Here is a 57,848-nt window from a genome sequence, read left to right as displayed (position 1 = left end):
TATTATGGCTAGCGTGCTAATGCTATAATTATAACACTAAATAACAGTGAGACTAGTTTAATAGTTTTTCTAATTTTTCTGAGTAATTTCCACCTTTTAACGTTGATGGATGAACACGGAGACCGAGGAGGAGGTAAACACAGCTCAATGACTGATGAGGTGATTGGGCTACAAAGCATTTTACAGCTCATTTAAGATATTTAAAGGAAGTAGACGCTGGGATATTTAAGTGAGGGCCTTTAACATATTAATAACATTTATAGGAACGTTAATGGTGGAAATAAGACATTTATTTAAACATAGAGTTACACTGTAGAATCTAACCTCTGATGTAGCAAACATGGCGCCATGATTTGAGTTGGACAGACTCTATAATACGGTTTAGAACTATGTGATACCAGGACATAACATGAGTATATCTTTATTCTCATGTGCAATATCCATAGTTACAACCACTATTGTATTTAATTTTCTATTTCTTGTACTTAACACTGATCAGCCATAATATTATGACCACTTTCCTGATATTGTCCACGTCTACCTTATGGTAACTCATCAGAGAATGGACACAGACCTTCTGACTGTTGTCAATGGGGAATGTTGTTAAGATAAAACCACAGTTAGTTCCTGCTCAACTAAAAGATTTTAAAGTGTGAATGTAGGCCGCATTGATTGACCCACAAAGAAGTCCTTTAACCTCTTATCACCTGAGCAAAAATACATGCAATGTTCACAAACATTGTGGAGCTCATTCATTATCTTGGTCTCTTTTTAAAACCAAGACTGTAAAGTTTCTATCTAAAAAGTCAGAATCACTCTAAATGTGTTTTACTCAATGAAATCAGAAGAAAATGATATATTACATCATGTAGCATTTACTCAAACACGACTCATGTCCAGAGCTCTGATTGGTTCAGAAACTTCCTGCTGTCCCATAAACCACCCGGAAGTTAAAGGGTTAAATTTAAATTTACTCAAATATGTTCAAAGTCAACCCAAATATTTCACGACAGACACTCAACAGATTTGTTTCCACGTCCTGAACTGAGCTGCATTCAGAGGCCGGAGCAGCGTTAAGCCCCTCCCACGCACCACCTGACCTGCAGCACCTGACGGAAAACATGCAAACCCCTGTTCTTCTGGAAACGACTTCTGTTTCTCATTGAAACTGAATTAAGTCTGGGCGGAGGGTTACGCCGGGGTGACGGGTGGCAGCACAATGTATTCCTGCAAGGCGGGCGAATCTTTTCGTGGCCCACGTGATGTTTTTCTGCGTTCCTGAGGTCACCTGATGGGCCGGCCTCAATGCAGGGCTGTGTGGCCAAATCATATTCATGAAGGAGTAATTCTGGTCTGATTAATAGCAGCACTTCGCCTATTCCGCTGTTTTTTGGGTCAGCGGCCCCTTTGACCTACCTGGACGTGGACGGGAGAAACCGGCCTCTGGGCAGCGTTTTCACACAGAAGGAGATCGGAAGCACATTCACTTCTCATGTTTCTGAATGCTTTGTGCATCTCTTAATGTCATTAGAGAGAGATCTTATTAGGTGTTACAAATTTAGATTAATATGGTTTCCAAAAATACCCTTACTAGAACGGTGTGTGAACAGCGTGACTGAAATTCTTTCTTTATGTTTCCTGGTGTTGTGGTTTTTTTTTTTGTCACTTTTATATGTTTTATAAAATGTTATAGTTTCACTGACTTTAAAACTCATGGTGTAAAATGAATCCACCATTTTTATTCTAATGTGCAAAGTTTGGATTATTTTTGGATGCGTGTGTTTGGTGCCAAAATAAATAAATAAATCAATCAATAAATATATAAATCACCATCAGTGGATATTAAGTTGTGCACATAGCACCACTTTTTGAGCTAATATGGGAAATTTAAGTTGTGTTTCTGACCACCTGATGAATGTTGGGACTAATATTTACTCTGTTTTAGCTCCGTGTTTGGTCTCCACCTCCTTCAGAGGAAACATCAGTGTAATTTCACTGATACCAAACTGCTGCTGCTGCTGTTTACTTTGATTTCTTTTCTCTCGTCTTCTTAGATATTGAGACATGTGGAATATGGAAGGGCCCCCTCTACACTACAGGTATCAAACATAACCCCACCAAAGGGTCTAACCTGGACCTTAGCATGAATTTGCAAAGTGCAAATATTACATAGAAGATTGTAATTTTACAGATAACTTGTAATCCACAGGACTAAACAGCAGATAGCAATGAGACCAAATTACACTCCTTTTGTAATACATTTTTCTTCAGAAATGTAATTTTTTAAAGGCTAAACGTAGGCTAAACACATATCTTTAGTCTTACAGTTATGTTATTACATATTTATTTTATTTATTTGTTTATTTTTTTATTGCTATCTTAATTTTGAGCGTTTCTATATTTTATTCTGCATTTTATTTCATTACATGTTTAATATTCTTATATCTTACTATATTTTTTTATATTTTATAAATTTTATATTTTTATTTGATTATTTTTTATATTGATATTTTATCATTTTTAACTTATCCTTTTTACAGTGTGCATTAGTATTTTTTATATATATATATTTTTGTTAATCAATGCGCTTTGAATGCACTGAATGGCATTCACTTGTTCTGAAAGATGGTAAAGAAATAAAATTTAATAGATTTTTTTTAGAGGGTAATTTGTTAAATGTAAAGATTCACTAAAACCGATGGAAGACGTCTGGAGTCACTTACAGGTTATTACTCTGTTGTGTTACTGCTCCGGTTTGTGATCAAATTGGGCCGAATGTTTGACCCCCTTCCCTGTACAGTTTGTTTCTACACACTAGGATTATTAGCCGGTATATTCTTGATTACACCTTAATTTTTACATGAGATAGTTCGGCCTTTTGTTTGTTGTCTGTATATGAAGTCACTTCCTGTTTCTATTCGGTCAAATAACGATAACGACTGTAAATATTATAGACAAAGTGTCCCCATGATCCCCTACACTGTAAAACATTAGTCTCATTAACTTTGGACGTGTTTCTTCTCCTATTGAACTCAATTTAAGTTTTCTGAACTGTTTTTTTTTGCGAGTTTTGTCCGTGTGGTCAGTGATTATTTAACTGATGTCTTTATTTATGTGTGAGTCTGCAAAAGCTTATGGAGCTGGGATGAGGAAGAGTGACCTGACTGGAAAACTAGGAAATATAGAGGCTGCTGCAGTTTTCACATTTTTTAATTAACTGCTGCTATAAAATGACGAGGCTCTAGAAAAGAGGATTAAATCACGGTATTACAACATCAGCAACAAATACTGGCACCGTAAGCGGAATGAAAGCGGTTTCCCTGCCAGGAACCAACTCCAGAGTGGATCAAATTTTAATTTCCTCCTTTATAAACGGCCTAAATAAGATAAATGTTAAGGCAGCAGAAACACAGTGTTTTCACCCACTGATCAATTGTGATTTTTTTTGCTATTTTGCAATTAACATGTGGTCAAAATGCACATTTAGGTGTAGAGGGAGTTGCAGTAGTTCAGCCCTGATGATATGAATGTGTTACAGTTTTTAGGTCGGAGGGAAACAGGAAGTGTCTGATTTTTGAAATGATTCTGGAAGAAACTGGATATGACAACAGAATTTACATGTTTGTTATAAAGATATTATATTTAATAAGATCTGCAGGACGATCACCGGGTGTCAGCTATTTTGATTTGTTCATGTTGTTTTTTTTTGTGTTTTCTCACGTTCAAATAAATTCGTATTCATTCATTAACTGATAAAATAAAACTATATAAAAATGATCCAGTTAATGTGTCAAATTAAAATTGGATTCAACATCTGGTGGAGACCAAACGTGGAGCTAAAGCGGAGAGAAGACTGAACTCGACTCATCACTTTCTTTCTATCTGCTAATCCTCGAGCATAAATCAGGACATTCCTGCCGCTCTGCAGTTTTGATGAGTTTCAGACTTATTTTCTGAGAGTTGCTGATGAAGCAGTGTTTAGGCCTCGGCTCCTTCAGAGCTCATTTAACGGAGTCGCTTTGTCAGTGGAAAACTGGAGAGAACCTGGGAGAGATTTTGGTTCATTAGGAAGCAAAGGGAACGTTTAAACCTTTCCTTTTTTTTTTTTTTTTTTGGTAAATGCAGATTTCCTCCAAACTTTCCTGCTGTTATTACAGAACAGTCTTAAGCCAAACTTCTTTTTCAGCGTTTTCATGTTGCATCCGCTCTATCCTCTACTCTCCTGGACTCTCTGATTTATTCTGAATCTCTTTAGAGTTTCTTGCGATAAACTCGATGACCCTGAATGTGAACTTGACAGATGCTGTTAAAGAACAGGGCTGTGTGTTCTCAGATACGAGCTCAGAGCATTTCAGGGAAACTCAGGGGGGTTAACATGAACGTTTTCTATTTTTTTTTAATATTTATTTCCTCTTTCAGATTTATTTCTGGAGCCTTTTAGAGGAAGACTGACTTACGCTGTATTTCTTCAACATTGTTACTCGACCAGAGTTTCTTCTCTACTCGGTAGTAATTTGTGGATGAGACGGTTGAATAGTTACAAAACAAAGACTTGCAAATATTCAGAATTATTTAGATGAATGTATTTATCTTGACCTCCTCAAGACCTTCATCCATAACTTGTAATATATTATTTTAATGAATTAAATTTAACAATTTTTTCTATATATCTTCCCAGATCTTATCCACTATCTTAACCTTGTTTATTTATTTTAATGTAGAGGGAACGTACAATTTAAATAAAAATAGCAGTAAAAGCTTAAATACTAAAATTAGAATATTACTTTCTTGGATTCGATCCCAATAGTCTGAATCTTTCTTTGTGCAGATTTCCACATTTGTTCACAAACAATAAAACTGAATCTCATTTAAAATAAATCTTTGCTCCTCCTGGATTCGGTTGCACTTGTTCGTTTTTGTCTGAGTCACTTTGGCTGTAAAATACTGCAGGGACGCGAGCGTTCATGTGCCCAAGATAGAAAAGCCACAACCACAAAATTACAGAGCATCATGGGTGTTTCCAAACTAGAAAACCAGCGGCATCCGTCTTCCTTTTCTCTTCTAAGCTGTGAAATGACTCCAAAAACGAACAGCTGAGTGTTAAATAGCTCCCTCACAATCACGTATTTATTACACACATTTACTGAAGAGGTCGACTCTGATTGAAACGGATGTAACGTGTTTGTGCTTCTTTTATGTGCCAAATTCTGCTGAGTTTTAATCCAAATAAACAAGCTGAAACAAAGGCAGGTGGACTTTCTTCAGGACGTTTCACCATAAGTTTCAGTTCCAAACAGGTTAAATCGTATTTACCTGTAGTTGGAGGAAAACAGGAGCAGTTTCTTTAGTCTGGTTGTCTTTGTTTCTGCTTGTTTTTTTATAGATAGATTTAAAACACCAGTTGCAATAAGGATGTTCTTTGCAGCAGGTCTGATTAGGCAGAAGTAAAAGTGTGAGTCTTGGCTTCTCTGATGGAGACTTATTATAGTTCAATCTTCTCCAATTCACGGAACCAAAGTTCCTTCATTTTTCCTCACACATGTTCCCTCCCCCGTCCCATCATAACCACCTTCTACAGATGCACCACTGAGAGTCTGATGGCCAGTTGCATGTCGGTCTGGTTTGACTGGACGTCTCTGCAGAGAGTATTGAGCCCAATGCATCTCCTCTGACCCATCCACACCACGCTGACCTCTGGCAGGACGTCCAGGTTCAGAGACAGTTTCTTCCCCCTGGCTGTAAAACTGTTGAACACCCGCACACAGAACTCTCATCTATGGACTGCTACAGCCCCCCTGCACCCCCACCCACCCTCCATGGGATCCTCACTGGACTATGACGTGCTGCTACCTCCGACACTACAAGTAGTTTTAACTTATTTTAACTTCTTTGTAAGATATTCCGGCATTTCTATTCTGTGAATATGTGTGTTGTACATAAATTATGCTCCTACATGCTCCAATGGTGTTGAATGACAATAAAACAAGTCTAACATACTAATTTAATATAGGGACTTTCTTGGGGTCAGAGGTCAAAACTTCACCATCTGGTCCTGATGCTGACATCTGGAATTCCACATTTCTGGATGTTCCACATTTGGATAAGTGGAAGTCATTAACTACACATATTACTACAGATACGGATGGATGCTGGGAGGTTTACTGGTAGACAGGACGTGAGGGGAAATGGATGGATGTAGATGGATGAAGGCAGTGAAAGTGGGTGGGGGTTCCTGTGATGAGCGGTGGAAGAGGAAGAGACAGAAAAAGATCAGGATGAGCAGGATGAGGATGTTAGGAGCAGAGATCTGAGGGTATTAACTCTTTACAAACTCTGTTACTGTCTTGACTCTGTCATGTCCTCTTTTGCACGTTTACAACCTCTACCCCACAGAAAAACTTTCAGCTGCTATGTTTACATTTACAACACTTAATTCTATTTTATATTATCATCTTTTATTATATTTTTAACTGTGCATTTTAGTTATTGTTTACTTTAGTGTTAGAAAATATCTGTCTTTATCTGTTGTGCCTTCACACTTCTTCACTGTGGTACATGCGAAGAAATTGACAATAAAGCTGATTTTGACTTATATATTTGAATGAACAGTGAGAGTTTCGCATGCAAAACTGATATTTCAATCAGGACAGACACAAGAATTAAGATTTATTCCTTGATGTGGGCAGAGAAAATAGATCCAGGAGGGAGAAGGCGACGCTGGACTGGGTGTAAAACTCGTATTGATCTGGGTCTGGACGTGGAAACGACATGTGACATTTAACATTTATTAATGGATCTCCTAGAAACATCCCTACAGTCAGCGGATTAAAGAAAACACACAGCTAAATTACATGTGATTGATTTTATTTGGATCGTTTATTACATTCACTGCTTTGATTCACCCACAGGGGTTTGAGAGAACGTGAGAAAAAATATATATAAAGGATGTGCAACATAAACATTTTCTATCTGTATCTTTACAGTAAACGGAGGATGTTTTAATTAGAGGAACATTTAGGAAATAACACACAAACTGTGTAAAACAATCCAGTGGTTCTATGATACATGTCTAGTGTCCCCAAACCAAAAACACGCAGCATCTAAAACAGCTTCTTCTGTGTCAAAGTAAAACCGTCAAAGAGTCCAGTTTGTGTTGCTAAAGCTAACAGCTATGCTAGGCATCTGCATGTAAACAAGAGGCTTCCGTCTCCAGCCTCAGCTCGTTCACAGCAGGGTGTGCAAATCAGGTTTCATGGGTTCTTATGCAAGGCAGCAAAATGATGCTGGAGGTCTCGTCTCTTGTGATCTGAGCTCAAACTAAAAACCTCCATCTTAGTCTCTGTGAAAACCTGCAGCCATTTTCTCTACGAATGTCCCCAGCAGGGCGAGGTCGCCACTTATCGCCACCAGCTCTGACATAATCTCTGTTTAACAGCTGGACTCTAGACCAACACAGTCAGAGACTCGCCCGCAGTAATCGAAACAAACACCGCCCACAGACTTTCAGTTTTTCCAAAATACAAACAAGAATATAAAAAGACCAAATGCGAGGAAATTAAAAGAAGTGGGAGCGCTGGGACAAGTAAGAAACCAGTGCAAGTTATAAACAAAGACCTCCTCTGGAATTTTAAGAGCGGAGATTTTCCGAAAGATTTAAAATCCTGTCAAAAAGAAACACAATAATATAAAAAGACAAGAGCAAGAAATTTAAAACAAGTAAGAATCTAGTTTGTTTTCTTACAGCTGCAATAAATGTCAGTAAAACGTCTTAGAAAAAGCCTACGGAGAGAATAAAAAGGCTGCATTTAAGGCACACATGGTGGGATAGTTAAGGCGAAAGGCAGATGTGCAAACAAAGAACGAGTGACGTCTGAGAGTTTTTGTTTAAGCCGAGTGAACGCAGACGAAGAAGTTTTTGTGTTCCTCCCAGTAGTGAAGCTCGTCGCTGAAGCTCCAGGAGCAGGCCAGGTCCTTGCTGGTTTTGATCGTGTGGACAACGCAGTCTCCCGGTAACTTCTCGAACAGGATCTCCGCTACGCTCACCACCGTGACTTTCTTCTGACTCTGGATCAGCTGCTGGACCTGGTTCTTATCCACGGGCTCGGGGGAGGAGCTGTAGGACACCCAGACGTTGAGCTTGTCGTCGGACGTGGGCACCTGGAAGCGACTCTTCCCCGTTGAGCAGTGGAAGTCCTTCTTGTTGGCGAACAGGCCTGAGGGGGTCTTGAAAATGCGCACGGACCAACCCACCCAGTCGTACTTCTTCTTTAGCTTCTCTATGATAGCATCCGCTAGCTGCTGGCTGGTTAAGTTCCCCTCGTCTCTCACCAGTCGCTTTGAATCCAGCTCAGCTTGTTGGGGGAAGCTGACGATGCAGTCTTCAATGGCAGCGTTCATTTTAGCCTGGACTTCTTTCATCTTCTCGCCCCAGTCCTTCAGAAGCACGTCCTCCTCGTCGTATCCCTTCAGAGCGGCGTGGCCCAGCAGCGCAATGAGCCCGATGCAGAAGAGCTTCTTGAGCTTGGCGCAGAAGTCCTCCATGGGCCGGCGACTCTTCTCCTCGTAGTTCAGAATGACCTCCAGCACAGACTCCCCGTTGAAGTTGTCCCCCGTCACAGCGTTGTAGAGGATGTACAGGTTTTTGTCTCCTCCAGTCTTTGCAAAGTGCTCCAGGAAAAGCTTCTTCTTGACCTCCCGGAATTTGGGTTTGGCGTTGAGTATGTCCATGTACTTCCTGAACTGGTTGGTGATGTTTTCTTCCACTGAGAAATACGTTGCGTCCACTCCGCTCTTCTTGATCTCGTCGTTGATGCGCTGGATCTCCTCGGACACCACCTCCAGGCGATCTCGGACCTTCTGAAACTGCTCCTTCATGAACGCGGCCTCTTCACTCTCCACGTTGTCCAGGGCCAGCTTCACGATCGGGGCGGCGATGGAGAAAACGGGGAAGAGGTCGCCGGCGATACTGGCCAACATCTCAGCTCCCTGTTCGAACACTTCCATCACAGTCTCCACCATGTCCTTCTTGTCGGCTACAAGCTTCTGCAGCTGTTCGGCCATCTTTGCTGCTGTCTCTCTCGATTCTAACAAGGAAAAAAAACATTTAGAAAACAGACAGAACTTCCGCTCTTGTAAGAACAAATTAAAACCCAGATTAAAGGATTTACTTACAGCTTCGTCTCTGGCGTTGTTGGACTGTGGCCTGCTGCCGTGCTCCACTTGCAACACAGCAAAAAACTGATAAGGAAAGCAGAGAAACAGCCAAGTGAGCTGGAGTGCTGGCTGCAGGTCACACCCAGTGAGCAATGACTCAACAATGCAGAGCGAGAAGACCGGTATGGCCGGAACTGTCGGTGTCCTCGCGATATTTAAAGTTTAAAGCCGGCGAGAAAAGAGAGTTGCGGTTGCTCCTTTTAAAACATCTAGTCAACATTTCTCAGCTTGTTCTATAGTCAAGAATAAGAAGGTTCAAAATGCATAACCAAGAAATACACTGAGCTCCAAAATAAACAGGCTAAGGCCTTTGTCTCAGCTTGTTTTTTGGGATATACCATGAGATGGATGTCTCACTGAACACCTGCAATAGTAGTTAATATCAACATGGCATGTAGAATGGTGTGCATGAGAAGATATGCATGACTATTTCCATAAATAAGTTAATCCAGATCAAACTGCAGAAATGCCTGCTGGGAAAAAAGACTATTACATGAACCCTGGCACAAAGAGGGAGTCCCAAAAGTTGAGCAACATCAGAGGAGTACAGTTTCACTTTGAGTTAAAAGGTCTGTTATTTTGTCTATGATGAAGGAAAGCTGCTTGTGTCTTGCACCATTTCTCCTTAGAAGTCCACTGGAGTTGGAAAATGTTAATCTAATTCAAACTCATCTTGTCTAAATGCCAGGAATCACAGACGGAGAGAGAAGCCCGGCTCTTTCTTTCTAACATGTCCAGACATGTCCCTCTGCAAACCTGGAAATGTGTAATTTGGGAGGTAATGTCATTTTTTTTTTTTTTTTTTTTTTACCAAATCATGATGCAGTCATCCTCTCGGCTTCACAAGCACAGACTCACACTCAGAGCTTTACAGTTTGTGGGAACAAAGAACAGGTTTGTGTTGTGTTTGTGTTGTGCACAGTTTCACAGTTAAATTTGTCTCCAGGAGAAGCAGCAGCTTCTCCTCAGTCAATATTAGAGCGGCAAGCGTGGGAAGTGATTAAGTACGTGGCGTTAAACTTGCTGGGCGAGGGTGCCGTTTTCCAATGAAACTCAGCAAGTTACCACGGCAACAAGACAATGGAAAGTAATCTGTCAGCTCATTTGTCTTTCTGCTGAAGACTGTTCTGTCCCAAAGGAGGGAGGGAGGGAGGGAGGGGGAGTTATCTCGCTAGGCTGCAGAGAGAAGATGGCACCCATTCCTCAGCCTGAAGCATCGCACACCTCTGCAGCTGTCAGACACAGACAAGGAGGATGTCTAGACGTGTACTGGTTCAGAAATGAATGAAAATGCATTTAAAGCCGAGAGCGGTACGCCTGGAAGTGTTGGTGTGCTGGATAACGTTAAATGATATTTAAAGTTTAAAACCCAGTGTGGAAGGAGAGTCGCTGTTGCTCCTTTTAAACATCTAATAAACATTTCTCATCACACTGACTTGTTATATTGTCAAGCTTCACAATGCATGAACAACTGAGATCCAAACCCACAACGCATTTAAAGCCAAGAGTGGGTTAGCTTAGCTTCGGAAAAGGACAGGAGGATGCAGGAGGATACGTATCCTGTTTGTTTAATCTGCCCAAAAAATAGAAAAATGTGGTTTTATTACAGTCGTGACTCTTCTTGACCAGAAGCAGAAACTTCCTGGAGTCAAAGTCACTGCTTCCACTCAAGGAATAATATCAGAAGCAGGCTGGTTGTTTCCTCTTGTTTTCTTGACTTTATGCTAAGCTAAGAGCAAAACTTGAGCTTTCCCCAAAAGGCAACATGTCTGCCCTCAACAAGAATCCACACGAGCTCTAAAACTCTTCCACTCATCTAAATAAAACATCCAATAGCCACTAACTGAGAACTAAAGCTGAAAAGCTTCAAAGAACAGGGAGGTTTCTGCAGGATGTTGGAGCAGATCCTGTGTCTCATTTGATTTCATGGCGCTAAAAATGTGATTCTCGTTTCCACTGATGTTCTCTTTCTCCCTGAGGTTCCCGGGGGATTTTAACTGCAGTCTAAGTGCATGAAGCACCTTCACACAGACAATTCAAACACAAAAGTGCTTCAAGAAATCACATTTTCAGAGATGAACAGGAATATGAACGTCAGTCTGTAGACGAGCTAAACACAACTCACGTTTCTTTTCAGATACAGTAATAAACAATCTACTTTTCTTGTTTCCGCTGCATTTCAGAGGCAAATCTTTTACATTTTACCTGCTGCTTTGATTTAACTTCCCCTCTACTGTTCAGATTATAAACTTAAAGTCAGATAACGTTTGGGGCCCATTTGTTGTGTTTCAGGTGGAGTTGTTTGCACGGAATAAAACTCTTTTGAATAAATGTTCTGAGATTAAAAAAAAATGGGTTTTCCATTAATCTCTTAGAGGCTTGATCTCTAGGTTGGAAGTGAAACTATGCACTGATGAATCGAACGATCTCATCCTGTCATATAATAACATAGAATTCAACTTATTGTATGTATGAGGCTTTGTTTTCTGGATCTGGCAACGCACAAATCATCAAATTGTGCAAAGGAAAGTTACTTTTCCTGACAAGTTATTCATGTTATTTGATTATTTTTATTCGCTGCCATCTGTGGTTATGATAAGAGCAAATTAAAGTGACCTCTTGCAGCTATATGTTCAAACTGAAAGCAGAGAATGGTTTTAACTGGAGCCATTTCACTGGACTGATAGATGAGCCAAGCCTCCTCCCTGACAGCTGACCGCCCAGTCTGACCAGACGACTCCACGCTGTTAATGCGCCCTCATAATGGAGGAGGCATCGATCAGGCCGTGTACAACAGCTCTAATTGTATCATTTTACAGTCGACAGGACAGATGGAAACAAACAAACCAAGCAGGTTAACACCGCAGATTAGATTTATGTTACGACGTGACTTTAAGAAAGTTGAGACAGACACTTCCTGGTTCAGTGTTGCGGTGGTGGTGGCAGAGCTGATAACCAACGCCCATAAAAGTTTCTCTTCTTTCTTTTTCTCTCTTTGTTTTAGTTAGTAATGCACTAAATGTTGCAGATTCTCCTTAACACACTTTAATAAATGAAGCTGCGTTGACAAAAAGAAAAACCTATAAGCGCGTTTTGGATTTTAACGTCACCGCGGTGCGTAAAATGGATTCAATGATAATTAAAACGGCTCGATTATGTAACACGAGACTGAAATAAAGTCGATGCATCGATCGTTTTCCATCGAGGAGCTCTGTCACTGCCTCGCAGTTAACTTAGACACGTGTGTTTGAAGCATTTTCAACAGAAACGGACTCACCTTGTAAAGTTTGCGGAAGGAATCTAACTTCCAGACTGTTTGTCTTCCTATTGGTCATGTGGCTCTCATGTTACAGGGAGGAGGCACACCCAGGCAGACAGTGTGCAAGAAAACGCTTGGGTGGTGGAGGAAGAGGAGGAGGGGGTGAGAAAAAAAGTTGTGAGCATAATAGGTTGTTGCTGATATTACAGATCAGCCTCCACCCCTTTGATAAACAAGTGTCAACTGAATTTGTTCTGACTAACAGGACACTCTACAAGCATTCTTTCCATCGGCTGCACAAGTTTTTGGCTTTAATACAAATAAAGATGACAAAAAAAGGATCCTGTTTTCTTGTTTATTACAAATCAAACTAAAATACTCATGAACAGATTGTGGGCGATTTAAAAGTTTGGCCCTGCAGTGCCAGATAATCCACCAAAAGCAGCACAATTACTATTATTATTTTCATATACCCAGATACTTCTATGGTCTGGAAACACGAATCACATCCTCCACCGTTACATGCACCATGATTGAATATTTTTTACGCATCAGATAATCAATAGACAAACCAATTCCTCACCTGCCTCTGCAGCTTTTGATCGTATTACGCATTCCTCCTCAGCAGATTGAGTTTAATTGCCTTCTTGCAGAGAGTTAGCAGAGAAGATCTACTACTTTATTGTTTGAACTGTAGACACAGTTAGCTTAGCTTAGCATGAAGACTGGAAACAAGGGGAAACAACTGACCTGCCTTTGCTCCAAGCCAGTAAATGTCCCCTAACCAGCGGCTTTAAAGTTCAATCTTTTGTCGTGCAAAAATCTGAGCTGATGGTAAGATTATATTGTGTTGTACCAATGTTTCCAGTCTTTACGCTATGCTAAGCTAACTGTCCTTTGGCTTTAGCTTTGTTGTAACTTCAGGCTTGAGCACATTTAACCAAAATGTTCGATTCTTTCTGTAAAGGTTGAGCCTGAAGGTTCATTTCTGACCTTGGATAAACCAGGGATCTGTACACGTTCTTGTTCGCCTACATGCTCTAAAGATTTTGGTGGAAAATAATGAACTGACGGAGTCAAACATTTCGTTACAGATATGCAAAGAGTATGCAAAGTCGTTGTCCAAATCTAGAAATATCCAGGTACACAATCTTTACCATAACACTGAGATGAAGCTGGCATGTAGATATATGGCTCTGAAATCTCTCTAACAGCCTGAAGCTGCTTTATCAAAAAAAGAAAGACACGTGAATAGGAAGACAATGAATTTAGAGATTATACAAGAACAGAGACGATATTTATGAATACATTTCTAGATTTCATCGAGATATTTTGAAGTCTCTGGTGAGGACATTCATGAATTCATTTTGAAGGTTACATTCCTCAGCGGGCCTACTCGGAGTGGATGCACAGGAAGGCTCGTTTGTGTTTACCGTAGTAGTAACAGTCCTCGGGGAAGTTGTTGGTCTCTACCACGGCCTTGTAGTGGCTCACGGCGTGGACCAGGCAGTTGGGGAAGCTCTTGTTCAAAGACAGAGCCACCGCCATCATGTTCCCCTTCAGCTTCTGCTGCTCTATCTGATCCTGGATCTGACTCTTGTTGATGGGCTTCGGGCTGACGCAGAACGACACCACCACTTTGATCTTGTTCTTGGTCAAAATGTCAAACCAGTTGGCGCCTCCGCTCCCGTGGTACTTCTTCCCCGCCAGCCAGTTGAAAAAGAAAATGCGCTCCCTGTCACTGAAGGCCCTGATGGACCAGTTCACCCAGTCGTATTTCTTAACCAGTGACTCCAGCAGGGACTTGGTGAATTCCTGATCCACGGTGCCGGGGTTCTCCTGCAGCTGATGCTCCATGTCCAGCTTGGCTTGCTCGGGAAACTTCTCCGTACACTCATCCACGGCTGCTTTCATTCGATTCTCCACGTCCTCCATTCGATCTTGCCACTTCTTCACCATCTCCTCCCCCACCGTTCCTTCCTTGAGGGCGGCGTGGCCCATGACAGCGATGATACCCACCACGAAAAGCTTCTTCAGCCGAGCACAGAAATCCTCGACGGCCCTCCTGCTCCTCTGCTCCACGGCCACCACCGTTTCCAGCATGGGATCGCCCGAGGTGTTCTCGCCGGTGACAGCGTTGTAGAGCGCGTCCAAGTTCAAGTCTCCGTCAGTGTTCTCGTAATGACTGAGGAACTTCTCCATCTTCTTCTCCTTGAACTTGGGCTTGGCGTTGACAAAGTCCTGGAACTTTTCGTACTGGCTGAGCATCTGCGCCTCCCGGTCAAAGTTCTGCTTGTTCAGCGACGTCCTCTGCAGCTCCAGGGCGATTTTATCAATCTCGTCTTGGATGCCCTCAAGTTTCTGGTTGACCAGTTCAAACTGCTGGCTGAGGTAGCGAGCCTCTTTGCCCTCCGGGTTGCTCAGCAGCTCGGCCGAGGCCACGAACACGGCCTCCAGGACGGGATGGAGCTGGCCCACGGTGGACGCCAGCACCTCGGAGGCTTGGCCCATGATCTCCACACCTTTCTCAATCTTGTCCCTGTTCTGCACGAGCCAGTCTGCCACACTGTTCATCTTTGCACTATGACTTTCACAGCACCTAATCTAATTTGTTTTCCAGAGACTTTGCTGGTGCCTGAAAGAAGAAGAAACATGAAACCCTTGTAAAGTTCATTGTAGAGTGAGTTTATGACTTTTCTAAATAAAAAAGTCTTTGCCTTTTTTCTGTTTTATTCACATTTGGCAAAGCAAATGTAATCAACCAACATTACTCAGGGTTTTTTTTCCCCCTTTGAGGAGATTTTCCTGACAAACAAAACCCTACAATAAAGCAAACGGTAGGTCATGTCAGAACATGTAGGCATCCAGTTTCATGCCGCACCCTCAGAGCCTCAGCTAATGACAGGGACACGTCTTTTTTTTTTTTTTTTTAAGCCTTGGTGGCATTGACACAAATAAAAAAAAAAAAAAAAGCTTCACGAAAGTACACAAACCAGACGCTTGTAGATGGCAATACAGAGCAAATATCAAACAAGCTATGTGTACTCACGAATTATGACGTATTGTGCAACGCTGCAGCATTGGCCCTTTGGGATGCCATTTTTTTTTTTTTTTTTTTTTTTTTACAGCCCTAACAATAGCCAAGACTCAAAGCAAATACAGATGTTCACAACATGGGTTAAAAAAAGGGGGAGATTTACTAATAATGATAGAATGCTCTTCGAAGTAAAATACTCAGAAGAGATGACCTAACTGTTGTTCCCTGGAGTCCATATCCAGTTCAGAAAAAAAGGCACACCCAGGTCTGAGAGCAGAAAACCCCCACCACTGCACTTGTTCATTAATGCAATCACACTTCTCTCCTCATTAACGCCTTAATATAACCAAACACAACCAAATCTCACCCATTTTTCCAGGGTTTAGCATGAACAAAAACACAAATACAGGTTTATAAGTGCAACCACATAACATAGGCTCACCAATAATTGCTGCAGTGATGAGATCAGTGGTGTCATTTTACAGCCTTTCCTGTCACGACGCTAATTAGATTCACTTCATTCAGTCACATGCCTTCAGTGTTTTCTTTTACCACAAATTCTATGTGAACCAGGTGATCAGAAAAAAAAAACAAAAAGTGCAGCATTCACACGTAATTTGGATTCACACAACTGATTTAAAATCTGTTTAAATGGAAAAAAAATGTTTTAAAAATGATTAAATAAATAAATAAATAAGCAACGGTGAGTTAAAAATACTTACTGAGTGTTTATCTTTGTTGGGTTGTTGTTCTGTTAATACCAAAGGTGAAATCTATTTTTTGTGGGAGGAAAAAAGGCGAGTCCCTCACACAGCACTTGATCAAACATTCCTCTTTCACTTGGACAGAGCTTAAAAGCTTCAATAAAAACAGCCCCACGAGAAGAAAAATGACAATCAGCTCCAAGTCTGACACCTGAATTTGAGCATTTTATTTTAATTTCCAAAGGAACAGATGGTATAAAATAAACCAAAGGTCAGAGGACACAACTAGGGCTGAAAGTTTCCCTTTGTCTCAATTTGTTTTGTGTTTTTTGCATAAAATTCAAAATTAGTGATGAATAAATGATGGGGATGCTGAATGAACAATTGGAAACAAATAAGAGGAACTCACCTTTTTGGGTAAATATCCACTGGGCTACAGTCCAGTTATCCAGTTATTCCAGCTGTGCCTGTGCGCACCAGCCTCCTTAGAATATATATACCCTCTCTCTCTCTCTCTCTCTCTCTCTCTTTCTCACTGTCTCTCTCTCTCTCTCGTCACTCCCCCTTTGGAACTCCTCCATCCCTTTCTAGCATTCCACCAAAACCCACTCAGAGGGATGAGGGGCCGGCACTGAGACAGATAACATCCTGTAAACACTCCCCCATGCAGGGACACCATGCACCCTGGGAAAATTAAAAAAAAAAAAAAAGGATAGAGAGAGAGTGTGTGTGTGTGTGTGTGTGTGTGTGTGTGTGTGTGAAAGGCTGGTTTGTGTTTATGAGCATGCATGTGAAGAATAAGAAGGCCAGAATAAAGAGGAGACCAGTCCCAGTAGAGCTCAGCCAAGTGGCCCAGAGGACAAAACCCCTCTTGTTGTGGTTACCATGGCCGCTGCACAGACGTACGTGAGACTGTGCGCGTTTGAAGGTCTCCAGCAATTCACTGCAAGTTTAGCGGCTGTGAGATGGTTTTTAGAAACGTTGACCCTGATTCAGACTATTAGCGATGGAAGGCCATTGGTTGCTGGATTCACGCTTTGCTAAGAACGGGGACTTTTAGCCTGCAGGGGCAGCGCATTTGAAATCAGTCGGTCACAGATCAGTGAAAGACGGTCTGTGTTTCTGAGTGTTCACCATGACAAACAGTCTGAGCTCCCTCTGTGCTTTATAAAGCAGCCACAGTCAACCACGCTGGATCGTAAAGAGGCGGGAACAGGAAGCAGAGGCGGAAACGCAGAAAAAATGTGTAGGAAAGTGAAATGTCCACCACCACCACCACCACCGGCCGCCGCTGCCGCTGCCACCGCCTCGTCCCTGTGTCAGATCTCACACTTGACTCGCTGGGGACGGTCAGGGAGCAGAGGCGAACTTTCGCAGGGACTCACCAGTATGTGGCGTGATGGGAGGTGCAGGCCGGCGCTGGTAAACAGGCCTGACGTCACTCAGCTGGACGACCTCCTCCTCCTCCTCTGCTCTGTGCGGTCGGTTTTCTTTATGTTGGCAAAGAAAGTGATCATCACACACATTATGCACCAACATTACGAGCTTTGAAGTGAGCAAACAACACGAACAACACGACCTGTTAACAACAGCATCAATGTTGAGTTTGTAGAGAAGTTTCTTCTTTGTTTTTTTGTTGTGGTTTCGTGCTCTCCAGGTGGGTGACATGTTTGAAATAATGATAGCCAGCTGAGGGCAGGGAGCCACGAAGCTCTTTACTCTCTTTACTCAACACGTTAGACGAGAAGAACTAAAAGAAATCTCGTTCATTTCATGTTTTTTGGTGCGTTTATGTGGATAAAGTGCAGATTTCTACCAAAACTAACATGCACTTGCACAATGAAATGTTCTGGATGCAATTATAATTTAAATTCAAGGAACTGTAACGGTGCATTAACTCTAATCTAAGTTATGATAACAAGCGTTTTGTCTCGTTGCTTTTCTTTAAGACTAATAACAAATTCCAGTCACAGAGTTGTTGTTTGTGTCTGGAAGCTGAAATGATAAATGACGTCCTTGTCCTCCGAGGTCGATGGCCATGTTTTATCTTTTTAACCTTGGTCAATGACGAGTGTTTCCTCCCCGCCACAAGATGTCTCTTCAGAAGATGCACAGTGTTTTCTGGATGTTGGAAAAGCTCTAACTAGGACTTGAGAGGAAGCACTTATTCATAATAAAAGGCTTGTATCATCCGTGCTGAGCTGCAAAGATGAAACCAAAGATAAGACGGTAACACATGCAAGTCCCCCCACGTTCTAATTATCTCCTCTGCAGCTTCAGATCAGTGTGTGGAAAGATTGATTCATCAATAGAAAGCTGTTGGTGGGAAAGACGGGATTCAGAAACCGTCACGCTGGATTTGGCTGATCCCCATGGAAAAATAAATGTGGACAGGACAGACAGGTTCTTAGAAAACAGCTGAGGTGTAAAAATTAAAACGTGTCTGTGGAGTAACGGATGCTCGAGGCCAGAAGCTGATGAGCTGCATTATACCTGGTGACTTTTAACTGTGAATCTCTGACTCCGTTTCTTTCTTTTTATGCACCTGTGTCATTTTCATGTGTAGTGTACGTCTGTGGTCCTTCTCATTCTGGGGCGGGAGAGCCGCAGGGTTTACAAGCCATACTTGGTAATTACTTTTTGTGATGTTACTGTAACTTTTCGGGCCATGAAATTGGAATAATAATAAAAACTTTGATGACAAAAAAAGCTGCATGAGTTTGAATGAGAAGAAGGCATGTACGCTCACTTGCCACTTTATTAGATACACCTGTTCACTTGCTTGTTAACACAAATAACTAATCAGCGAATCACATGGCTGCAATTCAGTGCATTTATTCATGTAGAAGAGATCAAGGCAACTTGTTGAAGTTCAAACTGAGCATCAGAATGAGGAAGAAAGAGGATTTAAGAGACTTTGAACGTGGTCTGGTTGTTGGTGCCGGACGGGCTGGTCTGAGTATTTCAGAAACTGCTGATCTACTGGGATTTACACACACAACCATCTCAAGGGTTTAACAGAGAATGGTCCCCAAAAGAGGAAATATCCAGTGAGCAGCAGTTGTTGATGTCAGAGGTCAGAGGAGAATGGGCAGACTGGTTGGAGATGATAGAAAGGCAACAGTAACTCAAATAACCACTGGTTCCAACCAAGGAATGCAGAATACCATCTCTGAACACACAACACGTCCAACCTTGAAGAATATGGGCTACAGCAGCAGAAGACCACACCGGGGGCCACTCCTGTCAGCTAAGAACAGGAAACTGAGACTACAGTTCACACAGGCTCACCAACACTGGACAATAGAAAACTGGAGAAACGTTGCCTGTTCTGATGAGTCTCGATTTCAGCTGCTACATTCAGATGTCAGCGTCAGAATCTGACTTAAACAACATGAAAGCATGGATCCATCCTGCCTTGTATCAAAGGTTCAGGCTGGTGGTGGTGGTGTGATGGTGTGAAGGTATTGTTGCTGACCATGTCCATCCCTTTATGACCACAGTGGACCATCTTCTGACGGTTACTTCCAGCAGGATAATGCACCATGTCACAAAGCTCATATCATCTCGCCTCCACGCCTCCACAATGGATGTCCACATAAAAATATAAATTAATAAGTAGTTTATGTCAGAATCTTTCAATTTTTTGTTTCATTATGAGGAGTTTTTAAACTGAAATAAAAACATCTGCATGCAACTGGATAGTCCTCCAGCCAATCAGAGCCATTTTATTGTAAACTAATTCAATCAATCCTCTCTCAGATGAAATACGTACGACTACTGTTACTCTTCTGTGCATCACCAGATCAGTAGATATTTGCAAGAGCACAATCAGGTCCCAACAGAGAGACTGTAGAAGAACTTCCAGCCTCACAGAAGTTGAAGCTGGTCTGGTTTCCTGTCTCTTTCTGCTGCTGATTGCAGACATGCCGTTCATCCGTTGCAGAGTGATGATCTAACACATTATCGATCAATTTACTTCTTTAAAACAGCTGTAAAAAAAAAAAAAAAAAGATCCAGGATAATTTGAGCGTGTTTACACTTTGCATCAGTTTGTCTGGGTAAGGAAAGTGTGTGTGATCCATGCAGACGACAATGGGACTAAAATGGCGACACAACATTAAGAACTGTACAGTTGGATTTACATGCAGTAGATTCATGAATCAGGTTGCGACAGCGTCAACTCGACAGGTTAGAGTCAGGGTTATCTACAGATGTCTTGTTACCCAGTTTATATAGAGGCCTGTATTTAAACCACAGCACAACTGGGAGGGGTCAGGGCCTTTTTATCTTACCAGTGTGGGTGGGACCTCCACATCTCTCCATATCTTCTGATTTACTGCATTTAAAAGGAGCATCTTGATTTAGTTAAATATGTCTCTTACACAGTATGTATATGTCCTCTATAGTTTCAGTACATATACCCACATATTTACCTCGATATATTTATATATTGTATATATACCACATTTTTCTACATGCACACAATTTATCTCATCTGGATCCATGTTGTCGACGGTAACTGCTCCTTCTTGCCTCCAAACCATAGCGTTAGCATCAAACATTAAGGCCTTAGACCCTGGAGGAGGTTGAGTTTTCCCATCACAAATTCATTTCCCTTCACTTCATAGTGTCAGGTAGAGTGAGTCCCTTCAGTGCATTAATATTAAGTTAATTCAAGTAATTAAGTAATATTATTTCAGGGTTTTGCTGCTTGTGAAATTTTGTGCTATTTCCGCTCACATCCTGTGCACCTCCTGGGGGGCTAAGCCTCCGCTGTCCTTTAAACCCAGTGACGCCTCTGCCCCCACCTTTTCACCGTGCATTTCACCAGATCTTTGTTGTAGCTTATTCATGAAACCAACTGTTTGCTCCTTGAGGTTTGACTGCACAAAATGGAAAGTTAAGGATCAAGATAACGACTCACGTGAACACGATCGTCGTGACAGTTCCTAAGAATAGCTGCAGAGAAAAGTCAGCTTGCGTGATCAAATTCCACATCAGTGTATTTTATGGCTGTTGAGATGTTTAAGTTTGGAAAGAGGAAGGATGAGTGACCTTTCAACTAACACTTCCATAGAAGCGCACACTCATAATGAGACCGAAACCTCAGCAGTGTGACTTCTTCTAAATGGTGCTGGAGGGAGTTTTCAGGATGAAGTCAGCCCAGCACGTCAGCTCGCTCCGTATTTTCACAGGAATGTCAGTAGTATGGGTTTTTGTGAAGATGGTGTTTGCAGTCTGAGCAACGCCAGGCTTTCCCCTCCCCTTCCCTCCCCTTCCCTCCCCTCTGCAGATGTTTCCAGGTCACAGAGAGCTGGGCCGTCCCGTCCGATGGTGGAGTGGAACATGGCTCGGTGTAAAGAAGTCCGGGGAGGGAGGAGAGCTTCCTCGGTTTCTGCTATCAGTCCCTCACTGCTGACTGTTCACTGGTTATCGCACGCTGTAACTTTAACTGTGGGTTTAAAGTCCTCGTTTAAATGACACCTTATGCAAGTTTGTCTTCTGATTAATAATCCGAGGGTTTTAAATCTGCCTCACATGGTTATGACTGAGACGGGCCTTCACCTTAAAGTGTTTTTGCAAAAAGATTATTTAATGCAGATATTAGCGCTAACGCTGTTAAATTGTGAGTGTCACAGAGCAACACTTTGTAGTAACACTTATCTCTTATCCCTAACCCTCTTTTTATTGAGTGGCTGTGTACAGTTTGCTCGTGAACTTTGCCCAGTCTGAGTCACGCGCCAATGATCTGTATGCACAATAGAGGCTCAGCGGCAGAGAAAAGGCCGGCGGTCGTCCGCCTCGATGCGAGCCCATCTGTCACTCACACAGATCAATACAAACCCGGATTAGATCTGAGGAAACAGATAAAGGTTCAGAGGCTGGAAGAAGAAGAAGAAGAAGAGTATTGATTCCAGGCAAATTCACCCGGGTCCATGTTTTCCCTCACACAGGAGAGTCAAAGCACCTTCAAGCACCACGGAAATTGGAAATCCAATCACTCATGCTGGCAGACATCTTGTTTAATCCTGTAGTTGTAGACCTGATTTAATGGTTTATCCTCCAAAAACAGGCCTCTGTGTTCAGACTCCACGTAGATATTATTAATTTAGTCCAGAGTAAAACCAGTCTGTGTCCCCGGTGCCTTCTCCTGCAGGAAGGCGGCTCCATGTTGACGCTCCCCTCTCCGGTCTGGCACCAGGTTCGCCCGGTTTCCTTAATCTGGGCGAGGTGCTGCAGCTCCTTTGGTGCCATCTATGACTCGGAGGAAGCTCGGAGTGCTGAGGTGGTTCTGATGTCTCGTTCGAATGGGATTATATATCTCATCTGGACTCAGGACTTCCCTGGAAGAATAGGAATATGTTTCTGGAGAGAGGGACGTCACCACAGTGACCGACCTCAGATAAACCGATGGAAATAAATGTATGAATGAATGAATGAAGAGAATGAAGAGTAAAGCTGGTGCGTTAGAAAATGTGAGGAAACAGAAAATGTCTAAAAAAGTAAATCAATAGAGCGGTTACCAGCATCATCAGCTAATTGTTCTGAGGACGGACAAGTACGCCTGGGAGACTATTTATACTTCGGCTGTGGAAGGAGGGGGGTGATTCCCAGAACCTCCCTGAATTTTGAGGTTACACATCGTCCTCCCCTGACTCCTGCAGAAAATTAAACCTTCGAGGAAACCACACTCCAACACAGTGGAGTCCCACACGTGATGCATTATTATGATGATTATTTATTTCTGGAAAAATATGACAAGAACTCACAAGCAAAAAAAAAGTGGAAGTGAAGCTCTGGAATCAGGCCTAAGGGTCAGCTGAATAAACATGCACCACATTTAGTCATTACAGGCTTTTGTGCAACACTGATCAGATGGTCGCTCGTCTTTATCTGAGCTCAATGTGTCGGTATCTGACCTTTGAACTTGAACACAGCTGCTATAAAAATCATATTCTACTGAACAGATACTGGCATAGTTCCATTTCTTGAGTTTGACTGATATGACCGGTTCTAGTCTGACATTTAGAAATGCATGCACCATGCACCATGCACCATGCACCCTGCATGTGATCAACAATAAACCTTGAATCGTTGGATCTTTAAATGGAGGCTGATTCTCTGCAGGAAGCAGGAGATTAAAGCTGGTCTCCTGCTGTTAAAGTCCAGCATTCTGCTGATTCATGACTGCAGCCTGAGCCTCTGTCAGACTCGGAGAGCGTACTTACATTAAACCACAATCATTCCTTCACCTCAGGGGGTTTTTCCTTTTTTAAAACCTAAACCTAACCACATGTGCACTTAGCTGACCCACCAGCCGCCCCGACCACCTCCTGGTGCCTGAGTGCAGCTCCCAGAATAAACGGGTGGGGCAGCAGCTACTAAAGAAACAACTCCCTGTACAACACATGAACATCTGCCTCTGGTTCTGATATTTAGATTCTGCATAATTCTCATTTTAAAGATGAACCTTTCTCCGTCTCTGTGCAGGAATATTATAGGAATGTGTTAAAACGAGCCTCATTCTGAAATGCATCTTCAGAAATACTGTGTTGAAACCGGTTCAGAGGGAGGGGGGGGGGGCGGGGGCTGGAATTTTCCCCGGGCCTTTAAATCATTAAAGTCCGCTCCTGCTATTTGCTGATGTTGTCGTGAGTGATTCGAGTCCAGACTGTGAAGGATTAACCCTCTGGAGGCGGCGGTGGTTCTCTGTGACGTGGCATTTCCTGATTCACTCTCGTCCATTTCCTCTTTCTCACGCTGTTACTCATCTACCTCCCACTCCCATGGGATCATCACCTCCCTGTTGCATGGTCACACTCATGGAAAATGAGGACATTTGGACAAAGAAAGGGGATTTTTTTGTTTTGTTTTAGTTATTGTCAAAAACGTCTGTAGAACTTTAAAAGCATAAATTAAATTAACTGACAGGCTGGTAACTGGGACTTATTATTTTCTGATTAGTGCAATATGTGCTAAATGTTTTTCTCTTTCTACGCTGAGGAGTTGCTGATGCTTTGTGTGTGTGTGTGTTCTAATCAGAATTCGAAGCTGACAGGTTAACAAGCTGCAGAACGAGGTCACATAGAACAAGATTCCTCAACGCTGCAGGACCAGTGACCTGCTGGAAGCGAGAGGAATGTTTGGGGTGGAGGAGGTGGAGGTGGAGGTGGTGGTGGTGGTGGAGGGCGGGGGCAACATGAGGCCCGAAGGGGGGGAAGCAGACAGAGATGGCAACAGAGCAGAAAAGAAAGAAAGTGTTGGAAAACATGTGGGAAATATTGAGGCAGTGCAGCCGGCCAAGACACGTGTTCAGCACCCGGTGGATTTCCACCTAAAAGCTTCGCTGGCCGATGGATTCAACAGACGCACTCAGGAACATGAAGGTCTCCCTGCAGATGTGTCATAAAACGTTACGTAGGAATCGTCCACAGTCATCAAAGCTCCTCCAAATAACAGACTGAATGACTTCTTTAAGCTGGTCGCTCCAGATTTACAGCTTAATAACACGCGATAAGGACACATAAAAACTGAATCCACTCGTAATGTTAAATCTGTTGTAAGGCAAAAAAAATAAATAAATACTTTACTCATTTCAGAATGTGGAGAATGTGGAAACTGCAAATAAAACTGTTTGAATTATCGTCTGAAACTTTGACACTTTAATGGAGGGTATTTAAAAGGAAGCTGCTCAGAGATTTCACTTTAAAAGACGACTTCAGTTCAACGTTCATCAACAGAGACAAAGTACAGTCAAATAAGGAAGTTATTCAGCGTAGGATATAAGATGATAATGATTGTAAAACTAAACCTGTAAAACCATTAAAATCTTTTATTTCCAGTACTTGCTTTTTTTTTTTTAACACGTTAGTTGCATGCTTTTATTTTAAAAGGGTGTCAACATTCAGGGGCGGCTCTCTTTTATTTGTCAAGCTCTCATTGGATAATTGAAAATGAGGCGGCCATCTTGCAGCTGTATATAAATCCTGCTGTTGTGCATGTTCTGTAAACTTAGATGAGGAAGACCCTGCTAGATGTCACTGGTGAGTTTAGTGTTGACGTTCAGCCCTGTTGTTACTGAAGCTGTGAGGAGTCTTTACAGAATATTAGCAGCAGCCAAGGCCTCAACTCGATCCATGTGAACAGCTGGTTTGATTTCCAGAGATAAAACAAAGTCACCTTGACATTATTCAGTAGCACTGATGACTTCCTGTTCAGCTTTTGTTTGGGAAACGGTAAATTAAAGATTTTCCTTGATGCAGCAATAGACTGTGAGACAGGCGCTAACGCTAACTGCTAAATGCTAAAGCTACAGAAGGTGGTAAATTAGTCGATAAAGAAAATACATTTTAGAATTAAAAGTAGAAATTAACCAAACAACAGGTTTATTTGAGTCGACACTGAAGCGTCTTTAACCCTTAAACATCCTTTTAATTTAAAACTACTATAAAAACTTAACTGATTAATATTTTTTTGGCATAAATCTCTTACACCACTTCAGCACTTTACAAAACTACCAAAAAATTCAATGATTTTTAGGATTTAAGGCGCCAGTTTAATTATTTAAAATTTTCTTTTTCTAAAATAATTCCATTACTAGTTTTTGTGTAGCAACAGATTTAAAATTTACTACCCCTCTTGTGACCAAAAATGCCCCATTGACTTCCATTAAAACTACATTTATTAATCTCTCAGTCGTGGCACAATAAATTCATTCATTCTGGAATATTAGGGTTTAAAAAATGGTCAAATTTCTAATTTTTAGTGTTCGACACTAAAATCAGCCATTTCCCTGTTATAGGGCCTATGAATAAAATGTTTATCCAACAGAGAGAAGGTCCGAGTCCATTCTCTCATGAGACCTGTACGATATTCGGAAGGTGGTCATAATGTTATGAATGTTATGAAGAATTACTATGAGCCTTTATTGTCACATTAGGTACTAAAGCATCTTTTTCCTTGAGTCTATCTCTAAAACTTTACCAGTAACACTCTTCATGTCAGTGTGTCACTGAACAAATGTTTTAATGCTTTTTATTGGATTAGTCCACTCAGAGAGCAGCAGGCTGGTCGATGCTCCACTCGGACTGATGGGTAATAGCATTATCCTGCGCTGGGAGCTGGGACCGGGGCAGAGCTGCTCTACCACTGATCGATCCTCTTCCCTCCAGGGCCGCTCTGACGCGAGCCTCCGTCCAGTCTTTCATTTGTTTATGAAATATTGATATTGGCTGCTATCTCCTGTCGGATGAGCAGATTCGCCCTGATGGAGAGGAGAGCGCTGGGGGGGGATTCTGAACTGACTTTCATTTTCTTCTGGGTCTGTTTATTGTTCCCACAGTTGCACAATGTTGGCTTTCCACTCTTTGAGTTTCCACCTTTGAAACTCCCCGTCACTGAGTCACAGCTCACAGTGGAAGCAGAGAGAGGGAAACATCTGTGACACATTCTGATACGTTTTCATAAAAATGGCATTTCCACTGGATCTCCAAAGCTTCAGAAGCTTTTTTTTTTATTTACTGCAAACAAACCAAAAATCATCATGTTTCTAAATCCTCCTGATGATAAAACGCTTTAAAGAAGCAGCAGACTGAATGTTCCTCTCTGGAGTTTCTTCTGTGACTCCGTTATCTTCTAGTTCTGTATGTTGATAGCGCCCTCTGTCTGCAAACCGCCTGCGGTACCAGCTCCTCACTAGATCTCACTCCTTTCTTTCTGAAAACCTCACTTTGAAGCTTCCTTCGACCACAGAACCGTGCAGCGTGAGATGGATGCAGCAGATCCTGGTCAGTGGACGGATGCTTTGGTTTTCCTGTAATGACGGTCGGGATTGACGGGTTAACGCAGCCAGAGCCTTTTACGCAGGAGATGAGCCTCAAAGATCAATAGTTGTTACCTCGGCAGAGCCCACACAACCACTAATGAATCCTCTGGCTCACAGCTCGGGGAGCTGCTGCTCTGAGGGGGGGGGGGCACTCCTGATGTTAGTGTTAAATATTCACCACGCTGGATTTCTCAAGTGCTTTTCTCAGCTTTTCTCTACCTGTTCAGTCGACACATCAATGAATCAGTTTCTACATTATCAGTCGCTTATGTCACGTTGATCAAACTGTGTGATAATGTGTCTCTGTTGAATGGTCTCACCCCCACGCGATATTTAGGCATTAGTTCATCGCATGCATCTTTACTTGTCGTAACATATTTCTATACATATCCATTTTAAATCTGGGGGTTAAATAAAACTAGAGGCCTGTAGTTTTTAGTTGTTGTGACAGTTCAGTGGTCTGGTCTCTGAGCCGACGTCTGGCGCTCCCTTTCTGTCTGCTTCGAGGTTTCTGTTTTTTTTTTTTTTGTTTGTTTGTTTCAGCCGTAGGATTAGTGATACAGGTATATCAGGGGCTCATTACTCACCTGTGTCAGACGTCTAAATGTGAAAAGGCTTCGTGCCAACGAGGCAGCAGGTGCAGGATTTCGTTGCTGTGTTTGCAGGAGGAGGTGTTTCCTCCTGTTTCTTAATTTTTTGTGAGCGGCAGTAATAAAGTTACGGTTTCTCATCCATCAACACAGAAGAATCTAGGCACATGTTTTTCCTTTTGAGGGAATAAGATGTGAGGGAAACATCTAAACTTAAAGACTAAATACATTTGAGGAGGATTTAATTTGTTCAGTTTTTATTTTGTCCTGATCTACATGTTTATGAAGCGTGTGTCTGATCCTGAATCCAGTGACCGGTGATGTTTCCGCTCCGTCCACTGAGCTGCTCTGTCCACGACAGGAAGCTCTGTATAGATTCTGACAAGCTTGATGTACGACAGAGCAGCCGAGCAGCCGAAGGCCCTGCAGATCCTCCGAGATAAGGAGCGATCTCCGCCCGCTCTGCGCCCACACCCATCTGTCCACCGTCCTGCTAAGCCAAGCACTTTGCTGCTCGTCTGCAGGATATTAGCTCGGCCAGAGGTTATTCATAGACGATCAAACCTGGGCTGCGGTCAGGAAACGCTGACTTGTGCGTAAATATCAATTCAATTAGCGGGAGTCCCTGTTGCTGATGGTGCACTGCCTGGTTTTAATGGGCGCAGGCACTAAGAGCGCCGCGTTAATCACATCTCTACAAGAAAACAGAGGCAGATATTAGATTAGATGTGTTTACACGTCCATTTACTGTTTGTGTTTGGTCGTTAGTTGTCATAAAGCATAACAGTCACGCTGACCACGGGCCATGCACCGACTTTATTGAGGTTTGTTGGAGGGAACATTGGAGCTGACGTGGTAAAAATGCATGAATAATACTTCTTGATATACAGTATATACACCCATCAGCCATAACATTATGACCACCTTCCACTTGTGACCTGAAAGTCCTGTGGTGTCTGGCTACAGGATGTTGGTAGTGGATCATCTCACAGATACTTGATCAGTTTGAGATCTAGTAAAGGTGGAGGCCAGGTTCTTGATTTTTTTGTTTATTTGTGTGTGTGTCTGTGTCAGGCGGCATCCTGCTGGGGATGGCTGCTGATTGCTTGTTACAAGATGGTTTAAATGATATTTACTTCTCCTGTCAGTGGTCATAATGTTGTGGCTGATCAGTGCATGTGTGACATTTGACTAGCTCAAATTTAACGAACTTGTCAACCAACCACATGCATGCTCCTCATGCGTTAACTTGGAAAACTTCACTTAACTTCAACATCAACTCAAATAAATCTGTAGTTTGGTTAAATTCTACTTTTAATATTAATGAGGACGACTTTGTCTAGTTTTTGTCTTTATGCAACTTTATTTACCACAATTTACCTGTGGATTTAGCAGCTAGCATTTTAGCAGTAGCGCCTTTCTCACAGTGTATTGCTGCATCAAGGAAATTCTTTAATTTATTGTTTCTGGTCTGGTCTAGATGAATGAATAGTTTCCCTGCAGAACATTTAATTGTCACAAGACGGTTATTCACTTCTCCGGTCATAATGTTATGGCTGATCGGTGAACGTAGAAATTACTCATTCATAAAAATAATACATTTAATGTGCAAACAATGCTAAAAGTCTTTCTCAAAAACTAAAACTCATAATTGTCTTTTTAAATAAAGTGTGAATATAATATTTAGTGTATTCAGGGATAAGACAGAGACAGAAAAAATGAAAGAAAATACAACATAAATCATTAAAAATCCTTCACATGGTTAAGAACTGCAGAGCAGCACAGTCTTTGCCATGAACACGTTTTGCAGAATGTGAATTTGCGGAAATCTTTCCATAAATTCAGGCACAGCACTGGTTTGCAGCGACGTTCTGGAGGGTTTGACTGGATTTAGAACACAAGGCACGGCGTCTCGTCTCCAGGACGTTTAGTTTTTTGTTTTTTTTACATTTTTTTTTTCACGCCTGGAAACATCCCTGTCAGAGTTATGTAGGCCAGCGCGCTGAGCTGAGATGAAATGGGAGCACGACTCTGTGGATGCAGCCTCAGCAAAAAGACGCCCATCTCCTCAGAGCTGAAGGTGCAGAATGTGATTCCCGATGGGAGGGGGGGCTCGATTATTACTGTAGGCAGCTAAAGCGTAACATTAAACTGTTAGTGAGGAATCATATAGATGCACAGAGACACAAGTGGTTAGTATTTAAAGAGCTAGAATACATTTACATTTAGTTTAGTATTAAATATAGAGACAAACCCCTGGCAGCACATAGAAAAAGTATATTTGCAGTTAAATGAAATAAATACAAAATGTGAATCAGTTTGTTTCTCACAGTGATGGACTGATCTGATGTTTTCTATCCTTAGAAATTCGAGGTATTTGTCAGATTTGATGCCAGTGCTCCTCTTCATTCTTAAAGTAATAGAACAGAAGTTATTCTTTTATAATCTTGTTTTACATTAGTTATTTATTTTTCTTTGTTTGGGTTCAAGCTTAGACACATAGGTTTATAAATATATTAGCATTTCTGTTTTTAGTTGTGAATGGTTTTATTTTGAAGGCATTAGATAACTGGGGCAAACCAGGTGAGGTCATAAAATGAACAGGTGAGCTCGGCCCTTGGAACGGTTCTGTTTGTTTTTTCTGTTTCTAAATAAACCTCACCAGATATCGTTTTTTTGCCCACATAATGGACTTTTTTCTCTCAATTCCTGTCTGATCTAAATCTGAATTTAGTTTATTTATGAAGTCTTTTTTTTTACCTTTTTTGTCATTAGTTTGAGACAAACAGCCACTACAGTCCCAGAATTTCAAATAGTAGATGAGGAGGCAGCGTCTTCAGCTTCCAGCTCTCACTTTGAGTCCTGGATGCAGACGTCCTCTCGCTCTATTTTTAAGGTACAAGGCTTCAAATTTTCCTTTTCTAATAAAGCTTCTAGTTGGAAGTAGCTTGTCATTGGCTGTTTTACTCGGCCTTTTCCATTTCCACAACTAATATTTTGTTATTTCTATCCTTTCTTTTTTATTCATGAATAATCTCATGTAACCTGCATCAGTTCATCTCTTAGATGCTTTGGTCACATATATCTATTTATGACAGATCCTCTTGTTCATTCTCTCCTCTCTTATCTTTCTGTTTCTGTCTCTATGATCTTGGTTCTGTTCAAGGTTTCTTCGTTATTTCTTTGCCACTGTTCCCTCAGTGCTTTCAGGGGTTTTCCGGTTTCTGTATTGTTATTGACGCTACGTGGATCAAATTAAACTCATTTACTGTTATTACTATAAATTAATACTGGATGCTTTGCCTAATCTTGCAGTTCGAGTCACTAATCTTTATAATTTATATTGGATTTTTCAAGGTGTTCCCAAGTTTTTCTTTACTTGACAGAAAATATCTATCTTGTAGAATTTAACAAAAAAAAATAACCTTCTTTTCTCACCATTATTTAATTAATCTGGTGACTTAAACGTATCTGACACTTTACATCAATAATCTAATAAAGACTCGTGCAAAATATTCTCAGACTGAATATTTTAAATCTGATAGAACCACTATTTATGTGGTCGCAAATAATTTGAGATGCATTTAAAAAACAAAAAACAAAGAGTAAATGAGAGTATCAGATCAGTGCATCACTATTTCAGTCTATGATCCATCCTCAGCTAAACCCATCTAGAGCATGCGGTTTTATTTTGTCTTTTGCTTTAAAACCTTAAACCAGCTTCACTCTGAGTGGACGCACACGGCCACGTTCTTGTGTCTCTCCCAGTAGTGACAGTCCTCTGGGAAGCTCCATGCGGCCGCGGACTCCTTGTGGCGACTGACGGCGTGAACGACAAACCCGCACAGCTGCTTCTTCAGCACCTCCACCACGGCCGGGGCGTTCCCCTTCTTCCCCTGACCCTCCATCACCTGCTGGATGCAGTCGCGGGGCACGGGCCGGGGCTTGGTGCTGAACGACGCCACCAGGTTGATGTTGTTCACCTGGAGCACCTCGAACCAGTTCTGACCCGCCACGTGGTGAAAGTGCTCCCCCGCCCTCCAGTTCCGGTAGGTGCCCCCCGAGTGGTTGATCAGCCGAACTGACCAGCTGACCCAGTCGTACTTTTTCACCAAGAACTCCAGGAGCTGCCGAGACGTCTCCTGCAGGGTTTCTCCTTCCTTTTCCTGCAGGAGGCGCTGTGCGTCTTGTTTGGCTTGCTCCGGGAAAGCAGCCACACAAGACTCGATGGTGGCCTTCATCCTGGACTCCACTTCTTCGATTTTTGCGCTCCACTCCTGGATCTTGTCCTCTTCCTCGTCTTGGGCCTGGGTTAAGGCGCAGTGGCCCAGCAGAGCGATCAGGCCCAGGCAGAACAGCTCCTTCATCCGAACACAGAAGTCCTCCAGGAGACGGCGGTTCCCCGCTACATACCTGCAAAACAGAACCATTCCTCTTTAATTTTTTCTCTGATCCTGCGAGAGAAGCTTTAAAAATGATGAAATGTAATAGTTTACCTTTCCACCAGCTCTAAAACGGGCTCTCCGAAGCTGTTGGTGCCCATCAGAGCGTCGTAGAGCACAAACAAGTTCTTCTCGCCTCCGGTTTTGGCAAAGTGCTCCAGAAAAAGTCTGGTCTTCACTTCCTTGAACTGTTGTTTGGCCTCCAAGATGTCCATGTACTTCCGGAACTGGTTCCTGATGTTCTCCTCCACGGAGAAGTACCGGGAGTCCAGCTGGCTCCTCTTGATCTCACAGTCGATGTCGTCCAGTTGGCTGGAGAGCACGTCCAGTTTGTTCCTCACCGTCAGGAACTGCTCCTTGACGTAGAAGACCTCTTTGCTGTGGACGTTGTCCAGGGCCAGTTTTAGAACCGGAGCGGCGGCCTCGCAGAGGGGGAAGAGCTCCCCGACGGCGCTGGCCAACACCTCGGCCCCCTTCTCAAACATGTCCATCACTGCCTCGATGGCCTCCTTCTTCTGGGCCACGACCTGCTCCAGTGAACTGCTCATGTTCTGGGACGTAAGAGGGAAAAAGGGAAAGATGCTGCATTAGATTTATATATGTAGGACTACCAGACTGTTTAAATAATAACTGATAGACACAAAAGACATCAGCCTGTTTAAATATAATCATATAACCATGAAATTAAACTGTGTCGTGCAGAACTCATCCAGGCCCCTGAGGATTCTCAAGGTTATCCACTTGTTTTTCAAAAGAATATTAAAGGCTGAATGCTTTTAGCAAAAAGGAATCAAATTATTTGCCATGAATGCTGTGCCACTTAAAGGTTTTTAAACCCTTTAGAGTTTCTGAAAGTAGACAAAGAGAACCCAATCACACTAATGAAACGCAAATATTATAGTTATTTGAATCATTTCTATGTATCTGTACAGTGTAAACCTGGTTAATGATCCAGTTTCCTTCCTTCCTTCCTTCCTTCCTTCCTTCCTTCCTTCCTTCCTTCCTTCCTTCCTTCCTTCCTCCCTCCATGACCCAGTTTCTCTTCACATTCAGCTCATGGACTCATGTCGTGACATTTTCTTTTAGAGTTCACTGGTAGAATTCACAGTTCATTGGTCCATCAATGATGAGCAGATGCAGCAGAACAGGCCCAAACCAGGACATTAGCGCCCCCATGTTTCATGGAGGGATGAGGTTCTGATGCTGGAATGCAGTGTTGGTTCATCTCCAAACATTTAAACCAAACTATTCTACTCTGGTCTCATCTGTCCACTAAACATTGTCCCACATGTTCTTTGTGGACAGAGAGCAGTGTCTTTGGTTGTTGAGTGGATTCATCAACATGAACATCAGCCAATGTGAGAGAGGCCTTTAGCTGCTTAGAAGTTACCCTGGGTTCCTCTGGTTCCTCTCCCACTATGATGGAGTGATGTTTGTTGGTGGACCACTCCTGTGGAGGGGAACAGTCGTCTTCAATCTGTCTGACTCTCTGTGGATTATTTGTGGCTTCCAGACTCTTTAGAGATGGTTGTGGAACAGGACTTTTCTAAATACACAAGTATACTTCTGGTTCATGTTTAATTGGGTTCTATTTGTCAACTTTTAGTGTCACATATTTAATAATTTTTATACCAAAATGTTAAAAAGCGCTCACAAGCTTTACAGCTAATATGTTACATATTCTGTACAAGGAATTGTTCTCTGAATTCAATCCATTCTAGTCAGCACTCACACTTGGAGCCGGGAGCAGCCGTGCGAGGTGCCTGGAGACGTTTCTGATAAAAGCACTTCAGCCACGGACATAGAAGGGGATTAAACCAGTGACTTCAGTCCTAAAACCGCTTCTCTAGAGGCGTCTTTCCCTCGGCTCAACCCAAACCTTCATCATTAACGTCCAAAAGCAGCAAAAGATCATCATAAAATTAGTATTTATGAGGCACTGCACCTTTTTATTAGCAACAAAAATGTTCCTAATAATTTTAAGCATGAATCTTTGCTTCCATGGAAAAAAATCGACTTCACTTTGCTGTTTTAAGCTACGGAGGGCAGATAATTAAGGCTCAAATATTTAAAACTGTGCATGTGATCAGACCTTTATCAGCCCCTGAACTGGAGAAAACAAACCGCCCTTCCCTAATGATGCAGGTAATTATGTCACGTAAACAAAATGGAGGCCTACTTCTGTACTTGGAAGAGAAAATGCCACACATGCCCTTGGGTCTGAGAATGAGTCATTTCAGAACAAAGCAGACCAAGGCCGAACAGAAATAATCTTCCATCCCTCCTCTCAGCCTGACGTGAATCACGGTGCCCTCTCTGCAGAGGAAGGTGAACGAGAGAAGCTGCGTCACTCAACTCCTCGACAGATTTATTTAGTTTTTTAATATCTGAACATGCACCTAAAACATCTCTTTAACGATCAGATAAACTGGACGAGAGAAAAATAATCTTTAACTGAATTTATGAAGAAAATATTAAATATCTCCATGTTTGACTGTCGAAAGAAATGCGCAACGGCAGCGTTTTGACGCACAGATCCACTCAGAGCTGTGGACACACCTCACCCCTCCACCTCCTACCCCCCACCCCCGATGGAAGCAGCTAAACACATTCGTCACATTCCTGGAGTAAAAGCGTTTTTTTTTTCCTTCTGTACCTGTGTGAAAAGACTCCTTCACGGTAGATGACCTCAAACAGCTGCAAACTTTGAGAAAATCCACACCCTGCTTCTCTCCGCCGTGCAGATGTGGAGCTGAGGAGCTGAGGAGGGGTCCAACACAGGATCCAGGAGAAGATGCGCACTCAATATCTGCAAAGGAGAGGGAGGGAAACGGAGAGAGAGAAAGGAGGAGGAAAGAGCGCAAAATGCAGGAGGTGAAATATGCGGCGGATCCATTTTTCTTCTCAGTCAAACCAACATAAACACGCGTTAAGGATTCTTCAACGGAACATAATTTAATTCAGACATTTTTCTTTTAACCCGTCGTCCACATATTTTGACGGTTTTATTTTTGTTTTTATCGTATTGAGCCTTTTTTGCGCACTTTCCTAGCGCAAATGTGTCACCCTGGAGAGTCTGAGCCGCTGTGAAAAGGATCCAGACGTGAGGTAAGACGCTCAGAAAACAGTTTTTCTCTTTTTCGTGTTTTAATATATCACAGACAGATTTTTATTTTTTATTTTTATTTACCTGAAGCGCATCTCACATCCTGAAATGACTGTTTTTTTTCACGGTTTTAAAATAAATGTCCTGCTCCAGACGCTTAGATGTGTCATATAAGATTGTTCTGATGTTAAATGAGATTTTAAATGTGCGGGGAGAGGACTCGGTTCATGTATAACAAGACGTGCGTCATCCTTCTTCATTCAGATCCATTAACCAGCCTGTTACAGCCTGGGGGGAGATTCGTTTATATTTGGAAATAAGCACCAGTGGTGGTTTTTATTTTTATGAGTCGTGGAGTTTGTGATGATCAAATTAACACCCCTCTTCTCTCTCTTCTGTGCGCACACGACGCGCCCTGTGAGTCCAGGCTGAGCCTCCCTCACCAAAAGAGCAAATCATTACGCAAATCGTTTCTCCTCCAGAGATTCATCACTCATTTCTCATCGTGCGCAAACACTCAGTGTTCATATGGAGTTTTATTTCAATCTCTGATTCAAAATAATCCTGAATGTCTTCGTCTCCAGCTCCTGTCATGGAAGGAGAGGAGAGGGAGAAGAGGAGCAGCTCCATCACATGACAGACGATGTGCGTCGGTGCCTCTGAGTCTCATTAGTCTGCAGCGCAGGTAAGATCCTCAGATCCTCGTGTTTCACTCATCTGCTCCGTAAATGCCTGCAATGCACATTTTCCAGTTTCGGTTCCCAACTCGCAGCTTTTAAGTCAAACCTGTTCAGCTGGATAATGATACATGAGGGCCATGCCACAGGGGCTTAAACTCGGCTCTTTGTGCACATTTTCCTCTTCCTCCTTTTTGATCCTGTGAATGAATTTAGGTTTGAACTGGTGCAGCTCCTATAAAAGACTGTAGATGAAAAAAAAATATATATATATAAGCAATTTATAGATTTTAAGTGTGGAGACGCTGATGTGATGCTTCAGTCCTGTGGCCCCTCAGAGAAAACAGGTGCAATGGTGAAGCGAGTGCAGTGTTTGCGCCCTCTTGTGTGCAAACCAGTGAATTGCACAGAAAACTGAAGCGACGACAAATGGACTTGTTGGATTATTTAGAAACGTTTTTCCCACGTGTTCAGTTCTAAATGACTGGTAGGAGGTTTGGAGTTTTATTAGGAAAATCTGAGGGTGAAATCCCTCTGAAAGTCACGTGATTAGAGTCTGATAATGACAGGAACCTGTTTTGATCTGGTTTCATTCCCCAGTCCATGTTTACAACACATTATAAGCCAGAGACTCCAAACCAGGAACAAGGAGTGAAACCTTTTGGGCCAGACTTTCAGACCGTGGTGCAAACTGATGCAGATTAAATCCCACTCACTTTCCCTCCTTTCGTCTGTGGACGCTGTCGTTCTGAAGAGACTCCTTCTAGTGAAGGTGGACGGCTGAATCCTGACCTAAAGAGAACGAGTTGCACATTTTTCTGGGCTCTAGTAAAGAGTTCTGCTCTTACAGACATCTGCAACACGAACAGGACATAAAATAACACAAAAAAAGGAGTATTTTAAGATTCCTTGTTTCAACATTTTAAACCGAACAAAAAAAACAGCCTGGTCAAATAAACAAAAAATACCTCAAACCGTAAATCTGTGCAAATGTTCCAGATTTAAAATACTCTTCATTTGTATTTCCACTGGCTGCAGTTCCTCTTTGCTGTTTAACATGAGCTCCTCTGATTATTTTTAGACAACATGCGCCTGACAAAAGTGGGAACATGATCATAAGATGATGGATCTTTTATTCCTTCATATTTTTAGTTAAAATGATACAGTTTTATGATATTTAAATAAGGACTACTGCAGTTTTGTTTATTTTTAAAGGTTTCTATGTGGGTTTGTATCCAGACACAGAAAGTCTCCACTATGGCCAAATATATATAATAATAATATATTAACATCAGTATGTGAATGTTTCAGGCCTCAGTCATAGATTCAGTGTTTCAGATCCTCTCAGAGGAGTTGGATGAAGCTGATCTCGTCTATTTATGGCTTCGCATTGAGAATCTCTCGCTCCCTCTTCTCTTCATCTTTTCTGGGTTCGTCCCAAACTTGAGAATTTCTGGGATCAGTACGATGTAGAGCAGACGGCTCAGCCCTGATAGAGACGACAGGCGGCCTGTACCTGTTGTCTGGCACAGACGCTGCTAAAGTGTCGTCCTGGAGGAGTGGAAATCAGACTCCTGCTGGTAGCTTTAAGAAATCCACCAATCAGGCATAACATTATGACCACCGGACCTTCCTGATACTGTGTAGATCTCATCAGAGGATGGATTCTGATCTTCTTCACCCAGAGATCTGAGAGTTTATTGAAATATTTTTACTGCTACTCCAGAAAAAGGTTCACATTTAGCATTTCTAACACGGTTTCTACACTGATCAGGCATAACATTATGACCACCTTCCTAATATTGTGTGGCTCCCCCTTGTGGTGACTCATCAGAGAACAGACATGGGCCTTCTCAGGGCGTCCTGTGGTGTTATGGGGGGATCTTTGAGGGGAGGATCATCCCACAGATACTAGATCAGTTTGAGATCTAGTGAATTAGAGCCCAGGTCAACACTTTGTGCTGTTCTTCATGTTTTTCTGAGTTGTTTTTGTGGCTGCTGCTGAATAATTCACTACTCCAAGTATTATTCACTCATATATTTATTTCTGTCGGTGTATAATACAGCCAGGCATCAAATATCCATAATAAAAACAGGCAACATATTCACATGTAGGACAGTTAAAAAAAAAAACAAGGCCAGGAGAGGTTCACACATCACACAGCATTCGGACTAGATTCATGTAGCACAGTGTGCAACAACAGGAGACACAGACACAGAACCACAGGGAGGATTTAAAGAGGAGCACGAGTATAAAACATGAATGAAGTCAAACGTTGGTTAGTGTGTGATTATCACGTGTTCACCTGCCGACACTCTGAGGAACATTTAAATATTTCATAACACAGTGGCCAACACAATCTAAATCTGAATTATTAAAGTGAAACCCCTTAAAAAGAAACAAGATAAACCTTCTGGCACATTTAGGCACTGTCGGTCAGGAGAGGACAGATAGTTCCATCAACATCACATAATGACAGGTTTAGTGTTTTACAGGATCTTAACCCCCCATCCAAGAAACTCAATTAAAATGCAAAGTATAAAAAACTTGTATTAACTCCTGCATTAACAATAATAATAATACTAAAAGAAAAAGGCAGAATAAACAGAAGCGAAAAATGGAAGCACAAATGATTAACTGACCTCAGGATTGGTTAATCAGATCAAGTTTGTTTTGTTTCTACAGCGGCAAAAGAGATATTAAGATAATAAGAGATATTAGTGTCAAATAGGATGAAATCCAGATGTTTTAGTCATTTTTGCGAAAGCTGCTCAGATGATTGGGTTACATTCAACTTCTGAGCTCGGTTCCTGTTCCTCTGCTCATGCATGAAGTTCTTATAGTGTTATATATATATTTTTATTTCTGTTATAGAAGGTAAAATATTGAAAGTGCTTAAAGGAATCTCAGCAAAGCTGATGTCAGAGGCTTTTTGGTATAATTTCTAATGACATGTAGTTTATTAAAAGCAGCTCTTAGTTTAGTGTAATGATCCAAAGGCTGATTAACATATTTTTTTTGTATATATTTATCATAATATCAAGGATTTCACCAGCTCTGAAGCAGAACCAGTAGATTTAGGATAAAAAGTGTTTTTTTTAGCGTCAAGTTCACAAAGTGCTTGTTATTAGAGGGAGACGTTACAGCTGGAATGTGGACACATAAGTCCCTGAACACTAAGAGAAAAGCAGCGGTGAAGAAACAAACCCAGAGACTCTTCTTCATGCTCGTCCTTTTATGTGCACCTGCTGAGAGCTTCCTGCATCTTCTCCTGCACGTGCTCCATCTTCTCGGCCCACTCCTCGCTCAGCCCCTCCTCGTCGTCTCCGATGACGGCGGCGTAGCCCATGAGCGCGATGAGGCCGATGCAGAACAGGTAGGTGAGGCGCGTGCACAGCCGCTCCATGGTGCCCCGGTCGCCCTGCGAGTGCTTCAGGTAGACCTCCAGGATGGGTTTGCTGAAGAGCTTGGGCTTTCCCACCACGCCGTCGTAGAGCGTGTGCAGGTTCTGGTCGCCCAGGTCGTTGGAGTAACTCTCCTCGAAGTCGTCCTTCTTGCGCTCGCGGATATCCGGCCGAGCCTCCACCATCTCCATGAACTTCCTGAACTGGTGCTTCAGGTTCTCCTCCACGGTGCAGTACTGGCCGTCCAGCGTCTCCTTCTTGATCTGCACCAGCGTGTTGCGGTTCTGCTGGGAGAGCTGGTCCAGGGCCCGGTGCACCGAGCCGAACTCGCGCTTCAGGGTGCGGATGTCTTCGTCGTCCACGTGGTGCAGCACCACGCGGATCAGGGAGCCGGCGATGCCAAAGATGGGGTTGACCACGGCGGCCGCGGAGGAGATGGTGGCGACGCACTGCAGCACTTTGACCAGACCCTGCTTCAGCTTGGCCTGGTCCTCCTTGATCTCCTCTTCCATCATGGTGAGCTGCTGCTGAGGAGGTGGAGGAGGAGGACAGGGCGACACGGAGAGGTTTATTAAAGCGAGGCTCTCTGCATGTAATATCAGAACAGTTAACACTTGATGCTGCTTCATTTTGGTTTAAACAGGTTTAATTTGACACCAGGGAAACATAAACGTAACGTATAGATTTAACATAAATAGAGTTAAGAATGGAATTTTACTTCCGTAAACTCAATTTAAAACTAATTCTCAGACTGTGTGGACGATTCCAAACATCCTCCACGTTTTTATGAATCTCTCCTTTTACAGAATGTTTTTACAAACAACCTGGAATTCTGTAGTTACTGAGACCTTCTGCATTCATATAGTCTGTCTACTGTAATTTATGCCTAAAATAGTGCATACCCAACGTAAATGGAAAGCAGCTCTTTGACCATTTGGTCTCTTTTGAAAGACAACGCTCTGAATCAGTGTAAGTGCTACTGGCACTGAGGAATAAGAGTTTGAATACACTGAAAAAGAAGGATTTTATGTCCATTTAATTATTCTTTAAATATTTGCCTTTAAATGACTGTAGCTTGGTGGAGTGCACTAGGAAACACAATAAGATCACAGTTTATCATAATAATACTACAGGAAGTCAGTATTTTCCACAGTTTTTATCCTAAAGGTAGCACCATGTGGAAAAATAGGTGTAATCTGTGCACATTACTGCCCCCTGCTGTTCAGATCTGGGCCTCAGTGGCTTTGTTACGTCTGGAACAGTGAACTAATCGGGAATAGTCGTTTAATTTATTGATAAATTGGAGTAAGAGTCGCCTGTGTGTGATTTTCACTCCTCAGGGACCTTCTGGTCTGGACTGTTCCACAATATAATCTTCTGATGTTCTACAGACAAGATTAGAAATAGAAAAGAAACTATAGGAAGAGAATAAACTGTGCATATATAATTTAATTGGTGGATTGTGAGGAATAGAAAAAGTCAATTGTTCCGGTTAAAAGAAGGTTCAGTGTGACTCCCAGCAGATCTAATCTAGGACTAACATTTACACTGTGCTGCCTCTCAGAGAAGCTCCAGTCGATACTGATTGATTATTTCAGATTGTGACCGTGTGACAGCCACAGAGAATCAGCATAATGGTTGTTTCAACATGATGCGAGCTGCTGTTGAGCCTTACATCAAATCTTCTCTCTCCAAACTGTGGACGACGGGAAGCTGAAGATTCCTGAAAGAAAACACAGACACAGAAAGTCTCGTGTTACGCATTTGTTTTTGTTCTGCGTCTCTGAAGCAGGAAGTGAACACATTCATATCTGCTGCTGTCGGCAGTGAAGGAGTTAATGCGAAGGAGCCTGGTTCTCGTGTTGCACAGCTGCTCTCGGTTTTTCCAGCCTTTCAGCACCAGGCGTCTCCCTGTGTGTTTCTATGGGCTGAGCTGATAGCTCCTCAGCAGGGGCAGGGGCAGGGGCAGGAACAGGAGCAGGAGCAGGAGCAGGGGCAGGGGCTGGAGGGCAGGACGGAGGGTAAACAAGTACACCACCACTGGATGAAAAACCGGTTTGAAACAGGATAGAGGAGGAGACATGTTTGTCTTCAGGCTGGTTTAGAGGATGAAGTGAGCACTGAAGACTCTGTTCACTACCATCACACACGGCTGATTTTACAACAAACACCAGACACTCTCCTCTCAGAGTGTGTCTGGCCTCCTCTTATCTTCCTCAGCTCCTTCTGTAAGTGCTGCTTATGAGTCGGCATGTGAAGCACTTTACCGCCCACAGCTCGCGACACAAAGATAATCAGACCAGGACCCAAACAGCTGAGACCACGAGGCAGAGTGAGTCCAAACAGGAGCCTGATACGGACTCAGGAAATACCCCTGACCACCAGAGGGGGCAGTAATTTACCCACCACACACACCCACACACAGAGCCTGTGATTTCAGCACCACCACTGTGGACTGACAGCACTGAGCAGACTCAGCTCCGGGTTAACCCTTTAACTCCAGGTCAACTTTAAATACAAGCGTTTAAACTTATTTAATCAACAAAAAAATGAGAAAATTCTCAACTTATTTAAACACTCGTGACACCTGCTCTTTTACAACGCTGCAAAACATCCACAAAGCTGTTTCTGAAACGTCGCACATGCAGGATTTTATCATCTTTCACGAGCATCTTTTCGACTTTTGTGCAAAGGAATCGTTCATTCTGCGTTTTTCTTTTTCCTCCTACAGCAGCTGATGAGGACTGTCCTGCTTCTAGTTGATGCTTTAAAGCAACAAAATCATCCACAAATTGCATTCATGTGTGTTCTGCCTCTTGTTTGTGTTCACAGAAGACGATCTACAGGGGCTGACGCACCAATTCCTGACACAATCCGGCTAAATGCAAGAGGCGACACAGGTAATTAAAGGGTTAATTCGTGTATATGTACCTCTAAATTAGTGCCACTTCACATTTTTTGATTTCCATGAGCTCTGAGGTTGATCTGAGCTGTACTGACCAGGAATCAGGTGAATCAAGCAGCCGCAGATGGCAGTGTTTTAATGGTGTTTGTAAATTAACCCTTTGTGCACATGAAATGATCCTTTAATTGACTTCTGACCTCTAAAAAGTTTCTACACAAGTTATTGTCTGGGGTGTTTTGGGGCATTTTTGAGTTTTGAGCAGAATAAAAATGGATTTTTAAGCTGCAGATGTTAATTAAAATGCTTATTAACGCTCCTGATTGAAGGTTAAAAGTTAAAAATGTACCGGGTAGATGAACCAATCACAGCTCAGAGACAGCATGGCCTTTAAAGACAGGGGAGGACACAACGTCCCGCCTCTCAGCCAGAAAGCTGTGGCATAAAGTCACTCAGCTGCTGAAATATTTAGTGTGTGGCTATAGAAAACTGAAAAATAGCCAGATGTTAACGTAAATAAAGTAAATAAATATAAAGTAAAAGTAAAAAGGGAGAGACACTGACTACATGCTGGCTGTAAACACAGCGTCTGTGTGGGTGAAATCAGGAAGTCTCTCACCTGTCTCCAGGCAGACCAGTGGCCATCTTGAATGTTTTCTATGATCACAGCTGTGCTAAGCTAATCCACATTTGACACAATCCTTTTATAAATCATTCCTAAAGTTAAAACCTTCACATATCCCTTGACTTTTTTAAAAAAAGAAATGGTTTTCTGGGACCTTCCTCTTCCTCATGAAGGTGTTTCTCTCCCCACACAGCTTCAGCCTCTGAGGCCACTTCTCTGGAGGAAGTCAACACAAATAGCTGCAACAGTTCAAACAATAACTGCACAAATGGAGGCGGACATACAACAATGAGGTGTCATCCGGAGTTCTCCGGTGTTTGTGAGTACTTCAACCACCAAACATCTCCTGTGACTCCAGCTCAGGGCCAGGTTTCTGCCTTCTTGCCCAGCTATGGCTCCCCCTAGCCGTGCCTCCATATTTCCTTGTTAGTGCACACCATACTGCCCTGACCCTCCCTCGTCTATTACGCATTAAATACACCAAGATACACCTGGAAACCTCAATTTCTCGGTCGAAATGTTGAGTCTATAGCCTCCATGTGCCTCCCAGCCAACATTGGGCTCCATTGGCCAAAGCACAGCAGAGGATTCCTTACCTTTCTGAGACTGGCTCTGCCTAAACCTCCCTCTCCACAGTCATATGCTCGACAGCCTCCTTCTTCTTCCCAGCAATCCCTGCAAAAAAGGACACTTCCATGTATGGTGAATGTGTAGGGGTGATCAAATTGGACAAAGCCATTTCTAAAGAGCCCAGAAAGCCCCAAAACCCCAAAAATGGCACTTTGGGCCCCAAATGGACATAATTTCCAATATTCCAATTAAAAATTGCACATTAATGGCTTTAAATAGCAAAGCCCCTTCCTCATATAAGCTCTCTCCTACCCCTATGATTTGAACTTATTTTGGTCCATCCAATAGTCAAACACATGCTACTGAAGAACAGTTGTCATGAGTGCGCAACTGAACTCGTAGGAGACTTTCTGCTGCTTTTTTATGCGTCTGCCAAGCCCCGGAGCATCCTGAGAGGCTACATTTATTCCACTGGTGGTGTTGTTGGGTAAAACAGACCCGTTGTCTTGAGAAATCGACCGTAAAAAATCGAAGATTTATTTTTTTATCCGAGTAAAATCCAACAACGCCAAAAGAGAGACGCGCATCCAAACGGACCTCTCCAAAAGTGGACAGGTGTCTCCAAAGATACAGGGAGCTCTCCAAATGCTCCAGGAGGAAAAAAAGAAAAGTTTATCCGTGTTAAAAGGTAAATATAAAAATAATTATGTCCAAACTTTACCAGGGGCACTCAAAAAATTAAAAGCTACTTTCAAACATGTGGAATTTAGAGACAACTGGAGGCGAAGTGCAGCGAGAAAATGCTCCAAAAGGCGCAAGGGAGCCACAGACGAAAATGTTTATTAGTTTTAACGTATTTAAATAAATAATTTATTAAATTATACATCTAATAACACAGATGGCATCGACGCACAGAGTACAGATGTAAATGACCGTCTGTGTGGCCGACAATTCGTATCAAGCGGACAAGAAACTGAGCTGCAGACGCACCCATTCAGTGCGCCAGACTAGTCCTGCACCCAGGCACAGTCTGCTCCTTCAGCCAGGCGTCTATGGGAGTAAATACAGCCCTGCACACACAATCCAGTCAGTTATCTGCTGGTGGATCACTGCGTCGACGGTTGAAGCTGTTTCCCCAAAATAAACCACATGCAAATCATGCAGGCAGCTGCAAGCGCGCCGTTAAAGGGCAGCCCTGCTCCTCCTTATCCCGACTGATGCCTGGGATGTCCACGTCGCGTATTAGCACAGCACATACATTCGGCACTAATAGGATGGGCGTTTGTCTCACTGCGTGTTCAGACCTGAGCCTGTAGCAGGTTACAGACCCCGCATCCCCTCTCTGGAAGCCTCAGGCTGCAGCAGAACAGCAGGCGCCCTGTCCACTCTGCGCTCTGCACTGAAGAAAAAAAAAAAATAGAAATAAAAAGACTTCTGTCTTGTTTTGAACTGACAAAGGCTTCGTTCTCTGCTCAGAAACGCTCAAACCCACTCAGATCTTGTTGGTGGTGGAACAGACGCATGTATTAACGGTCTTTATTTAGCACCAAGCCGCCGTCGGAGGCGCACGCCTGTCCTCATTGTTCATCCGCAGCAGCAGCAGCGGCAGCAGCAGCTGTCAAGCGGCTCACATTTCAGACGAGGAGTCCCAGAGCCACGGATCCTCAGATCCACATACACCGCGCAGCTCTCACCACACTGACGCACAGCTGCAAGATCAGCTGTGCGTCAGTCGGCGGTTTAAATGCGTAATATTCAGACTCCAGGGCGATAAACGGCCTCTGCTGTAAGACGTCCCTGTTTGTGTTTTAGCTGGGGGGCAGAAGGAGGAACAGATGGAGGTCTGAGGGAGACACTCAGGAACAGAGAGAGAGGCAGAGACAAAGCAACAGAAAGAGAATAACAGCCAGAGTCCCTGATTTTCTTCTATATTTATAGCGATTTACTGTATTTAATACTTCACTCATTCACATTAATCTGCTGTAGCTGTACTGCAGTTTATTATATTTCTAAAACAATACTGCAGTTTTTGATCATTCTGTATTGTACTGTATTTTAGGAAGTAATATATTACTATGGTATTATTAGTCACCATTATTATATCAGAATTACGTTATAAATCAAACAACGTTCTTAACAAAAATCAGATATTTCAATAGTAGCTGTAGAGTTATAAGAAATTAAATTTGAACCAGTTTTGAGCATCTATAGGTTATAACGATAAAAAAATACCTTCCATCTTAGCTAAAAGGTATAAACTATGTATTTTGTGGCACATTACAGCGTTAAATCCTAAAACAAAGTCCCAGAAATCCACATCGTATCTTCAGGTCTACTCCAGTGACGCCATGTTGTTAAACAGAGTGTTATTTATAGCCACCCTGTGATATTAACCTGCTACATTACAGCCCAGTCCAGAATATACCGAAGAATGTTCCAGCTCAGTTTGTTCAATGTGACACACTTTAAATGAATCATTTAAAATAAACACAAAAAATTAAAACAAATCTTGTCATTTTTCTTTTATTGTACAAGTATGTGTTAAATCAAACCTCTTGATGCCTCCTCAGGATGAAAATGAAACTCGTTGGACACAATCTTTCAGCAGGAATAATCGGTCACACGGCTGTATTTGAATCATGTTTTTTTTATTTATGTTCAAAACAAAAAAGCAAAAAAAAAAACAACATTTATATATATATATCCCCCCCTCCCTATAAATTCTGCTGGTTATTTTTTAACCCACCATGAACATCAAAGCCGCTGCAGCCTTTACAAATAAGAGGAGCTGTAGTTACAGATGTCGGACTCCAGGGGCGCTGTGGCTGTTAACAGCAGATACACACCGACTTAGCCACTTTATTAGGTACACGAGTGAACGCATTGTAATCTAAATCCTCCTCCATGAATTAAGTGGTGATTAACCTGGATTAATATTTTGGAGGATAGTCCACCAAAATAATAGGAACCTCCAGAATTAAAACATGTCTCTCGTTCATTTCAGACTAATCCTGAATACCAGAACCACGAAGAGGAGATTTAGTGCGGGACTTATTATTTTTATTATTATAATGCATTGACTAGTGTACCTAATGAAGTGGCTGGTGAATGTATTAGGCTGTAATTGGTGTTCACAGGGAGGTTAGCTGCATAAATAAACTACAAGAGAGACTCTCCATTTGACCTGAGACGAATCAACATCGGTTTCAAAGAATAATTAATAAAATACATTTACATAGTGTTCTCTGAAGCACAGTGAATTAAAGGTGCTCCATCAGCTGCACAGTATTCCTCCACTGTTGTCTCTGCTGGCTGTCTGCATATCTCCGGGCGGGTTCACGTTCTCAAACAGGTGTCCGTACTGCGTCTCCGTCTGGTGGTGGCTGACCTTCTGAGAGTTGTACCTGGAGGAGACGGCCCTCCACGGCTCCCTCTGCAGGGACTGAAGCTCCTCGGGGAACTCTGACATGAGCGTCCTCCGTCTGCTGTCCCCCAAGGAGCCCGGCTGTGAAAACTGAGCGTTTGTGATGTGGAGGAACTGGTCGGAGCGCGAGGGCGTCACCTTCTGGCGGGCGATTTTGCGGGCGTAGTATCGGCGGGAGGCGGCTCGCCACGCCGCCCTCTTCAACCTCTGGGCCTCCTCCGGCAGCTGGGACATGGGAACGCTCTTCCTCTTGTTCCTGGGGAGGTGAGAAGGGATCACACAGAGGAGTAAGTATGACGTAAGCACGAGAAGATTTATTCATAAGGGTGCTAATGTTTAAATGTTAAAGAAAAACTTATCACCTACATCAGACTGCAAATCTGAGGAAGGTTATTTAATTCATGTTTTATGGTCGTGTGACAAAGTCCAACGATTCTGGGCCAATATTTATGACTATCTGTGTGATACTACAGAGATATAAATCTCATTTAACTCCAGACTATTTGTTTTGGGAGATCATTCAGTTTTGACAACACAAAAAAGTGTTGTCCAAACCAGTCTGATTGGTAGACAGGTACTTGTGAGGGGGTGGAAGACAGAGGGGGTTCCCTCTGTGCAAGCTGCAGCTTTTTATTGTTTTATTCTATTATTGTTACTGTTAAAATAATGAAAATAAAAGAAAAAGAAAAATATATCAGCACTTTGAACACAGATGTGTTAATGGCAGCTGGACTCCACTTAGAAAGAGGTGCTGCTGATGTACATGTAGCCACCATTAGTGTTCTTAAGTCTAACTGCATTTTTCCTGCTGTCAGCCTCAGTTTATCATCTTCAGAACATTATAAAAGGGTTGACTTGTTCCCAACCTCTGTCAGAAGCTGAATCAGACAATAACAGGTGAGTCTGAAGGTGGTAGAATCTCTATTTCCTCATCTATAAATACTTTTCTGGAGGAAAATTGTTCTGGATTCATATTTATGAATATCCTGTAGCTCTTCTTTCTGATATTAGATCAAACTGTATTGTCATTGCATATAGTGCAGGTACAACTTTTTCAAAGCATATTTTATTTTCATGGACCTCTTGCAATTACACCACGGACCACTAGGGGCCACTAAAATCACTGGTGTAAATGATCTAGTGCCACTTGAACACAGTGTGCGTTTTACACCTGTTTTCTTCCGTTCTACTGTTATTTTGAGTGTAATTCATCCCCAAAAGGAGAGAAAACGACATAAATAAAGATGCATTTTTACTGTTATTATTTACATTTATGTTGATATTGTGATTTTTTTTTTCCACGATATTCGTCAAGTGAAAATCTGCACAAATCTGCACGACTGGTAGGACAAAACTAGAGCTTTTCCTATGCTTTCCTGTGAAAATTGTCTTTGCTCTATTACATAATAAAATCAGTTAATATAAGTGAAGAAACTGTCGTCATTACTTCATAGAATAAATTACTTTTAAACGTATATGAACAGAAAACAAACGTAGACTTGAGGCTTGTGGTGTGTTTTATAAAATGTCTCACCTCAGGTGTTCGTCAACCATTATGAATCTCAAAGGGTCGATTTGAGGGTTCTCCATGAGCCGGTTTCCCTCTCGGTTCACCAGCGTTTCTACAGGGATCGGAAAAGGAGGAGGGACGCATTCTTAGTCATGCTGATAGAAACACAGCTACCTGTCACAGCACAAAGGAAACTAGAAAACCTTAACAAAATAAGATTTAAACTCAACAGCGAACTAAACGAGTTTAATGCCAAATGTGATTCCTCTGTGCTGCAGACATATTTTGGATCTTTAACACTAGCCCTATTAGAGTAAATCAAAGTTAAAATAGTAGATCATTATTGTTCAGTGTGGCTAAGAAGACCGATAACGTAGGTACACTACTTTTTCCACTGGCACCGTCTCTGTCCTGACGTGGACTGCTGCCGCTGTCCTGATGCTCTGCCGCTCTCTCCTCGCTCATCTCCCACTTGATTAAGTCCACGTCACACGGCTCTTCTTTGACCACGAGGCCGCTGGGAGACGTAGGCATATTCCTGGCGGCCTCTGTCACACACGAAGCCTCCGAGGAGCGCGAGGTGCTGCTGGTCTGGTCCAGGCCCATTCTGCTGGGGGACGACGGAAGAGCCGACTCGTGGCTTTGGGAGGACAGGTGAGAGGCGGGTCTCGCAAAAAGGCCCACTGTAGAGAAGGAAGCACAAAACGGGACATTTAAAAATACTTTGGAGCTGGTTCAGGAGACAAACGGTTGTCTTTTTGAGTCATTGTGTGAACACTGAGGTAATTGATTAATTGTTAAGTCTGTTAACCCTTCGAATCCTAAGCCACTTTTTGTATCTGCCACATTATTGTGGTCTCATTTTTATGTACACACCTCAGATTCAGGCCTACAGGCTGATGTATGTCAGTTGTGTTTCCATGCAGTGTAACACATTTTAAAAGCTGTAAAATTTAAAACAGGAATTTAATTTTTCTTGTTTTAAAAATTCAAACTTTGAATGAATTAGTATATACTACAAAGTTTCAGGTGCCCTGAAACCTAAGGAACAAAGGAAAAAAAATGGTGGTGTTACTACATTCAGAGAATCTGCACATTATGAAACATCATTTGATGTAAATTCGAAGATCTGCCTTTACCACAGAGATTAGAGAAATGGGTTGTTCTTTTCCCCACTATAAGTTATAGTGCAAAATATAGTAAAGATTACTAATACCCTTATTAATTTTTATGCATACGGAACATCAGTGCATCGTAGCCTTGTTTCACACCTCAAAAAAACACACATGACATTTGATGACTTGAATCCATCCCATTTTAAATGAACTAATATTACCTGAAGACTTGCCGGTATCTTTGGTTTTAAATTGGTTCCACTGCCAAATGTCTTCTACTGGAGTTTATTAATTAAGGTTTTAAAAGAGAGCAGGACTTCTCTGACATATGAGGGAATATAAACTGTATATGATTTTACATTTCATTGATTTAAAAAGATAAACAAATCAGCTGTCGTTATAGTAGACACACCTTTATTCAAATGTAGCTGTAGAATGTTTTTGGAGGATGTAATTTAGGTCATGCTGAGCTGTGTTGAAGTCTTTCTAGATATAAAGCTGCATTTCATAATAATAGTTGAATTTAAAACACATCCATTGACATGTTGCAGGACAGTCCAGTTTTAGCTACGTGTTCCTAATAAACTGCCAGCTGAGCGCATGCATTATGGTGATTCCCATTAAATATACAACCTGTAGGAAGAGTTGATACTTAAACCTTCGTGGAACCATATCTGGTAACTTCAGCATATTATATAAATAATAAATTGCGTCCCTCTTCCTCTCACTGAGGTTTAGAATCATGTGGTTTTCATTGAGCCAATCAGAGAAGATCAAGGAAACATCTTCCGGTCTAATGTGGTGACCTCTGCATGAACTCTGAGCACCACTGATTTATGAGGAACCATGAAGAAGGAGAAGTGGCCTAATATAAAATAATCATAAGCCGTTATGTTCTAATGGTCTAAATACATATTTACATTTGTTTACCACGTAAGGGCAAAGAACATATCTTTAGTAAATTCATTCATTTAGGTTAAATACTTTATACTGGGTTTAATAAGGCCAGAAATTGTAACTGTGGGAGTTTTAGGAACAAAAAGAACACAGATATTCAGCCTAAGAGACGACATCATTCTTTCTCGTGTCTCTCCTTTTGGAGATGTTTAAACCACATATTATTGTACATGTGATATTTTTTTTTTTGTCATTTTATCATAGACGAACCTTAAAAGAACACCTGTACTCCCATCTATCAACCCAGGTGTGCTGCATCCATCCGTGTGCTCTTGTTCACTCACATGAAATGCTCATCTCACACTCCTGCTGCCCCGATGCCATCAACTCATTGTCGGTGCCTCCCGGTTCAAACCCGCCCTGCTCCCCTCCGGTGAGCCGGTGGTCCCCGGAGCTCCGGGATGTGCCCGTGCCCGTGCCCGGGCCCAGCCTGCAGGTGCATCCGTGCGGTCGCAGCGCCTGCAGCTCGTCCTCGATCTCCGTCAGCCTGCACTCCAGCCGCTGGATCTCTTTGTCCCTGTCGGCCACCATCCGCTGGTACTCCCGACTCCTGGCGCTGTTTACGCCGTACAGCACGTTTACGATGGAGTCCACCGCCAGCCGGATGGCGTTTTCCACCACCAGAGCCTCTTCGTCGCGCATGTGCGGGTGCAGACTCCTGCTTGTGGCCAGATTCATCTCTGAAATCGTCTGGTTGTTGACGTTAGCGAGCTATCTTTTAGCCAGCGTTAGCCACCGAGGAAGCTAAAGCTACCTGGAGTCACTGAAGACACCAGCCGCGGAAACACGTAATGACAAAAGCCAAAGTCGCATTCAATAGAAGGTTTTAGGGATGTAAAACTATTTCAAATAAAGCATAATAACACAGAGCTGTGTTTATTAGCTACCCACAAACCGTGAGCTTCAGGTGTGTTTCCGTCGCCTTTCCCTTCTTCGTTAAGGCAGCGGCGGTCAGTGCGTGATCTGCTGGAGGCCACAGCGCCGCCCTAGTGGCCAGTTAGTGTAACGCTACTACGGGCTGGTGGTAATTGAACGGCATTTCTAGAAATAAGAGTTGATTATTCCACAATTAATTGGCATCTAATGTTATCATATTTTTTTTTTTAAATCAGTTAAGTAAATCAGTTAAGTAAAATAAGTAAAAAATCAGATTCTCAAGTGTTTGCATTCATGCCTTTAACGAAATACGAATGTCTCTGCGTCAGCTACTTTATCAGTAATTATATTGTAATTAAAAATAGCTCTGCACTCTGTCCCATTTGAAAGCAAGGGTAACTGTTACGTGCCAGGCAGCCAGGTACTCTGTGTGTTTGTGTCTCCCCTCCCCTTTCCTGTTATTTCTTCAGGTAATGGCTGCAGAGACGCTGCTCACCTGTGTAGACAGGCTATTGGATGATTACCTTGTCAGTTGGCCAATCACAACAGAGGAGAAACCTTAAGATGGAGGACGTCTCAGGCCTTCACTCTCTTTTCTCCTGCCTCTTGATTTGGCTGCACATGATTTTGCTGTCCTTGTCTTTTAGTGCTCTTGCAGCGACTTTTGTGTATTCAGGTTTGTGTTGGAGGGTTTTGGGACTAGGTAAGATGGGGTACCCTGTACATATTGTGCACTCACGTAGGTGATTATTGTTATTCCACTAGGTTTATGGGTTGTGCCACCGCTGTATTGTTTTGGGGAAAGTCTCTTGGTAGACAAGCCAGTTAGGCATTTTTGTTGATTTTCTTTTCCCAGAGGTAGCTCAGATAGGCCGTCTTTTGTTATATTACTTTCATTTTATTTGGCACAACCTCTTTGTCCCATCCTCCCTCACCTTAGCCTATTTTCCTTTGTTACAATAAATCACGCTTGCTCATTTTCACAAGACTTGTTTGTTTACTGGTTGTCGTGTTGTCTGACACCTGGTTTTACCAGGTGGACGTAACACAATTGGGGGCTCGTCCGGGATCTTTTTTCCTGAGCTAAGACAACCAAAAACTGATGAGTTGACGTGGTGGTGGCATTGAGGGTAAGCATGAGCTTTAACTTGCAGAACTTCCTTGACGATGAAAAATCTTGAAAAACTTGACTTGTGTCGCAAATATGACTTGTTGTGTATTGCAGCACACTTTAATATTGCTGTACAGAAGTATGGGGTTAAAAAAGAAATAAAAAATAAAGTTCTGGAAAGGCTTATGGAGCTAAAGGTCCTTACAGACTCTGTTGACTCTGTTCAGCCAGAAGCTGAGGTTCCTCTAGAGGGAGTTTCTGTGGTTAGACTAAGTGCTTCCTCTGACTTAGATGAAGAAGGGGGACCGCAGGTGGCACAGGCCACACCTCGGGTTGATAAAGCCGTCTGTGAGGCCCCTCCTGCAACGTTGCCTCATTTTGAGCCTTTCTCCCCAGAAAGTCATGGTTTTAGTGGCGATGCTAAGCTAAAGGTTCGGTTAGCCCAGCTTCAGCTAGAGGCACAGGAAAAAGAGAGCAAACGCAAAGCAGATTATGACCTTAAATTACAGGTTCGCCGGTTAGAGATAGAGGCTGATAAAGAAGTCAAGCTACGGCAGCTTGAGGTAGAGGCCATGAGAATCTCCTCGACACAGGTTATGGCACACGCACCTGAGAAATTCGCCTCTTCACAGTTTTCCATGAACAAGGCTTTGACGTCAGTAAAAACATTGCTCTGGTGCCAACATTTCGAGAGACAGAGGTCGACTCTTATTTCAGTGCATTTGAGAGAATTGCAACTGCACTAAAGTGGCCGACGGGGATGTGGCCTATCCTTCTGCAATGTAAGCTTGTGGGTAAAGCACAGGAAGTCATGTCCTCTCTTTCTTTAGAGAATAGCTTGAACTATGAGGTGCTCAAAGAGTCTATTTTGCGTGCTTATGAGCTTGTGCCAGAGGCCTACAGGCAGAGGTTCAGGAATCATAAAAAGTCAAGTGGGCAAACCTTTGTTGAGTTTGCACGAGAAAAAGGGATTCTTTTTGACAAATGGTGCAGTACTAATGATGTCAGGAACAGTTTTGAATCCCTTCGTGAGCTGATGTTGCTGGAGGACTTTAAGAATGCGTTGCCTGAGAGGATGGTGATTTTCTTAAATGAACAAAAAGTTACTACCCTATCTAAAGCAGCGGTCTTGGCCGATGAGCTTGTTCTAACTCACAAGAATGTGTTTATGTCATCTTCCCGCCCTGACAGAGAGCCACTGTCACGCCCAATGAAACCTGATGCAGGCTACGCTCCTTTTGAAAAGGTTAGGGGACCACAGCTGCCCCCTCATGGCCCTCGTGAGTGTTTCTACTGTCACAAGAAGGGCCATGTTCTTGCCGACTGTCTTTCTCTGAAGCGTAAGCAACAGTTTCCCTCTAGCTCCTCCCAACCGAAAGGCATGAGCCTCATTAAGACTGTTTCGCTTCCTGTCACTGCAACATCACAAAATGAGGCTGATGATGATGAACCTGATCCCTGTTTTAGACCCTTTATTTCAGAAGGCTTTGTTTCACTAACTGGGGATCCAAAAGATCACCGGTCAGTATCTATTCTGAGGGATTCAGGAGGAGCCCAGTCGATTATTCTAGAGGGCATCCTACCTTTAACATCCAAATCACCATGTCACTCAAGTGCAGTTGTGCAGGGTGTTGAAATGGGTTTCATTCTTGCTCCTCGGCACAAGATCCATCTTCAGTCTCCTTTGGTCAGTGGATTTTTTGAAGTGGCTGTTCTTCCTGTCTTGCCCATTAAAGGTGTTGATTTCATCCTTGGCAATGACATAGCTGGAGACAAGGTTGTGCCTGCCCCTGAGGTGCTGGACAGACCTGATCTCAACCTTGAGTCTGACAATGCAACCCAGAACACTGCTATCTTTCCTGCTTGTGTGATAACCAGAGCCCAGTCGAAGAAATATGGTGTGGACTTGTCTGACTCCTTTATGGCTATTGAGCAGGATCCTGATGCTGTGATACCTGAGTTCAACACTCAGGTAAAGGTCAAACCTGCTGACGCTGCGTCATCCTCTTCCAGCTCGCAGGTTATGAACCTACCAGCCAACCGAGAGGAATTTATTGCAGCCCAGGAAGGTGATAGTACACTTTTAAAATGTCGTTCCTCTGCTCTCAGCCCAAGGGAAGCCAGGACGAAGAAAGTGGCTTATGTATGATGATGGCCTGTTGATGCGTCGCTGGGTTAGCGATGCTTCGGATGAAAATGAAAATTGGAGTGCAACATACCAGATCGTTGTTCCTATGGCCTATCGTTTTCAGGTACTGTCCTTAGCTCATGATCACCCATGGTCAGGACACATGGGGGTGACCAAAACGTACCACAGAGTCCTTAAACATTTCTTTTGGCCAGGACTCAAATCTGACGTGGTTCATCATTGTCGTACATGTCATCTGTGTCAAATTACTGGAAAGCCAAACCAAGTCATTCCCCCCGCACCACTTTGTCCCATTCCAGTCATGGGGCAGCCATTCGAGAAAGTCATTGTGGATTGTGTAGGACCGTTGCCAAAAACTAAGGCTGGAAATCAATTCCTCCTAACCGTGATGTGTGCTTCCACCAGGTTTCCAGAAGCCATCCCACTCCGGAAAATAACGGCTCCAGTTGTTACCAAGGCTTTAGTAAAGTTTTTCACTGTGTTTGGTCTGCCGAGAGTTGTTCAGTCGGATCAAGGCACCAATTTCAAGTCTAAAATGTTTGCCCAGGTGCTTAAAATTTTAGGCATTGATCACATAACATCTAGTCCATACCATCCGGAAAGCCAGGGGGCACTGGAACGATTTCACCAGACCATGAAATCCATGTTGCGCAAGCACTGCTATGGGTCTCAGAGGGATTGGGATGATGGTGTCCCATTTGTTTTGTTTGCTGCACGTGAGGCCGTACAAGAGTCGCTAGGTTTCAGTCCTGCTGAGCTAGTGTTTGGACATGAGGTCCGGGGTCCTTTAAAGGTCCTTAAACTGCCTGCAGCAAATGTCCTGAGGGTGAAGAATAATCACACACATACTCAAACAGACAGGATTAACTTAAAATTTCATACTACAACAGCTACAGTGTTGTATATTGAGAAAGTGGCATTAGATCCTAAGTTAATGCAAGGAAACGCAAATGATAAAAATGATGATGCTGTTTTATGCTTGATTTATTCTGTGAGTGTGAACTGAAGAGCTTTACTGATGTAGGTAGCTGCATTCTGTCATGTTCAGACAAAAACCAAACCAGGTATTTCAGTCTGTGTATCAAGATAAGCTAGGCTAGGCTAGGCTAGACTAGGCAGGTGCTGTTGCAGATGATTTCTTTGAAGAGTAGTTTTAACTTCTCATTGAACAAGCACATAGGAATTCTTTTCCAAAAAACTTTCTTTTAGAAACAATAAGAGAAAGAAACCATGAGTAAACGCAACAGTGATTGAATGTACAGACCAAAGGGGCCACTGTGCATTTAGCTCAAAAGAAAAAAAAAGAGCCTTTTTGGTGTTCTGCTTCAGTCTGTTCAGTCTGTTCTGCAGCTTCATGAACTGAAGAAGGAGGGGAAGCCCCGTCCAGAAGAAGCTTTTGACTTCAGCGTTTTTAAGAACTGCGCTGATCTGTTGTTTGGTCGTCTCTTGTGAGAAAAAACCTCCGTAAGCATTGCTTTAAAGAAGAAATATGTAAATAAGCTGTTAGAAAGCTGACACAAATGAACGTGGTTTCACTAAAACAACATTCATTCAGTCATCTCTGTGGTTTGACACCCTGTTTCTGTGTGATTCTACACGTGATGCCAGCTGTGACTGATGGGTGGCAGCAGACCGTCAGGATTCATTAATCTGCCTAAAGCTACTGTACAGGATACCACATTTATTCTGAGCCTCAGCAGGAAGGAGGACGACAGATACTGTATGTATGACTAAAGGTTCAGTGTGAAACCTTGTCAACGTGCTGCTGTACGTCTGCTAACTGGTCAGGCACATTTAAGTTTGAAATGATGGTATAATGTTGAATGTTATATAATGCAGAACGTTAGCTGTTACTAACTCCTCCTGCAGCTCCTTTCTTTTTCATTTCAAAGGATAAATACTAATAATTGTACATTAAAGTACATTTTCTTTTGGAATCAACAGAGAAAATGATCTTCTCACCAGTCCATGGAGCAAGAGAAGAACAAGAGAACTGGATTTGTACTGATTCTGGGTTGATGTACCTGGAGACATATTAACATGAACATTAAAACCATATAATAACAGATCTACAGGCAGTGTAAACTAGAAGAGCCACTTGTAAAGTGTGTATCAATGAACAGATTAATGAATTGATTCTTTCTCATCTGTGTGCAGGTTCAGTTACATCAGCTGAATCTTAGAGGACAATGAAATATCAACATCACAGCGAGACATAATGATTGAGAAGGTGTGGTGATGAGGAGTCCTGGACACTAAGGACCTGGATTTCTGTGGCCACGTAACTCTGATTGAGCTGGTTCTCCACTAACTGAGGTCTCAAAGTCACTTTGTCAGTCATAACTTCCTGTCTCTTCACTAATCTGTGCATGGAAAAACCCAGTCACTGACTATTCTGTCATCTTGTTAATATCAAGACATTTCAAACCTCAGACAAGTGGATTTCCGGTTCCAAATTTGTCTGTGTTTGATGCCTGAAACTGTGGTATCTCACTGACATCGATAAGAAAGTTCCACCTTCAAAACACTCAGTCAGTTTACCGGTAGTTTTGTTTTTGTTGGTACGTCTTGAGAAATTATAATATATGCATTGGAGCCTATTCCAGCTGTCAGGCCCATCACAAACTCACATCCACAGCCAATTTGGAATCACCAGTGAACCTAACCAGCATGTCTTTGGATGGTGGGTGAAAGCCAGGGGCTTCCGTGTTAACCACCACCCCACTGTGCCGCCGCCAGATGGATATGCCGCCGCTTAAAGTTCTGTTTGAGCTTGGAACTACCAGTAGGAGTAGGAGCTAAACATAGAATTCTAAGAACCATGGTTTTTCACAGTTCCTGCAGATAGAGACAAAAAGGAAATAATTTCTGTGACGATTACAGGATGTGGCATGTTATCAGAATCCCAGTCAGGTCAAAAAAACACACAAAGACACTGGGATCTCAGCACTTCTGCAACAACCTCTCTACCTTCAATAAATCCTACAAAAGACAAAAAAAACTCAGGCAGAAGAAGTAAAAAAAAAAAAAAAAAAGAAAAGAAAAAAAAGTTGAGTTGACAGAAAGAGAGTTCATGCCCTGCCTCTGAAATCTGCACGAGATTTTTCCTTTTGATCATCATGAATGTTATTTGCCAAAGGTTAAAGGTTGGGTTAACTTCAGGGGCCACACCTGCCAACCCCAAGTGACTAAAGCCTGGTGTTGAGTAGGCGGAAAGTCGTGCCACCAAATCTGAGGACTGTTCACGTTATTCATATTTGCAGTTGTGGTGCTTTCTACCACAACTGCCTTTTTCTCACATTTACAGAGGAAGTTATTGGTCACTGCTCTGTCACTAAAGCTTACCTG

At 42.5% G+C, this 57,848-nt stretch overlaps 5 protein-coding genes and 1 long non-coding RNA gene across 10 annotated transcripts; 1 reads left to right on the top strand and 5 right to left on the bottom strand.

Annotated features, from left to right (window-relative positions):
- Positions 1-6,851: 6,851 nt before the first annotated feature.
- Positions 6,852-16,699, bottom strand: rpz4 (rapunzel 4). 2 transcript variants are annotated; one of them, XM_047597931.1, is made up of 3 exons: positions 16,623-16,699; positions 9,172-9,237; positions 6,852-9,083 (listed from the first exon to the last, which is right to left on the bottom strand). In XM_047597931.1, the coding sequence occupies exon 3, from the start codon at positions 9,058-9,060 to the stop codon at positions 7,885-7,887; it is 1,176 nt and encodes a 391-aa protein (XP_047453887.1). In that variant the 5' UTR covers positions 9,061-9,083; positions 9,172-9,237; positions 16,623-16,699; the 3' UTR covers positions 6,852-7,884. The 2 variants fall into 2 exon arrangements, with proteins under 2 accessions (XP_047453887.1, XP_047453886.1); XM_047597930.1 differs by lacking the exon at positions 16,623-16,699 and adding an exon at positions 12,491-12,656.
- Positions 12,814-16,496, bottom strand: rpz5 (rapunzel 5). The gene is made up of 2 exons (XM_047597928.1): positions 16,232-16,496; positions 12,814-15,107 (listed from the first exon to the last, which is right to left on the bottom strand). Exon 2 carries the CDS (start codon positions 15,044-15,046, stop codon positions 13,865-13,867), a length of 1,182 nt encoding a protein of 393 aa, XP_047453884.1. The 5' UTR covers positions 15,047-15,107; positions 16,232-16,496; the 3' UTR covers positions 12,814-13,864.
- Positions 16,700-29,481: 12,782 nt separating the features above from the next.
- Positions 29,482-34,862, bottom strand: LOC125015892 (protein rapunzel-like). 2 transcript variants are annotated; one of them, XM_047597936.1, is made up of 3 exons: positions 34,730-34,862; positions 32,128-32,624; positions 29,482-32,044 (listed from the first exon to the last, which is right to left on the bottom strand). In XM_047597936.1, exons 2-3 carry the CDS (start codon positions 32,619-32,621, stop codon positions 31,354-31,356), a joined length of 1,185 nt encoding a protein of 394 aa, XP_047453892.1. In that variant the 5' UTR covers positions 32,622-32,624; positions 34,730-34,862; the 3' UTR covers positions 29,482-31,353. The 2 variants fall into 2 exon arrangements, with proteins under 2 accessions (XP_047453892.1, XP_047453893.1); XM_047597937.1 differs by lacking the exon at positions 34,730-34,862 and having other exon boundaries at positions 32,128-32,839.
- Positions 34,863-35,032: 170 nt separating this feature from the next.
- On the top strand, positions 35,033-43,378 carry LOC125015895. The gene is made up of 4 exons (XR_007113646.1): positions 35,033-35,181; positions 35,764-35,864; positions 42,094-42,161; positions 42,982-43,378. It is a non-coding gene; the product is annotated as an uncharacterized LOC125015895 (long non-coding RNA).
- Positions 37,880-45,913, bottom strand: LOC125015894 (protein rapunzel-like). Of its 3 annotated transcripts, none has more exons than XM_047597941.1 (3): positions 43,385-45,913; positions 40,938-40,984; positions 37,880-39,792 (listed from the first exon to the last, which is right to left on the bottom strand). In XM_047597941.1, the coding sequence occupies exon 3, from the start codon at positions 39,774-39,776 to the stop codon at positions 39,093-39,095; it is 684 nt and encodes a 227-aa protein (XP_047453897.1). In that variant the 5' UTR covers positions 39,777-39,792; positions 40,938-40,984; positions 43,385-45,913; the 3' UTR covers positions 37,880-39,092. The 3 variants fall into 3 exon arrangements, with proteins under 3 accessions (XP_047453897.1, XP_047453896.1, XP_047453895.1); XM_047597940.1 differs by having other exon boundaries at positions 37,880-39,788; positions 40,937-40,984; positions 43,385-45,883; XM_047597939.1 differs by having other exon boundaries at positions 37,880-39,785; positions 40,937-40,984; positions 43,385-45,879.
- Positions 45,914-48,312: 2,399 nt separating this feature from the next.
- Positions 48,313-51,368, bottom strand: LOC125015893. Its single transcript, XM_047597938.1, has 3 exons — positions 50,649-51,368; positions 48,679-48,975; positions 48,313-48,404 (listed from the first exon to the last, which is right to left on the bottom strand). Exons 1-3 carry the CDS (start codon positions 51,040-51,042, stop codon positions 48,313-48,315), a joined length of 783 nt encoding a protein of 260 aa, XP_047453894.1. The 5' UTR covers positions 51,043-51,368.
- Positions 51,369-57,848: the final 6,480 nt, after the last annotated feature.

Source organism: Mugil cephalus, chromosome 11 (genome assembly GCF_022458985.1).
Source record: "Mugil cephalus isolate CIBA_MC_2020 chromosome 11, CIBA_Mcephalus_1.1, whole genome shotgun sequence".
Classification (NCBI taxonomy): domain Eukaryota; kingdom Metazoa; phylum Chordata; class Actinopteri; order Mugiliformes; family Mugilidae; genus Mugil; species Mugil cephalus.
The sequence above is the reverse complement of the archived record's forward strand: the minus strand, read 5'-3'. Positions and strand labels throughout refer to the sequence as shown.

Excerpts from the sequence above, each read along its gene's own strand:
- LOC125015892 (XM_047597936.1), bottom strand. The coding sequence starts at position 32,621 with ATGAGCAGTTCACTGGAGCAGGTCGTGGCCCAGAAGAAGGAGGCCATC. Across the intron at positions 32,045-32,127 it reads GTTTTAGAGCTGGTGGAAAG|GTATGTAGCGGGGAACCGCC; the intron begins GTAAACTATTAC and ends TCTGTTTTGCAG.
- rpz4 (XM_047597931.1), bottom strand. The coding sequence starts at position 9,060 with ATGGCCGAACAGCTGCAGAAGCTTGTAGCCGACAAGAAGGACATGGTG.
- LOC125015893 (XM_047597938.1), bottom strand. The coding sequence starts at position 51,042 with ATGAATCTGGCCACAAGCAGGAGTCTGCACCCGCACATGCGCGACGAA. Across the intron at positions 48,976-50,648 it reads GTGTGAGATGAGCATTTCAT|TGGGCCTTTTTGCGAGACCC; the intron begins GTGAGTGAACAA and ends CCTTCTCTACAG. Across the intron at positions 48,405-48,678 it reads AGACGGTGCCAGTGGAAAAA|AAACGCTGGTGAACCGAGAG; the intron begins GTAGTGTACCTA and ends CGATCCCTGTAG.
- LOC125015894 (XM_047597941.1), bottom strand. The coding sequence starts at position 39,776 with ATGATGGAAGAGGAGATCAAGGAGGACCAGGCCAAGCTGAAGCAGGGT.
- rpz5 (XM_047597928.1), bottom strand. The coding sequence starts at position 15,046 with ATGAACAGTGTGGCAGACTGGCTCGTGCAGAACAGGGACAAGATTGAG.